The sequence below is a fragment of the Quercus lobata genome, chromosome 2 (genome assembly GCF_001633185.2).
Source record: "Quercus lobata isolate SW786 chromosome 2, ValleyOak3.0 Primary Assembly, whole genome shotgun sequence".
NCBI lineage: Eukaryota > Viridiplantae > Streptophyta > Magnoliopsida > Fagales > Fagaceae > Quercus > Quercus lobata.
Genome location: NC_044905.1, coordinates 68550806 through 68621933, shown reverse-complemented (window position 1 = coordinate 68621933; position 71128 = coordinate 68550806). Strand labels below are relative to the sequence as shown.

Sequence of the window (71128 nt, the reverse complement as noted above, 5' to 3'; positions counted from 1 at the left end):
ATCAATACAACTAAACAAAAAAACAACTAAATTCCCGACGGCAGAGACACGTGAGCAGCGGACAAAACCCCCAAAAGCCATAAACCCAAAAAGGCATAAAAGTTAATTAGTACATGATAAGGGTTAAATTTGATGTGAAAATGATAATGTGGGCATATTTGGTGTACAGCATGTGTTTCAGGTGGATATTACACTCATATGATTGTTTGCTGTGACTTAGGACATAACCTTGCTAAAAACATTTTTTAATAGTCAAGGATAACAGCTTTCTGGTTCTCTAAATGGTAGTGTTGTAACTTCATTTCCTCCTCTTTCAGTTTGATTTCAATAAAAACTCACCTTTCAGCACATAGCAAGGAAAATGTAATATCAGCCATCAAGTATGAGCTGGACCGCCGGGGCCAAGTTTTTTATGTTCCACCTCGTATCAAAGGTGATTTCTGACAAATCAGTTCTGATTTTTTTTTTTTTTGGTTACTAGATTCTTTTTTTTTTAACTATGACATTTCTTTGTTTATTTTTCATATCAATTCCTGGGCTGTAAAATTATTCTGTTCTATCATCTGGGTGCCTGGCAGAGTGGCAGTTGAATGTGTATATTATTGTTATGTTGTTACCATTATCAATCATATGCATATATCACTCTGTGTAGACCATTCAATACAGTGGGGAACTCTACCATACATGTGTTTACAGTCATTTGTTTTATTTATTAAATTATAGAAAGAGAGGCCACAAGCTAAAGAAGAAAAATTCTTTATATAAATTTTTATACTTAATAACAAACTTTGGAATCAATGGAATACATGGACATGAAGTCAAAAAGTTATTTCTCCAACAATACTTCTACATTTGCTATATGCTTTAGTTCAATATACAAGTTTTCTGACTATTAAGATCTAACAGGACTGGAAGAAGTGATGGAATTTCTCGAACAGTCATTTCCAACTGTTGAAATAGCTATTGCACATGGAAAGGTAGTCATATTTTTATAACATGTTGTATTTCAAGTGAGTTAGTAGGATATGAAAGTCAGGTTCCCAAGACAGAACTATATGTTATTAACAATTTATGTAGCACACTTTTGAGTTTTGAATTATGGAATAAAAAACAATTGAACTAGGCCTTAATCATCTGGAATATTTAGAAAATAATGTTTCACATTTAAAGGTTGTGTTCAAGTTTAATATTTAAGTGTAGACATTGCTAGGATCAAAGCTTGCTGACTTTTGTAATAACTTGCCATGGGCAGATATGAATAATCTGAAAGCAAGTTTAATAGCTTTTATGTCTGAATGCACCTTCAAACATTTTTATTTTTTCACATCAAGAGCTGCAACCAATCTTGGAACTTACCCAAGAATGTTCTTTATATTATTTTTTATTTACACTTGACGAGCAGCTTTATGAATGTGTGTGGAAAGCTGCAGCACAAGTCCATAAATAGTGCTTGTTGCCGAAGATCCTCGGGCAAATATTCAATAATTGTGTATCTTGTTTGTTATTGAGAAAGTTGTCATAGTTGCTCCTGTGGCTGTCTAACTTCAGAAATAATTAATTTTGACCATCACTAACTCTGGAATTTGAATACAGCATTGAAACTTTACACATTTGGGGATAATGTATGGCTCTGTATATGTTTTCAGCTAATCATGTCATACCAGTTTAGTGTGGCTAACTAGTGTTTTTTGCCTTTTTGGTTGTTCATGCACCATGCCATGTGCTCTTATTGCAGCAATACTCAAAGCAGCTTGAGGAAACCATGGAGAAATTTGCACTAGGTGAAATTAAAATTCTTATATGCACAAATATTGTGGAAAGTGGGCTTGACATTCAAAATGCAAACACCATCATAGTTCAGGAGGTTCAACAATTTGGCTTAGCACAGTTGTATCAGGTCCTGTTCTTTCTGCTTTCCTTGAATATTGTATATGTTTCTTGATATCAGAACATTTTAAGTGAGAACCTTTCAATCTTAAATGAAAAATTTTAGGGAATTTTTCCTCATAGTGCCAATATAATGTTCAGTGTGGCTATGAGCCTACAGACTTAATTCAGTATGTTTATTTATTTTTTAATTTTAAGAAGAATTCAGTATGTTTCTTAATAACTTGAAATTCTATACGAAAAAATATGACAGGTATAATAGTTTTCAAGACCCAAAAAAAAAAATTGGTATTTTCTTTTTGAAAAAGGAACCTATGTCTGTATGAATATTAATAGGGGTATGTGTGTGTATGAGGAAATCAAAGATACTCCTCTCTCATGGAATATTTAAATTTATATAGGACTTCTAGTGCTTGCTTGATTTGTCATTTATGTATTTCTGCAATGGTGTGCACTCACTAGAGAAGAGACTGACTTGCTTCTTTTTAATCATCTTTTCTATCTGCTAATACTGTCGTCAATTGTTTAATCCCCATAGTTGCGTGGAAGAGTAGGGCGGGCAGATAAGGAAGCTCATGCACATTTATTTTACCCAGATAAGTCACTACTGACTGATCAAGCACTGGTATGATTTTTGTTCTGAACCTGTACTTACACAATCCAGCTTTGTGGATTGTTCTTAATCTTTTTTCATGATTTTCTTCTTCTTCTAGGTGCATCAACCAGCTCCTAGTTTATAGTGTTGCCTGACTTGTAATTGCCTAAAGGTTCACTTTGTGCTTTTGCATTAGGAGAGGCTTGCTGCTCTAGAAGAATGCCATGAACTTGGCCAAGGCTTTCAACTTGCAGAGAGAGACATGGGTATTAGAGGTTTTGGCACCATCTTTGGCGAGCAACAGACCGGTGATGTTGGAAATGTAGGCATTGATCTCTTCTTTGAGATGCTCTTTGAGAGCTTGTCCAAGGTACCTCCAGTTTATGTTCCACTCTCATAGATGTTTTGACTTTACAAGAAGTATTCGGTTTGATGTGCTGTGTGAATAATAATAGCTTCTTGCTTCCACTTTGGTGTCTTTTAGTTGCTTTGCCATTTCCACTATGCTTTGCTCATCTAAATGTCTAAGTGATGGTATATCACAATGCTTTTCAACTTTATTAATGACAAGACAAGCCTGCTAGTTTTATAATTTTGTGTGGGTGCATGCATGGATATATGTGAACATGTATGCTGAAAAGAATGACTATTTTTGTTGGCTGGGCTTTCTAAGTATCTAGTACACTCAGCTCACTTGCTGTGCCTCTAATATAGGACTTATACTGTTTCCATTGATTCCCAGGTTGAAGAGCATCGTGTTATTTCAGTTCCTTACCAGTCTGTACGGGTAATCAAATCCATCTTCTTAACTCATAAAACTTTGTTTTGTAGCATAATAACAAAGGTTTTAGAAGTCGATTCTAATGAACTTTGGTTTCTGATTTAGATTAAAACATGAAACCGTATCTTAATGGGTCTTCAGGTCATCCCCAAAAATTTTGAAGTTGTGTTGAATGGCCACAGATAGTATGAAGTTCAATAACTTTTAAGATCTTCTGAAATATAACTGGTATTTCTTTTGTTTAAATATCTTTTCCCAGGAACTCTTACATTGGTCTTCTGTTTAAAAGAAGTTGAGTCCAAGCTCACCTGGGGGTGAGTTTAATTAGAAATATATTGAGATCAAATAATTCCTTAGTCTCCTCAGTGGATCGATCACTGAGGGTGACAGCCTGCACAATGACCTCTTGCTATTCTTCAAACAGTGCCCTATTCCTGTTTTTCAGAGAGCATATTTTCATTCTAAAGTTGCCTTGTTCTGGAAGAAGAGATTTTCTACAAGATAAAGTGAATTTTGTTTCCCCTTTATCCTCCATGATTAATAGGTAAGAACTATTATTGCAACATTAAATGATTACACAGGAAGGCCATTAAAACCATAGTCCCAGCAGATGACAGAGTAACAGCTTCATCCTTCACGATTAAAAGCACATGTAGCAGTAGGGTTGCGCCATCTGAAGTCATTTTTGTATTATATCTTCTTTCTTAGGATATCTATTTTGGTTGGTTTTGATTCACCTAAGTGAAATAATGGTTGCCTAAATATTCTAATTTAAACAGCCTAACTGTCCACAAGAAAGAAGAGCTATTTAGGTTTCATCATAAGCTCAATTTCTGTTATGGATTCATGAAAAATCAAACCTACTAGTCTCTAATGGGAATCGATGCATATTAAAGCTTTAGTTTCTAATACCTTTTGTATTTATTTATTCATGCCAGGTTGATCTAAATATAAACCCTCGTCTCCCTTCTGAGTACATAAATTATTTGGAGAACCCTATGGAAATAATTAATGAAGCTGAGAAAGCTGCTGAGAAAGAAATCTGGAGTTCGATGCAATTTACAGAAAATCTGCGTCGCCAATATGGAAAAGTGCCTTACTCCATGGAGCTTCTATTGAAGAAGCTTTATGTGAGGAGGATGGCAGCAGATCTAGGGATAAAAAGAATCTATGCTTCAGGAAAGATGGTCGGTATGAAAACAAACATGACTAAACTGGTTTTAGGGCTGATTACAGAGTCAATGGTGTCTGAGGTTCACCGAAATTCTTTGGTTCTAGAGGATGACTTAATTAAGGTAATTTATGTTACTTCTTTTGGTTTTTGGCTTTGTGATGTGTGGTTTTACACTTTTACTGTTAATACTCTTGCCTTTTCCATGCAGTTAATCCCCAATCAAGGATAATTCCCAATGTCACTAATCCTATTGTTTTGGACACTAAAGAAATGAAGAAACCATCACTTTATATTTTGAAGGATCTTATTTGGTATAACTGCAATAAATTTTTTTTTTGGGGGGTTCTATAAAAGAGTTGAGAGTCTAAAATAGAAGCCAATGTTGCATTTTTTACCGACATCTTTAGTCTATGATGATAAATTTTATTCAATTGCCCAGTTAGAGGAAGGATTTGATGATTAAAAAAAAAAGTTTGCATTCAGATGTTATCATCTTGTTGTATGGTTAACTTTGCAATCCCATAATTAATTATTGTTCAACTTTCCTCCATGCATCTAATGTGTTGGTGACATGAGGCTCCTTACTCTTCCCATCCTTCTTGCTAGTATTGGTTTTGACATGCATGAAGTTGACAGAGTCCATCTGTATTGCTATGCATCACTACTACTAATGCTAAAATTTTACATCTGAAGTGCTCTTTGCATTTGACAAGTTAGTTCTACAATCTGTTTCTTTTTGAAATCTTTTCCTTTGTGCAGGCAGAACTACTTTTAGAGCTACCAAGAGAGCAACTGCTAAATTGAATTTTTCAATGCTTGGCTGAACTTCATGCTTCGCTACCAGCCCAAATAAAATACTAGTTTTTTTTTCCTAGGGAAGAAAAACATACAATTTTTGACTTGCTGAAGTCTTTGAAACTTCGCGGAATGGGTGCATCACGGTTAGATATATGCATTGGATGGGATCACGGAAAAGGAAGTTGAGAATCTGTCCATCTTTGATGACCCTGGATTGCGACCTAGTGTTGCAATTTAGTAGTGCCCTTGCATAAATCACATAAAAGGTGTACGAAGTCAGGACTAATTAATGCAAAACCAATATAATACTTTAAATTATAAACACATTCCTTCTACCGCAGCCAGAACAGAACTAAGAAGTGTTCTAAGTCAAAGGTGATTCTTCTATGTCAAATGAAGGTAAATGAGCAGACTCTTCAGTTTTTTTCCCCCAATAATTAGTGCTTTTGACTGGCTTACATTGAATTTGCAGGACTCAAGTCTGAATATCTGAGGATGGGACTCTATCTGATCTGCTTTAAATTTTTACTTCAAAGGGAACAACTTCACTCTGAAAAGAATGTAGATAGGCTAGAAGTTTAATACATCCTGGACTCTGTAAGATGTAGGCATATAGCCTTTCACATTGAAAGAAGCATATGTATTTATGCTCCCTTTTTGTCATGATTTTAATGTATAGAAGCTTTGTTCTGGATTATCTATGATGTATTGGATTAATAAAACTTGGATACATGTAATCTGGAAAATAATAAGGTATATGATAATCTCAATGGTGTAATTCATTGTTGTACAGTTGTAGTTGATTTTTTCCTTTTAATAAATTACAATATGCGCCCATAAAAATTAGTGGACATTTGAATATGCCCCCTCGTTCAAAAATTTGGATTTGGACACTGAATGTTATTTGGCATTTTGAAATAAACCATTTTGTCCATATTCAATGATATGTATCCAATAAGTGCCAGATGTATTATTTATAAATGGTCTAATAAAAATATACCAAATAAGTTGGATTAAGGAGACTCCTTGTATTGAAGAACAAGCTAGTCATAATAAACTGCATTGTACTCCTATACACACATAGGAGTGCTATGCTTTCTTTCTTTCTTTCTTTCTTTCTTTTTATTTTTTATTTTATTTTTTTAATAATTCGATAGTGATAATGAAAGAGGGGGAATTTGAAATTTTTTTTTTTTTTTTTGATAAGCTGCAATTGTATTAAATTAAGATGGAAAAGCAGGACAATTTGCACTACAAGCTAATTTTAGGGGAGGGGGCAGATTGTCATAACTGAAACAAAAAGAACAAGAAGAAGATAAAGCATGCTTTGCAGCAATATGTTCTGGAACATTACAAAGTCTCAATTTTTTTTTTTTGAACCTTGAATGTCTCAATTGAAACACTAAAAAGTGTTAACCAGTTATGCTAAAAAGTTCTTGGCGTACTATGCTTTCTAATAAGTGCTTTTTAATGAAGATGATTTTAGTTATAACACAAAAATTAATAATGTAGGGAATCAATTTGTAAAGATCCCAAACTCGTATTGGATTCTAACGCTAAAGGCCCAAACAATAAATTTGTAGAGCGTGGATATAAAAGAACTAGATTAACTTCAAAAGAAAAACGATTAAACTTAACGTTTTTAGATGGATTAATACAGATATTACGATCAATTTATCCTTGAGACAAGCTAAGTTCTTTTTTCGTAAGATTTTCTTCTAAGCATCAATTGTTCAGAAGTTCCGATCTCTTCTCTCAATGCATTCTTCTATGTTATATACTGCCCTCTTGGTGTCATCTTCACCACACACGTGTAGGTTGGATTTTGGGGATCCCTTCCTATCCCATCCAACACTTCCTGGAACCTTCAACCAACAACTGTAAGGCTGCTTCATCACTGTTCAGGCATCACCTCCACATTAATGCGGCCAAAGAGTTGGTTGAGAGACAATTAATGCAGAGGCAGCAGTTGTCAAAGATATTTGTTTATCTTTTCTTTCTTACCCTTGGTCCCATGTCCCACCCTTAGTGGTAATGTAGCTCTGAAGTGTGTTTGTAACAATATGGCGTTCAGGTCATCTTCGGACATATATTGCCAAGAAGGATTTTGTCCTCGGACGAATACTGGACCCATCTCATGTGATATCTACTCCTCTTTTCATTTGGTTCCCCTTATAACCTTATATGGGCTTCCTCGGATGGTTTAACGTCCTCGGATGGGCCACAGGCCCAGTTAACACAGTTTTAATAATTATTGATTAATCGGCCCCCACAATAGCCCCTCAAAATCTTGCTTTTCGACTCCTCGGGAGAAAAGACTGATTTGGATGTCATAAGCCCATATCCTTTTACGTTTTGGGCATGCTCCTAACGCTTCAGTGTCCCGAGTGCAGCAGCATTAAATTTTGACGACTCCCATGTCCCCCACGTTTAATGGTAAGATGTAAATCGAACGGTAGGGGGTCTGTCTCGTTTTGCGAGTGGGAACTTTCCCACTCATAACTTCTGCATGACTATAAAGGAATTTTCAAATCAATTCTCTCTCTTACCTTCAGCGATCACACAATTCTAGAGCTCATACACTGAACCTGTCTTTCTCCTTTTTCGTCGTTTTCCTAGGCATCTACAAATACTAAAATCTTGTCCGAGGACCCTCTTTCAAACCTGTAAGTCTTCTTAAAACCTTTACAGCTTTCATCTTAAACTCGTTAATTTCTCTACGAAACCCTTTAGGAAAATGGGGAAAGAGGGTAAGTTTCGATGTCTGGTTGAGTCCGAGGAGGGTATGAGGAGTTTCCGCACTAAGTATAGGATCCCTTCAACAGTGGGTGTGAGGTATGCAGCCCAGGAGGAATGGGCTGGTGCTAGAAGAACAGGGGAAGTGGTTATTCCCATGATTGCCTTCATAAAAGGTGGGATGACCATCCCCATGGGTACTATTACTAGGAACTACCTTAGATTCTTTAGGTTATCCCCAACTCAGTGTGCCCCAAACATGTTTAGGGTCCTGGGAAGTATAGAAGCTTTGAATGAGAGAATGGACCTAAACCTGACCCATCATAACGTGAATTAGGTGTACAACCTCCACCATTTGAAGGGGCAGGGATACTATCTCAAGTCGAGGTATCCCGCGGTGAGGCTAATTCAATGCCTTCCCACTTCAAACAAGAACTTAAACGAGGATTTCCTTATCTTTTCTAAGGAATGGCATGATGGTCTGCCATGCCCCATGAAGGAAGGAGAACCAAGTGGGAATGCAGTCATAGATTCATAACGTTCGGTTTATACATACATATTTCCCCCCCCCCTTTTTTTTTTTTTTTGAGTCTCAGTATTCTTATCCCTAATGACGCTTCATTTCAATTCAATGATTCTGCAGATAGACGTTCTACCAAGCCCAAACTTAGTTTAGTCAACAAAGCAAGTTTAGACATGGTATTGAAAGCCGAGATATACGTGAACAAAGCTGACAGCCAACTCCGGGCAGCCCATTTAATCCTCGGATACACCCCCCTCTCATTTGCTTTCCAAGCGCCGAAGTGTGTGATCAGAGCCCACGATCCTCGACTTCACCATATTAGCGTTGCCTACAAGGGGTTCATCGTTCCAGAAGGTGTTCCACTTCCTAAGGACACCTCCCGCACTAGGCCCCTTTTTGTGGCCGCTATCTCAACAGGAGCCTCTTCATCCCAGCTTGCCCTCAGGGAAGAGGAAGTAGAAGAGAAAGAGGAAGAAGAAGAAGAAGAAGTTGTAGAACTCTCAAACTCTTCGGACGATTTTGGGATTTTTAATCAACCTATACAATCCGAGCAAGATCTTGACGAGATGGGAATACAAAGGAAGCCCCAAAAAAGTCTAATGGAGCTGATAGAAAATCAGCCTGGGAAGAGTGCGCCAGGAAAATCAATGCAATCCCAGATTCCTCCTTTTCCCACCAGGTTTCCTTCTCCTGCTCCTCATCAACCTTCTCATCAACCTCCCCAGCCAGTCAGAGCTGATGCTACCAAATTGAAAAGGCATAGGGAGCAGAAAAGGAAAGAGGTGGTAGATACAGGAAAGTCTCGTCCGACCCGCGAGAAAGATGCCCAACGAGCTGCAAAGTAGCAGAAGATCAGCCATACTTTTCAGCAAGGCCAGGAGAGGCCTGACACTCAACCTCCTGAGCCTCAAGCCTAGCTGCCAACACCTATGCATGGTGGGGAGCCCCTACGAGATGATGCATCTATTAGGGACTTCAACGGTGGCATTGGGTGTCACATAGCCTTGGCTATAGAGGAGGCTTTGTTACTCCCAAAGGACATGGCCGAAATAAAAAATGTAAGGAAGAATGAACTCATCCTCAATAATAAAAAATATTTAGGAATGGTATAGTGCTAACTCTCTTCTTTTTCCTTTTGTGATCATTACTCACTGATGTGTACTCTTTATTGACTACAGTGTTAATTTCTTCCTTTTAGGTTATCCAAAATACTTTTAGGCTGGATGGGATGCTCAATAACTGCTATAATCAGCTAGAAGATGAAAGGAAAAGACGATCGTCGGTCGTACAAACTTTAACAATTTCCGAGCAAGACTTGGCGAAAACAAAGAAAAAATTAGTCATTGAGGAGCAAGCTCGCAAAAGCGCTAACTCGGCCTTAGAAGGCTTCCAAAAGCAAGCTGAGGACCAGAGAAAGCGTTTGCGCGAAGTAAATGAGGAATTGAAGGCTGCCCGAGAGCAAGTGGCAGTTCTTAAAAAGCACTTGGAGGAAACCCAAAAATTAAGGGAGCAAGCTGAAAAATCCAAGGAGGAAGCCGAGAAGGCAAAGGCTAAGGCCGAATAGGCAACGAATGAGGCCAAGCAGAAAGGCTACGAGATCGGGGTGGCTGAGACGAAGGAAACCCTAAGGGCAAAGGTGTCAATGGTGTGCTGCATTTACTGCGCCCAAACTTGGAATGAAGCCCTTAACCAAGCTGGGGTTGAGGCTTCATCCGAGTTAAAGAAGGCAGAGAATGTGTTCTACCCTACAGCAATCCGCACCTCGGCTCCTCCATCCAATCAAGCTGAAGACACTCCCTCAACCACTAATCCTAATCAGGAGGTTTTGCCTCAAAATCTTCCTCCTCTTGGCCAACTAGAACCAGCTGAAGAAACTAATGCCCCTCCAGAAGCCTCCTTGGACAAGACTGTAGCAGCTTCTGAGGCAGAGGTAGCCTCTCAAGGCTTTCAACAGGATTTGGCTTCCACAGTCATGCCAGCTGAAGGAGCTACTAAGGACAAAGAGGGAGTCACTACCTCGGAGGCAAATAAATTAGCCAACCAAATTAAGTTGAAAAAATAGGACTTATTTTATAATTTGATTAGGACTTTTGTAAGGATTTTATGTCTATTTGCTTATTGTTGTTGCCATTTTATCTCATTTTTGTAATTGTTTGCTCTGTTATCTTAGCTTGAATGGATTCATCTTGACTGTCTTTTGTTTGCAAGAAAAAAAATAACTTATACACACTAATCGTTGGCGGTTAAAATGGGGGATAAACATTAATACTATGAGATCTCAGGGAGACATTTTGGATACATATACACTCCTAATAAATTGAAACTTAAGGGAATGTTCAAAAGTTGGATAAAGTTGGGTCTAAAGTACTTCAATAGGTAATTAAAAATCCTGTGATCTTAGGACGATATTTGAGAATTTTTTATTCTGGAATGCATAAGCCCAAGTGGCCCTAGCATTTTAATAGCAAGAGGCTGTATTAGTTTCTAAGGAACCCACTTAGTGACCCAATAGATTTCACAGGGTATTAATTTCCACTAAGTTTGTGGTCCGAGGACCTGACATAACTTAGTTTCTATTTAACACTTCACTAGATGTCATAAGGTATTAATTTCCACTAAGCTTGTGGTCTGAGGACCTGACATAACTTAGTTTCTGTTTAATACTTCACAAAATGCCATAAGGTATTAATTTCCACTAAGCTTGTGGTCCGAGGAATTGTCATAACTTAGTTTCTGTTTAATACTTCACAAGATGTCATAGGGTATTAATTTCCACTAAACTTGTGGTCCGAGAACCTAACATAACTTAGTTTCTGTTTAATACTTCACAAGATGTCATAGGGTATTAATTTCTACTAAGCTTGTGGTCCGAGAACCTGACATAACTTAGTTTCTCTTTAATACTTCAATAAAATGCCATTAGATGTGGAAACGCAAGATGCATGATCAGCATAAATTAAAGGAAACCCAAACTAGACTACTTTTATTAATAATAATACCTCTTGAGATTATTTACATTTCAAGGATGGAGTACAGCTTTTTCATCTAGGTCTTCCAAATGATAGGCTCCTATTCCGGCTACTGAATTAATCCGATAAGGCCCTTCCCAATTAGGCCCTAATTTTCCCCAAGTTGGATTCTTAGTGGTTCCCAGAACTTTCCTCAACACCAGATCTCTCACCGCTAACGGTCTCAGCTTCACATTAGTATCATAGCCTTACTTGAGTTTATGCTAGTAGTAAGCCAATTGGACCATTGCATTCTCCCTTCGCTCTTCGATCAAGTCTAAACTTTTTCCCAACAACCCATCATTACTGTTCGAGGAAAATGTACTAGTCCTTAACGTTGGGAATCCAGTTTCCAGAGGGATGACGGCCTCGGCTCCATAGGTCATGGAAAAAGGAGTCTCTCCTGTTGATTGTCGAGGCGTTGTTCGATAGGTCCATAGAACATGTGGCAATTCCTCCACCCATTTTCCTTTTGCATCATCCAGTCTCTTCTTAAGTCCATTGACTATTACTTTGTTAACAGTTTCAGCTTGCCCATTCCCTTGAGGATAGGCCGGAGTGGAATATCTATTCTTTATACCTAAGTCTGAACAGTATTGCCTGAAAGCCTTACTATCAATTTGGAGGCCATTATCCGAGACAAAAGTGCGCGAAGTTCCAAATCACGTAACAATATTCTTCCAGATAAACCTCTTAACATCTATGTCTCTGATGTTAGCTAAAGGTTCAGCTTCGACCCATTTAGTAAAATAATCTGTGCCGACCAGCAGATACTTTTTTGTTTCCTAAGGCTTTAGGAAAAGGGTCGACGATATCTAGCCCCCATTGAGCAAAAGGTCAAGGGCTGGACAGAGGGTTAAGAATTCCTCCAGGCTGGTGGATGTTTGGAGTGAACCTTTGACACTAGTCACATTTTCTAACATACTCCTGCGCTTCCTTCTGCATATTTGGCCACCAATATCCTTGAGTAATGGCCCGGTATGATAGGGACCTTCCCCCTGTATGACTTCCACAAATGCCTTCATGCAGCTCTTCTAGGAATGACTCTGATATCTTGGGATGTATACAAAGTAGGTACGGCCCAAAAAATGACCGTTTGTATAACTTTTTGTCCTCGGATAACCAAAACTGAGGAGCTTTCCTCCATATTTTCTCAGCTTCTATTTTCTCTTCGAGCAAGATGTCACTTTCGAGGAACTTCAATATGGGATCTATCCAACTCAGCGCTAGATTGACTTGATGAACCTGGCGTACGTCCTTTCCTGGTGGGGTGGGGGTATACAAATCTTCGACGATTATCACCCGAGGAAAACTCCGTGTTGAAGAGGTGGCAAGGGTTGCCAGGGAATCGGCATGGGTATTTTCACCTTGGGGGACATGCGACAAGTCAAAAGATTCAAATTTCGTTTGCATACGCCTAACTTGACTCAAATATCCCTGCATTCTTGGAACTCGGGCTTCCAGTTCTCCTTTCACTTGGCCGACTACCAATCTTGAATCCGAGAATAATTCTGCTACCTTTCCACCCATTTTCTGGACCATACTCATTTCCATCAACAAAGTTTCATATTCTGATTCGTTGTTAGTAGCCGAGAATCCTAACCTTAAGGACTTCTCAATGACGATCTCTTCAGGGGATATCAGAACTAGCCCCAATCCTGCCCCCCGTTGGTTTGTTGCTCCATCCACATATACTCTCCAGAAGGAACAGCCTTGTGTGGAGATCAGACCAACCGACTTTTCATCCATGTCACTTTGCTTCATGTTGGCTTCTTCTGGACACTCAGCGAACTCAGCTACCAAATCGGCAAGGACTTGGCCTTTCACAGAGGTGCGAGGCATATACTTGATGTCGAAAGCACCTAGGATTGTACCCTACTTAGCAATTCTCCCAGTATAATCTGCACTTCTAAGTATGGACTTGAGAGGTAACTGAGTTAAAACAACCATAGTATGGGCCTGAAAGTAATGTGGAAATTTGCGTGTTGCATGGACCACTGCCAAGATGGCCTTTTCCAATGATAAGTATCTCACCTCGGCTTCATGAAGGGACTTACTTACGTAATAAACTGGTCTTTGGACGCCACTATCCTCTCGTATTAAGACAAAACTAACTGTATGAGGGGCAACTACCAGATAAGCAAACAGGACCTCATCCACCTCAGGACTAGACATAATAGGCGGCCTGGACAGGTACTCCTTCAACTACTGAAACGCTACAGCACACTCCTCGGTCCATTCAAATCCTTTCCACTTATGCAGTAAAAGGAAAAAGGGTCGACACCTCTCAACCGACCTGGAGATAAATCGGTTCAAAGCAACAGTCATTCCAGTCAGTTTCTGCACCTTTTTCGGATTTCGAGGTGCTTGTAAATCGTTGATGACCTTAATCTAATCTGGGTTCACTTCAATTCCTCTATAAGTCACCATATATCCCAAGAACCTCCCGGAGCCTATACCAAAGGAGCACTTTGAAGCATTCAGGCTTTCTCAGTATTCCAAAGATGTTCATAAGATCTTCCACATGCTTGGACACTACTTTACTCTTCATTACCATGTCATCGATATAGACTTCAATGTTTCTGCCCAGTTGTGGTTCGAACATTTTAGTCATCATCCGTTGATAGGTAGATCCTGCATTTTTCAAACCAAAGGGCATCACTTTATAATGATAGTTTCCAATAAGGGTGACAAAAGCCGTCTTCTCTTGATCATCCAATGCTAGTAATATTTGGTGATATCCTTGAAAGGCATCCAAAAAACTCATCCGAGGATGACCAACGGTTGCATCCACCAACTGATCTATCTTCGGCATGGGAAAAGGATCCGTGGGACAAGCCTTATTGAGGTCCGTGAAGTCCACGCATACTCGTCACTTTCCTGTCTTCTTCTTTACCACCACCGTATTGGCTAACCATTAAGGGTAAAAATCTTCTTTGATAGCCCCAGCCTGCTTGAGCTTGGCCACCTCACTTTTGACAGTTTCGACGTGCTCTTTTGATGGTCGCTGAGGAGGCTGTCTTTTCGGAATAACAGAAGGATTCACGTTGAGTCGATGACAAATGAAATTTGAATCTACACCTGGGGCTTCATATGGGCTCCATGTGAACATATCTACATTTTCTCTGAGGAATTCTAGCAATCGCTCCTTCTCTTGCAAAGGCAGTTTAGCCCCAACTTGGAAAAATCTCTCCGGATCATTAGCAACAATTACCCTCTCCAAATCTTCACACTTTACCTCGTCAGCTGGTACATCTAAGGGTAATGCTGGGGGTTTTAATTGTTATAATCCATTATTAGCGGTAGCCGAGGTCTCTGCCTCTGGCCGATGTTGTATAGCCGCTACCAGGCACTATCGAGCTGCAACCTGGTTTCCTACTATCTCCAATACTTGACCTCTAGATGGGTACTTCACTTTCTGATGTAGAGTAGATGAGACTGCTCCTAGGGTATGAAGCCAAGGTCTGCCCATAATAGCCGTGTATGGAGAGAAAACATCTACAACAATGAAGTCCACTTCCATCACATCCCTACCGGTTTGCACAAGTAGTCTGATATGTCCTTTTGGAACGACTATCCTTCCCTCAAAACTCACCAGAGAGGAACTGTAGGCTGCCAAGTCTTCAGGCTTCAAACCTAGCCCCTTATACAAATCTGGGTACATTATATCAACAGCACTACCTTGATCAATCATTACCCTTTTTACATCGTACCCACCAATTGTCAGCGTGACCACCAAAGCATCATCATGGGGCTGTATGGTTCCAACCTTGTCCTCATCCGAAATGCCTAAAATCAAGGGGATGTCCACCCTGGCTCTTTTTAACGCTTGGCAATGCTCCTCGGCCGGAGGTCAGAACACTAACAGTACCCTGGAAGGGCAAGATCTAGTCCTCCCTGGGGCAGCAAAAATAACGTTTATTGGGCCAAGGAGGAGTCTTGAAGAAGTGTCCCCACGCATCTCTAAGCCTGCTTGGCCTACCCTACCACTGGAATGATGCAAGAGTTGCTTCAATTTCCCCTCTCGGACTAGCTGCTCTAAATGGTCCTATAAATTCCTACAATCCTCCGTCGTGTGCCCATGATCCTGATGATAGTGGCAATAAAGGTTTGGGTTGTGTCTCTTAAGCTCTCCTGCCATCTTGTTTGGCTATTTAAAAAATGGTTCATTCTTTATCTTCTCCAATACCTGCTGCACTGGCTCCCGAAACACTGCATTAACCACTTGAGTGTCAACAAAACCTGATTGCCCAACGAAGTCTTTCTGAGGTCGGTTACTATTGTAACGGTCCGACCTAAAATCCCTCCTCTCCTAAGGGATTACCTTAGCCTTTCCTTTTCCCTGAAGTTGGTCTTCTTCTACTCTTCTGTACTTGTCAATCCTACCCATCAATTGGTGTACACTGGTAACAGATTTACCAGTTAGAGATTTCCTTAAATCATGCTCGGCTAGAAGACCAGCCTTGAAAGTACTTATAGCCACATCATCATGCTCTCCCTCTATTTCATTAAACATTTCTCAATATCTATCTGAATGAGTTTTGAGAGTCTCGCCCTCTCGCATAGACATAGATAGCAAGGATCCCAAAGGCCAAGGAACCCTACTGCAAGTGATAAAACAAGCACCAAAAGCTCGGGTAAGCTTTTTGAAGGATTCAATAGAGTTGGCTCTTAAACCTTTAAACCATCTCATCGCCACCGGACCCAAACTTGATGGAAAGACCTTGCACATCAAGGCCTCATCTCTGGAGTAGATAGCCATCTTTTGGCTAAAATGGCTAACGTGTTCTACTGGGTCTGTCCGACCATCATATAGGGCGAATGTAGGTTGATGGAATCGCTGAGGAAGAATCGCGTCTTCTATATTCCTTGTGAAGGGTGATTTGGAGACTTGGCTTAACGCTTTGTTCGTAGCGTTGTTCTCCAAGCCCCTGCGAGGTGGGTTTTTGTACCTCTGTCGATGGCTATGCTCCTCTTCATAGGAAAAAGTCTCACTAGGCGGAGTTCTGGATCTCTACCTATAACTAGCTCCATCCGTCTCCTCGAATGATGGTTCGGAGCAAGGCGGGGAACGTCCTCGCCGGGCGTAGCGCAACTCTCTTTTCAACTCGTCAATTTCACGTTGCAGGTTCCTGTGATTCTTTGCATGGGAAACATGACTCTTCCCACGAGAGTGATTTTTGGTGGTATAAGTTGTGTGCACGCTCCCTTCACGGCCTTCTCTCCGTTCGAGACTCCGATGCGGATCACCATGCTGAGAACCTCTTAACTCTGCTTGGTGTGGGTTGGCATCTACCTGGTGTGGTCCTGCTGCATAGTGATGTGGACCTACTTCCTCCATCATGAACGTTAAACCGGATTTCTTTTAATTTCAATCAAACTCTTCCCACAAACGGCGCCAATTGTAGGGACTCAATTTGTAACGATCCCAAACTCATATTGGATTCTAACGCTAAAGGTCCAAACAATAAATTTGTAGAGTGTGGATATAAAAGAACTAGATTAATTTCAAAAGAAAAATGATTAAACTTAACGTTTTTAGATGGATTAATACAGATATTACGATCAATTTATCCTTGAGACAAGCTAAGTTCTTTTTTTGTAAGATTTTCTTCTAAGCATCAATTGTTCAGAAGTTCCAATCTCTTCTCTCAATGTATTCTTTCATGTTATATACTGCCCTCTTGGTGTCATCTTCACCACACACGTATAGGTTAGATTCGAGGGATCCCTTCCTGTCCCATCCAACACTTCCTAGAACCTTCAACCAATAACTGTAAGGCTGCTTCATCACTGTTCAGGCATCACCTCCACATTAATGCGGCCAGAAAGTTGGTTGAGAGGCAATTAATGCGGAGGCAGCAGTTGTTAAAGATATTTGTTTATCTTTTCTTTCTTACCCTTGGTCCCATGTCCCACCTTTAGTGGTAATGCAGCTCTGAAGTGTGTTTGTAACAATATGACGTTCAGGTCGTCCTCGGACACATATTGCCGAGAAGGATTTTGTCCTCGAACGAATACTGGACCCATCTCATGTGATATCTACTCCTCTTTTCATTTGGTTCCCCTTATAATCTTATATGAGCCTCCTCGGATGGTTTAACGTCCTTGGATGGGCCACAGGCCCAGTTAACACAGTTTTAATAATTATTGATTAACCGGCCCCCACAAATAACAATAATAATAAAAACCATATTATTTTAAAATACACATAAGTAAATAAAGCAATTATATGTATGTATATTTGGTTTAGTTATAGTTTCGTAGGTGTAGTATATTAGGTTCTTTAGTTAAATTTAAGACTAAATTGATAATTACATCCCTATAGTTTGGGTAATTTGATTTTTCCCCTTAGCATTTTTCTCCACTAATGTTAGGTATCATTTGAATTTGCTCTCGTACGTCAATGCATTTTGCCAAATAGTTTGTTAAGTAAACCAACAATGCCCTCTATATTTGTATTTGTTTTGATATTACACCCTATATGTTTGAAAATGTTTTGATTAATTTAGCACTTAACGAATAGCTAGACATGACACATCAATGGAATGGAGCAAATCCAAATGATACTTAATGTTAGGAGAGCAAATAAAAATTTTGAATATTTAGAGGAAAAATTAAAATTACTGCAAATTTTAGGGGTGTAATTTACAATTTAGTCTAAATTTAAACAAATGGTTGCATTGCCCAATAAAATATAAATTTTTTATCTCTTTTCTATATATTAAGAAAATTCAAAAAGTTTTTTTTGCAAAAATTAAAAGCAAAAAAACTACCCAACGTTCATATGAAAATAAAAATCCCAGTTCCAAGTTCCCAAAACCCCACATTCCTATAATAATAAATAATAAATAAATAACTATCCATTTCCCACATTCTATTTTTTTTTTTTTTTTTTAAATCATGCAAAAACCAATCGCAACTTCTCATTTCATTTGTTCATCTCTTCCCCTTTCCAATGATGTGGAATGCATAAAGAAAATTCTATTAACATTAAATCCCACAAACCCCAATCCCACAATATTCTTTCAATTTCTTCATTCTTTTGTCCTATTTTTTCAACCGACACTATCTCCACACTGTTTATTTCTTATATTGAATTCTTCTCAATTGTTAGATGTTTTCCTATCAAAATTAGTAAGCCTCAGAACAAAATTTATATACTACTTTTTCAATTGAATTATATTGTGTATTGTACTTTCTCAACTACATATATTGTACATTGATGATTCTATAACATTATGTGATAAGTGAACTATAAAAAAGATGTCATAGAAAATTTGCTTATGGATGTTTGGTTCACTATCTTTTGTCTTGCCTTAATTACCGTTGATATCAAATTTTATTATTATTTTTTTGAGTAAAAAGTTTGAAGACAATAGAACTTTTATTATTATTTTTTACAGCATTTTTTTAATGTTCTCTTTTTCTCTTTTTTTTGAGAAACAATTTTTTAAATGTTCTCGGATGTTTTAGAAAAACCAAAATGTGTAATATTATACATATAAATCTCAAATTAGGATAAATAAAAAATTATGACACTTATCTAAAAAAAATCATCATAGCAAGCTTGAAACACAATTAAATTCATTGCCACTGTATATTTGAATTTAATTGAGAAACATATATAGGTCTTTTGTTAAATAAAAATAAATAAATAAATAAAAGGTCGGTGGCTGACTTTGGTAAAAAGTCTAGAGAGTCGGTTTCGGCATTCAGTATAATAACCTAAAAAGGGTTTATACATTATACCTTTGTGGCCGACTTTGGTAAACCCTAGTTTAGCCTTTTCTTATATTGCAGTTCTACGAATAGAGAATACACCTGATCAGTCTCAACAACAACGATGGAAGGAGGCAGGAATTATGATTCTCTCCCTGGAGATATCACTCTACGGATATTCTCACTGCTTCCACTGTATCTTGTCCTCAGATCAAGGTTGGTTTGCAAGGCCTGGTATGCACTAATCACTGAATTTGCGGTCGAATACTTGAAACGCTCAAAGGAAACCTCTCTTGGGATCCTTTGCTGTAACTCTCGTTGTATTTCTTCCGGTGTGTTTTCTCTTTACATATCTTCTTTACAAATAAGAGGTGACATTAAGACTTTGATGACAAAAACCTTATCTATCTCTCCCCGATTAGCATTCAATGGTTCTATAAACGGTTTAATTTGCTTGGACGAAGCCAAAAACAATATTCATGTATTTAATCCCACCACCGGAGAGTTTGTTACTCTTCCACCTTGTCATCTCAGTTCTTATATAATTGGGTTTGGATATTATATAACTGGGTTTGGATATTGTCCTTTGACAAAGCAATATAAAGTGGTCAAAATTTTTCAAGATTTTTTTAAACGCAACTCCAGTCAAGGCTGCAGTAATAACCTTGGGTGCTCCTTCTAATTCATGGAGAATCATTCTAATTCATGGAGAATCATTGAAAGTAGTCCACCATACAAATGTAAATGTGTAAATGTGATGGGGGAGCAATCTATTTGAATGGTACTCTATTCTGGTTGAGTTATACTGAAGAAATTATGCCAGCCATTACAGCATTTGATGTCAGTGATGAAACATTCCGAATTATCCGTCTACCTCCAAAAGTTTTTAGTTGCAATCTGAATCGCTTGGCAGAACAGGAAGGAAGGTTGTGTTTAGTTAAATTCGACCATGAGAACGAATATTTTGAGATATACATCATGCTAGAGGATTTTCAATGGATATCTCAATATAGAGTCTCTATGAAAGATTTTGAACCACATTGTGCAAACCACTATTTTGGTGGTTCAGCATTCTTATGTCTCAAGAAAGGGAAAATAACACTATGGTCAACATTGATGCAAAGATTGATTTTTTATGATATCAAAAGTAGAGCCATTGAAACTATTGGTGATGCTAACGAGGAAATGATTGCAATTCGTGAACTATTAATTTGTCCTTATGAGGAAAGTTTGACCCCTATTTGTAGTTGCTAAATCAGTAACAGGTATGAATTATATATATCTTTAAGTTGAAAGAACCAAACTACTTTCTTTGTTTAGATATATCGCAATCAAGCAGAATACTCAATGTGACAAGAATAATAAAAATAAAGTATTTCTTTTTTGTTCTTCACTAATGTTTTGTTTAAAAACCATGATAGTTTGACTACATCTTCTTATTTATTTATTTTTGTGGGGCTTATGAACTATGAAGTTTTTATGTTTTCTCTTAAGTAAATTAAAGAAGATATAGAGTTGTAGCAAGAGAATATAGTTTGGCGGTTTGGCCTAATGGCCTAAATCCACGGTATAAAACTTTAAATGACTAAAAAGTTTCATGAATTAATTATTTGTGGTTGTAGCCACTGGGCCTTGTAGCCCAGTGGCACTCGGATCTATAGGATACGGTGAGCTCGGGGGTTCTAGCCCCCGTAATTACCTAGCAAAAAAAAAAAAAAAACAATTATTTGTGGTTGTAGATTAAATAATAGGTCTCATTAGATAGATCAATTCTCAAATATTCTGAAATGTTTAGAAATGTTGATATTGAATAAAATGGCTATAGTTTTCCTTTAAAACAATTTGAGTAAAATGGTTTGCTTTCCATGGAGGCATTGAAGATTTCCATTTTTTTTTTTAAATCCATTGATATATTTATCCAGGATGGACGCATATAGAACTAGGGAATTTTCTAGATCCTACTGCCAAGTTATTTTCTCTATATTTTTATTGTGTGAGCTCTTAATTAGATGCTAGAACCATTTCTATTTTTCTTGAACTTACATTGCCTGGGTTTGGGATTCCGTTGCCTGATCGTGGCTTACTGTCACCACCAGTGAGCAACAGTCCAATGAGAGAGAAGGGTGATCTCTAGGATTCTCGAAATTCAGTTGTAGAAATTGGTGCCAAAGTTAATCCGGAAAACTTGCAGCCTATTTCAAAGGAGAGGAAGCCTAAATTAATTTCAAAATTTTCACTGGAAAAACAAAAAAGATGTGATATGGATGAGGGCAGTTCTATTAGGCAAGATTTGAAGGATTCGGTGGATAAGGTGAAAGATAAAGAGCCTTCTCATGAATTGGAAAAAAATCTTTATAGTTTTTTTATAAGGATCAAAGGGATGAGGAACAGAATTTTGGGTTAAAAGAAGGTGGGCCCATGGATTTTAAAAACTGGGCACAAGATAATGGGATACGTCCCTCCAGTTTGAACGTAGATGATATGGAGTATGAGGATTGTGTGATGTCGGTAGTTGATGGTAATTTTCTGTCAAAAGGTTTCAGACATGTCAAAAATTTCAAACTTTGGAAAGGTACCTGCTGCTAAAAGTTTGAGAACATGAAAAAGACTTATTCGAGAGGCTAAAGATGCATCTCCTTCGCTTGATGAGGGAGTTGATGCACCTATTTCAAAAAAAAAAAAAATGTTCTTCCTCTGTCGAAGTGATTTTTTTTTTTTTTTAGATAATTATAAAATGTTGCTAATCTCGCAGCTCAAACCCCTTCCCCCCTAAACCCCCAAACACTCTGTCAAAGTGATTAGTAACAGCAATAGTGAGGTGAATCTAGTGAAGAAGAAAGCAGTGAAGTTGGATAAAGATCATGTTCCAATTTCCTCTGTTGGGGCTGTCTTTCAGCCTCATTTCCCAACGTGAAAGTTCTTAGTTTAAACTGTTGTGGGCAGTGGCAACGCCATGTTGGAGTCAGGGTGTTTCCCAGGAACACCCTGACTTAAAAAAAAAAAATTATATATAATAATTAATTTTTTTTTATTTGTTTACCCTTTAAAAAAAAATGAGGAACACCCTCAAGCAAAACGAGGAACACTCTCTGATGGGGAAGTGGAAAATTAGTCCAACTCCAGTTCGTCCAAATGTATCGTCCAGAGCCAATAGAGCAAGTTGGAACAAGAATCACCCCAGAAGAAGAAAAAATGTTCATGGACGATAATATTGCTCTTAATCAATGAAGCCTCCCATGGACAATAAACTCGTCCATGAAGGTCGTCCATGGACGATCATCAGATGTCCAAGGATGACCAAATCGTCATACACTAGACGGACGAATACGCAACACTTAGAAAACTCTCGACTCTTTGTAGCGGTTACTAAACCCATATCTATCGCCATGAATCCCTCAAATGAGTTAACTTCCATTAGCGGTTACAATTTTAGTAGCCATTGAGGAAGTTAACTCCGGACTCAATGGCTTCCACAAATCTTGGGGAGGTTATTGGACAAATAACTGTCCCCAGGATCTCTATATAAAGGATCGGTCTGAACCCAAGAGAAGTAAGAACATTCTGATACTTGACTCCCAAAAAGTTGGAATTTCTTTCCTATGAGACTAACTTTGCCATCGGAGGGGGTTTGGCCGATCTTCTCCGGTCCCCTTTTTGACAGTGTAATTGCTTTTTGTAGGCCTTCCACCATTCAGTAGCCCACTGAAACCAGAGCATCCACCTTACTGATTCAAAGCGATATCAGTTGACGCTGTCTGTGGGAACGAGAGATTGTTTTGTAGTTTTCTTTTCTGCGACAAAAGGTTAGGATGGTCAGGACCAGATCGACGGCTACTAGCCCAAGTCGTCAGGGAAGCAGAGGCGCTTCAAGCGATCCCCAACGTGATCGCCAATCTGCACCAGTCATGCAGACATTGTCTGTTCAGCATATGCAATCTATGGCGGCTGCAATGGCAGAGTTGACTCGCCAAAACCAAGAGTTAAGAATGGAGATCAATCAGAGAAGACAGACACGTGAGGAACATGAAGGAGGAGGACAAACACAGGGTCATGGTGATAGGGAAAATACTGAAATTGGAAGTCAGTTAAGAGGCACCATTTCACGGACGGTACCACACTTGAAGGAAGAGATGGACCAAATGAAGAAAGTCATGGAGGAAATGAAAGAGAACATGAGGATGACGAATCCTATAGAAGATTTGGTCCACAGAACTGACTCTCCCTTTACGGCTTCCATCAATGGTCATCCTCTACCATCAAAGTTCAAGCTGCCTTCTCTGGATTTGTATGATGGAACGCGTGACCCGTTTGATCACATTGCTACCTTCAAGACGACAATGCACCTTCAAGGGGTCCCTGATGAAATCATGTGTAGAGCCTTCCCTACCACCCTTAAAGGTCCAGCACGAGTCTGGTTCAGCAAAATACCCCCAAGTTCTGTAGGTTCTTTCAAAGAGTTGAGCAAATTGTTTGTTAACAATTTCATTGGGGGACAGAGACACAAGCGTTCTTCGTCCAACTTGTTGACCATAGAGTAAGGGGAGAATGAGAGCCTACGGTCATTCATCACTCGCTTCAACAGAGAAGCCCTTAGTGTGGACGAGGTAGACGACAAGCTTCTATTGGCGTCCTTCCATAATGGGATTAATTCTGATCTACTTATCCACAAGCTATATGAGAAGGAGCCTCAAACCATAGCTGAGCTCGTCCATTCGGCTCAGAACTTTATGAATGCAGAAGATGCGATCATAGCCAAGAAGAGGAAAAGAGCTGAAAGGATGGAAGCGCACCCAGCACGCCACTCAGAACAAGGCCCTCGTCCAAAGAAGGGACGGACAGAAGATAAGAAGGAACGAGATAATAGGAAGACGGGTCCTTTGGGAAGAAGCCAGAACTACACGCCCCTGAACGCTCCACTTGATCAGGTGCTCATGCAAATCAAAGATGACCCTTCTCTAAAATGGCCAGAGAAGATGAAAGGAGATCCCAATAAGCGCAATAAGAGTAAATATTGTCGCTTCCATAGGGACCATGGGCATGACACGGATGAATGTTATGACCTGAAGCAGCAAATTGAGAATCTTATTAGACAAGGAAAGTTGAGACACTTCGTTGGAAGGAATCATAAAGATGAGAAGTTGAAAGGAAAAATGGAGGAATTGTCCTGGCCCCCACTAGGAGAGATAAGGATTATCATTGGAGGAAACTCGACGAGACAATCTTCCAAGTCGAAGAAGACGTATCTCAAAGTGGTGCAAAACATCCAACTATCTGGACGATCACCAAGGACAAGATCAATGGACGAGCCGGCCATTTCTTTCATCGACAAAGATGCTGAGAAGATCCATCACCCGCATGACGATACAATTGTCATTACTCTACTTATTGCAGATTATACAACCAAGAGAGTGTTAGTTGACAATGGAAGCTCAGCAGATATATTGTACTACCCTGCCTTCCAACAGATGAGACTTGGGCGGGATCAACTTCGTCCAGTATGCTCACCATTGATAGGGTTCGGAGGAATGAAGGTGCAGCCCGTAGGCACCATTACATTACCAGTAGTGGTAGGGTCATACCCGCAGCAAATAACTAGGAAAGTCAATTTCCTCGTGGTGGATTGTTCGTCCTCATACAATGCCATTATTGGAAGACCAACTCTGAACAGTTGGAAGGCGATAACATCTACCTACCATCTATCAGTCAAATTCCCTACGAAGTACGGGATAGGGCAAGTAGACATGGCGAAACGATCGGGTCGGGTCAATCGGGTTTGCGGGTCAAACGGGTCGCAGGTCAAAACGGGTCATTTTTTAAACGGGTCAATCGGGTTGCGGGTCAAACGGGTCACGGGTTGAGTCAGGTCGTGAGTCGGGTCGAGTTGACCCGTATTTTTTAAACAATTTTTTTTTTTTGAAATAGATGCAATCTGTCAATTGTTTATGAGTTCCTTAATTGTGATTAGATTCTCACTAGTGATATTGTTGCCAATTACCACTAAACACTTGAATTGATACCCAAATTTGGTGCAACTCTTGTTCCAGCTTTCTCGAAACTAATCTTGGTATAATTTTCGATCTATTTAAAGTAGAAAGAGAAAATGAGGGTGGCAAGTAAAGAATAACAAACTATAATGGAGTGCATAACATATTAAGTAAAAAAGAATAAGTAAATATTTTATAAAAATTACACCTCAAACTCAATCTACTCAACGTTGGTAGACGTGGCAAAATGGGCGGGTCGGGGTCGGGTTCGGGTCAGGTCAATCGGGTCACGGGTCAAAACGGGTCATTTTTAAATGGGTCAATCGGGTTACGGGTCAAACGGGTTGCGGGTCAAACGGGTCTGACTCATTTTGCCATGTCTAAGGGCAAGCACAAGGAGATTAGTTGGCAGCTAGAAAATGCTATTTAGCCATGATGGCTTTGGACGAGCAGGTACAGACAATGAGTATTGAGGAAAGAAGGGTTGTTGCAGAGCCCACAGAAGTACTGGAAGATGTTCTTTTGCAAGAAGATGATCTCGAGAAATTCACCAGAATTGGAACAGGTATGAAGGAGAAGGCAAGAAAAGACCTCATCCAGTTCCTGAGAAAGAGTATCGATGTTTTTGCATGGAGTCATGACGATATACCGGGAATCGATCCAAGTGTAATCACTCATCGATTGAATATGTACCCCTTTTCTAAGCCTGTTCATCAGAAGAAGAGGGTGTTCGCTCCTGAGCAGGATAAGGCAATCAAGAAAGAGGTTCAGAAACTGACCACAGCACAGTTTATTAAGGAAGTCTATTACCCAGATTGGTTAGCCAATGTGGTGATGGGGAAGAAAGCAAATGGCAAGTGGAGAATGTGCATAGATTTCACTAATTTGAACAAGGCTTGCCCCAAGGATAGTTATCCTTTGCCACGCATTGATCAATTGGTGGACTCTACGGTTGGCCATCAGTTGTTGAGCTTCATGGACGCCTTCTCAGGATATAATCAGATAAAGATGGACGAAGTTGATCAGGAAAAGACCTCCTTCATTACTAGCCAAGGCTTGTTTTGCTATAAGGTGATGCCCTTTGATTTAGAGAACGCAGTGGCAACTTATCAAAGGTTGGTTAATCACATGTTTCGTCCACAGATAGGACGGAATGTAGAGGTCTATGTCGACGACATGCTTGTGAAGAGCACAGATGAGGGAAGCCATTTGGACGATCTACAGGAAACCTTTGAAACATTTAGGCAATATAATATGAAATTGAACCCAAGTAAGTGTGCATTCGGAGTATCGTCAGGAAAGTTTCTGGGGTTCATGGTTTCGCAAAGAGGAATCGAAGCGAATCCAGACAAGATCCAAGCCATATTGGACATGGAACCACCGAAGAATATTAAGGAAGTCCAATTCCTTACTGGACGAGTTGATGCTTTGAACAGGTTTGTTTCGAAAGCCACAGAAAAATATTTACCTTTCTTCAAAGTCCTCAGGAAGGCATTTGAATGGACGGACGAATGTCAAAAGGCTTTCCAAGACCTAAAGGAGTATCTCACTACAGCTCCATTATTAAGTCCGTCCATGCAAGGAGAAGAACTGTACCTATACTTAGCGGTGTCTCCACATGCCGTAAGTTCAGCTCTAATCAGGGAGGAAGGGAAAGTACAAAAACTCGTGTACTACACTAGCCAAGCACTCAGAGGAGCAGAGGGAAGGTACCCACTGATAGAGAAGTTGCCTTTTACACTGATAACAGCTTCTAGAAAGTTAAGACATTACTTCTAAGTTCATGTCATCAATGTCATGACGGACCATCCGCTCAAGAAAGTAATGAACAAACTGGAAGCTGCAGGACGGCTGATTCAATGGGCGGTGGAACTTAGTGAATTCGACATTCGGTACTAACCGAAAAATGCAATAAAGGCCCAAGCCCTAGCAGATTTCATTGCAAAGTTCACTCCGAGTTACGAGGATCTTGGTGAAAGAGAGTACAATAAAAAATGGGTCGTCCATGTAGATGGATCGTCTACATTGCATGCTGGAGGAATAGGAGTTGTTTTACAATCACCAGAAGGAGACAAATTAAAGTACAAGGCTCGTTTGCAATACCAAACTACTAATAATGAAGTGGAGTATGAAGCCCTTTTAAAGGGGTTGAAGTTGGCTAAGTCTGTAGAAGCAGACTCAATACTTGTCTTGGGAGACTCTCAGTTGGTCATAGGCCAAGTAAATGGGATATGTGAAGCCAAGGAAGACAGAATGAAGAAATATTTAAAGAAGGTAGTGCGCCTTGTAAAGATATTCAAAGAAGCTGATTTCATTCAAATCCCAAGGGAAGAAAATGTAAAAGTAGATATTCTGGCAAAGAAAGCGTCTGTGAATGAAGCAATGGATGATTTGGATGCAGTACAATACATGCCTAGTATAGACCTTCCAGAGATGCTGCAGATAGAGGGTGATGAAAATTGGATGACCCCAATAGTGTCATACTTAAAGGACGGAAGGCTTCCAGAAGAGAAGGACGAAACTAGAAAGCTCAGGGTCAAATCAGCCAGGTACATACTTATAAACGAAGTGTTATACAAAAGAGGTTTTTCCCAGCCTCTCCTAAGGTGTTTGGCTCCGGACGAGGCAAACTACATGTTGAGGGAGGTTCATGAAGGAGCATGTGGTAACCATTTGGGAGCCAAATCACTCGTCCATAAAGTCATCCTAGCGGATTCTATTGGCCAACCATCCAAGACAGCCAGCAGAGTATCTTACGCCAATGATGGCCTCTTGGCCTTTCGCGCAATGGGGACTGGACATTTTGGGGCCCTTTCCAACTAGAACTCGGCAAATGAAATTTTTGGTGGTAGGAATAAATTACTTCACAAAATGGGTGGAAGCCGAACCCTTAGCAAAAATTACACAACAGAATGTCAAGAACTTCGTTTGGAAGAACATTGTATGCAGATTCGAGGTACCTAGGGTACTAGTGTCTGACAATAGACGACAGTTTGACAACACACCTTTAGAGAATTTTATGAATAGCTTGGAATAAAGAACCATTACTTCTCACCCTCCCACCCACAAGTCAATGGCCAGGCAGAAGTAGCAAACCGATCCTTGTTGAAGATCATCAAGACTCGGCTCGAAGGGGCAAAGGGAGTATGGCCGGATGAGTTACCAGGTGTTTTGTGGGCTTACAGAACGACAGTGAGAACTCCAACAGGAGAAACTCCTTTCAAACTAGCCTATGGAAGTGAGGCAGTTATACCGGCAGAAGTACATATGATGAGCCACAGGGTGAGGAAGTATCAAGCTGAAGAAAACGAAGAACAGCTCCATCTTAACCTTGACCTTATGGACGAAGTCAGGATGGATGCAAAACAAAGAACAGCGAGGTACAAAAATCTTATGGCAAGACAATATGATGCCATGGTGAAGCCCAGGCGCTTCAACATCGGGGATCTCGTCCTGAAGAGGGTTACCTTAGCAACAAGAAACCTGACCTACGGGAAACTAGGGCCAAATTAGGAAGGACCTTATAGGGTTATCAACTGCAAGAGGCAAGGATCCTACTATTTGGAAGCTTTGGATGGACAGAGGCTTGAACACCCTTAGAATGTTGAGCACCTAAGGAAATACCATCAATAAATGCTGACTCTTGACGAAAGTGGCCACGGACGAGATACCTGGACAAGTGGAAGTATTCTCATGTTTGTTTACTACTACTATGTGTTTTAAGTATTTCAATAATCCCCTAGAAAGTACATTAGTGTTTTCACTTTTGTCGTATTCATGGACGAGTTGGTTTGTATTTTTAATTCCCTAAGGCACTAGCTCACGAGCATGTGCCATGCCTGTGGATGAATGTTTGCATAAGTTTGGATTTTCAGATATATATATATATATATGATGTATTTTCAAGTATATTGTATGGAAATCCTTTATTTTTGTATATTCATTCAGAATGATCCACAAAAAAGCAAATAAGCATGGACGAATGAAATCCTTGGACGCAAGGATGCATAGTCCATAAGCTTTCCTCAAAAGGAAAAATGAAAAAAGATACATCCATCCAAAGCTTAAGACGAGATGAAACCTAAGTTAAAATGAAACAAGGTACATCCGTCCAAAACTTAAGACGAGATGAAACCTGAGTTAAAGTTAAAATGAAACAAGGTACATCCGTCCAAAGCTTAAGACGAGATGAAACCTGAGTTAAAGTTAAAATAGAACAAGGTATATCTGTCTAAAGCTCAAAACGAGATGAAATCCGAGAAATGGCCGTCAAAAACATGGACGAACAAAGACTGTGCAAAAGCACAAGCCCATAAATGAATCTAACCAGTGTAACAATCCATTACATGGACGAGAAATTGCTGGGAAGTCTTATCAAGGACGGAAATATGGTCGTCCCTAAATTTGAATAATGAATAAAAGCTAACCAAAAGAAAGTCATTCATAGACGAACTGTACATAAGCTAAAAGGATTCAATTTGCTCTATTTCGATGATGTAATAAGAAATTCACCCCTATACTCAAGACGAGGCAAACTGAATTCCTAGGTGGACGAACCACACAGCCACAAAAATGATATGAATAATGAAAATAAAATTTCATACATAAAGCTGGAAATGTATGTATTCGAACACAATGGAAGGTGAAAATAGAAAATATTCATTTGTTCATGGAATTTAAAGAAGGGTGGACGACCCACGTCCAAAAAAACCCTTAAGTTGTGAAAATAAAACTAATTGTATATAAGACTCGTCCATAATCTTGGACGAGACAATTGTACTTGTATGAACTTGAATAAAAGAAGTAAAGAACAAAGCCCAAAACAACGGGCACTTCCAGATAAAAGTAAATAAAAGTAAAATAAATTTTCTAAGGAAAATGCAATCACTTGGGCAAGCTAGTCTTGGGGTTGTCCTAGGTAGCTTCAGTGTTAGCATTGTCCATTATGTTGACGTCCTCAGAACTCGTCTGCAACAAGAAACTTTCAATAGTGAAGGGAAGCTTGAAAGAATTGAAGTCCAAGTCAGGATATGTCTCCTTAGCATCAGTACGAAAGTCCTCATAGCCAGCTGCATAGTGGCTATCTAGACGATTCTTGTACTCTTCAGACTTCTTAAAGGCTGCTATGGCTTCTTCACGTGCTTTCTCTAAGGACGAGGCAAACTCAAAGACTTGTCCTTCGAGATGGACGATACGGGTATCCTTCTCTAAGTTATCAGCTTTAAGCTCTTCCACCTCATTCTTCAGCTTCGTCTCACTTCCTTGTAGACGATTAAAATCCTCGGTCAACCTAAGGGCCTCCCCCTTTTTTAGCAGAACTTCATTGTTCAGCTCCTTAGCTTTGCCCTTAGCCGTCTTAGCCTCTGTAGCAAGCTCCTTAGCTTGGCAAGTTGCTGTATAAAATTTTGACATAGCCTACATATGGACGAAAGGGAATTTGACATCCTATTCAAATTAAAATTTTAAAAAAAAAATTTTACACACAAGGACATGGGAAAGACTTACCTTAAAAAGGTCATGGATGCCAGAACATTCAAATTCCTTCACTGACATGTAGTAGCATTCATTAACTTCACGCTCAGTGACGATTCCTTTGAACGTCCTCCATGCGTAACCCTTGTCCAGAACCAGATTGAAAGGACGATCAGAGGGCTCCAACGAACTAGGCTTGCGAGAAGCTTTGGCTGGAAGGGAAGGATCAGTCTGGACGGGATGGATTGTTTGGACAGGCTCCACATCCACCAGAGGGTCGTCCAAGTTCACCGTCAAAGGTGTAAACTTGGGGACCTTAGGAAGAGAAGTCTTACCAGGCTTTTGCTTTTTAGGGCCTCGACGACTTGGAAGGTCGTCCAAGTCCACGGCACTGGATATTGACTTAGACTTCCTCTTCCCAGCCTGGACGGAAGTCACTTGGACAGTTGGGGGTGTAGCAACATCCTCGTCCCCACTAGTCACTGTTTTTCCTTTGTTTTCCCTCATTGTAGTTATCCCTGTGACGAGGAAAATCAATTAAAAAAAAAAGAAATGAAATAAAGTGGACAGTACTTACTTCGATGGGTAGTCTCCTCGTGACTGAGGTTCTCTACAGTAGGCACTGAGCCAAGTCCCTAAGCTGCTAGACGACTGAGAGTTACCAAATCATGGAAAGTTCCCCCAGGGAAGGTACGAACCACGTCTATCTGGTCCAAGTAAAATTTGTCCAAATGTGGACGAACAACAGCTGCATCACCAAGAGAAAGAGTCAGACGATTGAAAGATAGGAAAAATGAAATAAAATGGAAAGAAAACATACCCTCAGGATAAAGACGACCTAGAGAGCTGGTAAAAGGTGGGAAGGGGGGATTACCTACATCAGCTGGGTCCCCAGCCCAATTTCCAGAAATAATAAAAAATTCTTTTTCCAGAGCCAGTCAGACAAGCTACGGCCCTTAATTAAACTGTAATAAGAGCCCCTGGACGAGAACTGGTAAAAACCAGCAGATTTTTTTATCTCCGAGGGCTTATAACAGTAAAGGAACTCGTCCACCATAATTGGACGGTTCCCTTCCAATGCCTCACACCATAGCACTTGCATGGCGACTATTGTCCTCCAACCATTGGGGTTGAGCTAGTTAGGTCCAATACCCAACCTTGGGAAGAGGTCTCTGCAGAAGGAATTTAGAGGAAACCTAAGGCCAGCTAAAAGGTAAGAAGTGTATACCCCTAAACCAGAGGAAGGAGAACAACACCATTCTCCAACCTTGGGTAGACGAGGGTTAAGCTCTTTAGGAATTTGGTATCTATCTACTAAAGTTTTTAACTTGGCAACGTCTAAGGTGGATGCTACCTCTGGGGCACAACTATAAATTACGTCCTCCTCGTCCTCTTCCTCGTCTTGAGGAGGGCTAGATGGCTATCTAGACGAGTTAGCCCCAGATCCAAAAGCCATCCTACGTTGTAATTCCTGAAATTCCTCTAAGGGAATGCCAGGAACCCCAGACGAATAATGCTCGTCTGAGGAATCGCTACAGGACGAGCTATCTACACTACTCTCCTCACTACCCTCACTCCCAGAAGAACCGTCCTGGTACTCGTCTATCTCCCTCTCTAAACTACTAGACGAAGACATGGTTGAAATGTAGAAAGATTTAAGATGAAAACCTAAAAAGAAAGAGGAAATACCTGATAGAACTAGGAGGAGAGCTAGACGAGGCTCTTGAACGAGATGGCAGAAAGGAAAATGAGAGGAAAGTAAGGGGCATGAAAGAGAATGCAATAGGCCCCAGCAGCAGGGTCAGTGAAACGACGCTCACCACTTAGAAATTGACACGTGGTGGTTCCTTTGGGAAACGAGATCAACATGACTGGCCAACCAACAGTTTCGCGACACGTGGCTCACAAAAAAGTGAAATCTTATTAAAATCACAACAATATCCTGGACGACCCTTTGAACAAAGGGGCAACTGATGGGGAAGTGGAAAATTAGTCCAACTCCAGTTCGTCCAAATGTATCGTCCAGAGCCAATAGAGCAAGTTGGATCAAGAATCACCCCAGAAGAAGAAAAAATGTTCATGGACGATAATATTGCTCTTGATCAATGAAGTCTCCCATGGACGATAAACTCATCCATGAAGGTCGTCCATGGAAGATCATCAGATGTCCAAGGACGACCAAATCGTCATACATTAGACGGACGAATACGCAACACTTAGAAAACTCTCGACTCTTTGTAGCGGTTACTAAACCCATAGCTATCACCATGAATCCCTCAAATGAGTTAACTTCCGTTAGCGGTTACAACTTTAGGAGCCGTTGAGGAAGTTAACTCCGAACTCATTGGCTTCCACAAATCTTGGGGAGGTTATTGGACAAATAACTGTCCCCAGGATCTCTATATAAAGGACCAGTCTGAACCCAAGAAAGGTAAGAACATTCTGAGACTTGACTCCCAAAAAGTTGGAACTTCTTTCCTATGAGACTAACTTTGCCATCGAAGGGGGTTTGGCCGGTCTTCTCTGATCCCCTTTTTGATAGCGTAATTGCTTTTTGTAGGCCTTCCACTGTTCAGTAGCCCACCGAAGCCAGAGCATCCACCTTCCTGATTCGAAGCGATATCACTCTCAAATTAATATATATATATATATATATATATATATATATATATATATATATTTGTTCTACTTTCAAGCCAAAAAAAAAAAAAAAAAAGCCCAAAAAAATTTTGAACTAAAATCTGAAGAAAAAAAAAATGTAACAATGCAAGCCCACAAAAAAGCCCAACATCAATCCTAAACATAAAGCAAACCCAATCTAAACATAAAAACAACCCAACAGATGGTAAACAAAAAAAAAAAAAAAAACCCAATCTAAAGCAAACCCACGGATTCTCAAAAAAATAAAAACAAAACCCAATACTACAAATCACTAAATCAGATATCACTAAAGCAAACCTAAAGACAAAAACGTCAATAGAGCAACGCAGCCAACACAAGCCAACAAACGGATCAGGCATCGCCGCATCGGAGATTGGTCAGCCAACACAACTCGAGCTCTAGTCCAAAGCACATCGCATCGGGATTCGGGCATCAGAGATTGCTCACTAGATTGGATCGGAGATCGCCGATCAGTCACATCACTCACTCCATCGCTCATCGCTCAGCTCGGTCACGTCGCTTGCTCCGTCGTCCGTCGCTCGTCACTCGGCTTGCTCTGGTGCTCCCTCAACCTCAACCTCAAGGTATTTCATAACTTCTCTCTTTTTTTCTCTCTAACTCTCTCAGTCTCTCTCTCTTTATCTGAAAAATGAAAATGAAAGTGAAATCTTAAAGGAAATGAATGAGTCACTCTCACTCTCTTTTATTCTTTTAAGACTTTAACAGTTTAACTTTAATAATTTATCTGATTCTTTTGAACAACTGTGATTGGCTCAACTTAGCTTTAACTTTATTAATATTTTGGCCATGTTCTTAACTTTTTCTTTTTGGCTTTATCCGTTGGTGTTGGTGTGTGTTGGTGTTGTTGGTGAGACTTGGTGAGATACAATTAATTGTTTTATTGTGATTTGTGATTATGAAATTTTCTGATTGGCAGCTGGCTCTTGTGATGGGGATTTGTCTCATTGTCTGTTGAGTGGGGTAGGGGGTGGATGGGCACATAGGGCTGGATGACGAATTTGAATGGGGGAAGTAAATGCACATAGTGCAACTAATAAACAGTAATTTAATTAATCAATAATTAATTAAGGGAAGCAACTAATAAACAATAATTAATAATTTAATTAACCAATATATTATAAAAGATAAACAAATTAAATTATGTTAGGCTAAATAATAATTAATAATTTTATAATTAATGAAACAACAATATAACAAATTATAGTTTATAAAAGACAAACAAATTAATGAAATAACTAAACAATAATAATTAATAATTTTATTAATATTTCAAATGAACTTATAGTTTATTGTTTATTCTTTTGCTAGAATTATAGACAAATATTTGATAAAAAACCACATACCCAAGATTCATCTCCTGTGCCAGATTCATCTTCATCTCCTTGATGATGGCTTTGGATCTTTCAACTAAAAAAAATAAAATTTAGGAACATCCTGGGAAAAATTTATAGAGTCGTCATTGGTTGTGGACTTGGGATCTTAGAGATCTTCACTCTTTGGTGAAGGATCTAAATCCCCAAATTGTATTTTTCACTGAAACTAAACTTGAATCTTCGAAAAGTTGAATCTCTAAAGCTAAATTTTGGAATGAAGTATGCTCCAGGTGTTTCTTGAATGGTTGGGGTAGGTAAACAATTTGATACTTAGTTTTCGTGGATACGTGAAGACATTAATCTAATTTGTGAAAATTTTCATTTAGTTTCTTTTATTAGTTTTTCATTGAATTGTAAAGTTACTTTAGCTTTTACTAGTGTTATTAAAGAGAAAGAGAAGGTTATTTTTTTATTTTTTATTTTTTGAGAAAAGAGGATGCCTTTTTTTCTTTTTCTTTTTTGAGAAAGGAGAGAGGCTATTTTTTGATTTGAAGAATCCCCCTATTTTCTTATTCCTAATTGTATAATGTGATTATTAATTAATAAAGTCTACTATCGATTCTCTTAAAATAAAAAATAAATAATAAAATAAAAAACTTTCCATATGTACTTTTTAGTTTTTAGCATGACGGATTGGGTTTGATTGAGATTCCTCCTCCATAAATTGGAGGAGAATTTGGTCCTTGATTAATGGACCATAAGGTTGCTTTTTTATGAGCCACAAGGGGAAGGAGAGATTGTCAAGGAGTGGTCAGTGGGTTGCAAACTTGCAATTGCATGGGCCACAGAGTCTTCAGCTCTTGGATGAAAAAAAAAATTAAAAGAGAAAAAAAGTAGCCATAGGCTTGACTTGAGGCCCATATCCCACGGCCCACCCACGTTGTTGGCTTCAGATATGACGGTTTGTATTAAATTCAATTTTACAGGTCAGCTGGGGAAGCCTAGGAGATGAAAAAGAAAAGAATGATTTTTCGTTAAATTAATCATTAATCAATACGACTAAACAAACAAACAACTAAATTCCCGACGGCAGAGACACGTGAGCAGCGCACAAAACCCCCAAAAGCCATAAACCCAAAAAGACATAAAAGTTAATTAGTACTAATTAATTAAAATTAACGGAGGCACGGACCAGACCAGTGCCCACTGAGTGCGAGAGAGAAAAGCTGAATTTGTTTACGTGAGAGGTTGTTAGATATATGCGTTGCTTTTGATTAATTTACCGTTCGGCACATACAGTTCTTTATCTCTATCTCTGCGCCCTGATTTTCTGGACGGTTACCCCAAAACAAAACAAAGCAGAAAAGCCATCCTATAAAAGTTGGAAGTAGCAACCAATTTTTACTAAAACAGGAAAGAAATGAGTTTCCAGGATTTCCAGAAGCCATCGTCCTCAGTGGGCGGTCGATCGCAGCCGCAAAGCCCATCGCAGGCTGTGGCTGCCGCCATTTTCCAGATCAACACCGCCGTCTCAGCTTTCCGCCGACTCGTCGACGCCATCGGAACCGCCAAGGACACTCCTCTTCACCGTCAGAAGCTGTCAGTCCTTCTCTCTCTCTCCCTTTCTTTTCCACCCATTTCTCTCTCTCTCTGTCTCAATTTTTTTTGGTTTTTCAAAATTTTCAGGCACACCACAAGGCAACGGATACTACAATTAGTCAAAGACACCTCTGCTAAGATCAAAACCTTGAGCGATTTCGACCACGATATCTCTGTCAATGTACGCCTCTTTCTCTCTCTCTCTCTCTCAATTAGGTCTTACAATTTTATATGTATTACAAAGGATTATGGATCATATTGTAATTCGTCATGATTGATATTTTTTAGCCTAGTAAGAAAATAGAAGATGCAAAGCTTGTCAGAGATTTCCAAACTACATTGCAAGAGTTCCAGAAAGCTCAGCAGCTTGCCTCTGAGCGCGAGTCCACTTACTCTCCTTCTGCTCCTCCTCCGTCGAAAACGTATTCTTTCTCGTCGCGTTTTTTCCTTTTATAACATGTCTTAATTAACATTAGGCATTCCTAATTCCATTGCTTTCTTTAGTTTTGTATTGCTCAACTTGTTGTATGCTTTTTGGTTTCGCGGAACAGCTCCGACTCTGATGAATATTCGGCACCCAGTGTGGATCAGGAAAACAGGCCTTTTCTATATGATCAGAAGCGGTAACTTTTTAAAACTTTTTAACTGTTTTCTGTTACTTTAATATGTTCTCATTGTCATTTGTAACATGTTTCTGTAGTGGGTTTGCTAGTTGAATGCAACATTTGCCTATCTAGAATATATCACAATTGTTTAAAACTTAGATGAATCTTTGTAACTCTGTAAATTTGTATAGATTGTAGCCGTAATGCTTGCATTGTTAGAGATTGTTAACAACCATATTCGTTGTCTCATACTAGTTCTTGCTGATGGGAGTGGCTTTTGTAAGCTAAATCATCCATATATTTTTCTGTAAATGGAAATCGTGTTTGAAATTGTATAAATAGTAGTATTTTTAGGTGGACATCAAATCTGCTTTGGTTCATAACTTGATTGTATCTACCTAGTAAGGTCTTTTCTAAGACATGGAAAGCTTGAGAGAATTTTTGTTCACTATCAATTTTCTTGAACAAAAATGTGCAGGCAGGAGGTAGTTCTGTTGGACAATGAAATTTCCTTCAATGAAGCTATGATTGATGAAAGGGAACAGGGTATTAAGGACATTGAAGAGCAAATTGGACAAGCAAATGAAATATTCAAGGACCTTGCTGTTCTTGTTCATGAGCAGGGTGTCGTTATTGGTAAGATGCCTGCTACACTGAACATGAATTATTCTTGTTGCAATACACGGAGCTTTCTGCTCCCTTTTCTCCTCCCCCAAGAAATAAAATTGTAATTTTCTTTGTTATAACAGATGACATTCACTCAAACATTGAGTCTTCTTCTGCTGCTACAACTCAAGGTCGAGTTCAGCTAGCTAAGGCTTCCAAAAGTTCAAAATCCAAGTCCTCATGGGTAAGTAGTTTAAACATTGACACTCTACTAAGTTCAAGCAGTAAAGACCCAAAAGCTACACCATTGCGGGCGTTGGTTTTGTAGATCTCAAGTTGTTTAGTAGTAGTAGTAGTAGTAGTATAAGTACTTTTGCTTACTGAGAAAGGAAACTTTCGAAGCCATATAGTCTAAAATCAAACTTCAATTCAAAGTCATACAATTTTTACTATGCATTTGCAATAAGGTGTGAAATGCACCAAAACTTTCTGTGCTTGGATAACCAAAGAAGTGGAAAATTAGTAGGATTAAATGGAAGAAATATGGTGGGACAGTTCATGTAGGTCAGTCCATGATCAAGAGATGAGACAGAAAATTCTTCTCTTTCATCCTTGGCAAGGCAATAAGACTCCAAAGAATCCAAATCCTTTACTTTGGGTCTGTTTTATTACCTGGTGGCTCTGTTGGAAACATGTCAATGTTAAATCTGATTGCAGTGGTGGCCCTTATTAATTTTGAGTTAATGATATCTGCATGAGCAGTGCCAGATCATGTGGTTACCAAAATAGTATCTCTTTTTCTTTCAATTAGTGTCTAATGAGTGCAATGATATCGCCTCTTCATAGATCAACCCAAGTTTTTGTCAACGGTTATAGACACTATTGAAACCCATCCACCTAGTGGCTGTTTGGTAGCACATCCTCGTCAATGATCTCTAGCTCACATGGCACCTCCTCACTATATAAGAGCAAGGTGGAGAGTGAAGTCATTGGTTGAAGACCCACTAGGTCTGAGTGTAACTTTACCCAAAAGAAAAAAGCACACCCACCCTCCCCCCCCACCCCTTCTGTCCTCTAGAGGCTATTTGGTAGCAGGCCCTTCTGTGGTGGCTTGCTCATGCTATGGTTGATGGTCTACCCACAATATCACTATTCCAATTAAAAGAGCCTTGAGGGAGATATATTAAATGATGAACACAGCCTTACAGCAAGGCATACCTCATGTATTCGGTCTTAATGGTGTCTTAATGGAGGTAGTGACAAACTTTCTTGGTGTCTTAATAGAAGTGGGAAGTTTGATGTTCAGTCTTTTTATCTGAAGATTCGAAATGCAACTTTTACTTATTTCCCTTGGAAAGGCATTTGGAAAGTAAAGGTTCCTAAAAGGGTGGCGTTCTTTATGTGGACTGCAACTCATGATCAGATCCTTACTTTGGATAATCTTATGTTCCGAGGCCGAATTTTGGTAAATCGTTGTTGTATGTGTTGCTGTAATGAGGAATCTGTGGATTACCTACTAATTTCTTGTCTGGTTGCTCATTCTCTGTGGATGTATATGCTTCGGCTGTTTGAGATAGATTGGGTCATGCCTGATTCCGTTATAGACTTATTCTTTTGTTGGTATCAGTGGCTTTGGAAACATAATTCTGATATTTGGAATCTGGTTCCGGGTTGTTTAATGTGGAATATTTGGGCTAAACGGAATCGGCGTTCCTTTGAGGATATGGTGAAATCATTGGATCAGTTGCTAGATTTATGCAAACGGACCCTCTTTGATTGGTCTCAGTGTTGGGGCCTCTTGGATTATTCTACTATCACGGATTTTCTTTTGTCTCTTAGTATACCTTAATACCTGTTTTGCTGTTCTTATCCCTCTTTTCTTTTTGTTCACTATCGTGAATCTTGTATTTTTTACATGCTTTTCTCTTTGAATAAAATTTTTTCTTACCTATCAAAAAAAAAAAAAACAAAAACCTCATGTATTCAATAATAGTCGAGGCTCTTTATCAATTTTTTCTACAAATGCTATATAGCAAATCAAGGAAGCACTTTTTTCACTCATTGTTGGAAAAACAAACTACTAAGAGAACATGTGTTTGAAGGCTCCACCTTGACAAACCCAACATAGATCCAACCACTTTTATTGCCCCGCTTGGTAACAAGCCTAATAGAACATGAAAGAAGCTGAGAAAAAAGAAAGGAACAGCCAAAAAGATAGAAAATCCAAAGGAAGATATTTTAGGAATGGTTTGGTACCTAATTAAACTCCTTTACATAATTGTACATCATGAACACATGATAATGTGCCACAAATATATGCCCATCTATAATTTCTCAAGGAATCATGTAACTGTAAGCTAATAATATCAGGTAAAGTGCTTAAGTGCATGACCATTTTCATTCAAGATATGGCAGTTATGTCTACTTTTCATATTTCCTTCAAAGTTCAAACACATTGTGAATAATATTGTTTTGTTCTTTTTTACTTGGCAGTGTTGGTGGGTGCTTGTGATAGTTGTGATAGCAATGATCATCTTTCTCCTTGTCCTTATCATTTAGAGCAGAAGTCCATCTATATGCTGTTCTGGTGTGCCCTACAAGATTGTGTTTGTGTGCTTTTGTACATTTTTGTTGATCTAAGTTCCAGGAATCACCACATTTTTCCATGACATTGACTTGTATTAGAGTGGAATACTGGTTTTTGTTTTATTTTTCTGGCCCTCTTTCTGGTTGCGGCTTTTTTTTTTTTTTTGAAGAGAGAGGGGGAGGAGGTGGGGGTTCTCGGCTAGTTCACCTGTTGTATATTTATGTTCGTGGGTTTCAATACTATGAGAAACATAATCTATTTATGCATGTATTTGCCAGAAAAGTTGTGTTAGTTTCTATCTTTTCAGGTGGTGCACATATTCCGGATACAATTAGAGCCTAATTCCAGAGTATGATTGGTGATTGGCTTTATTATATAGAACAATAATGAGGATAGTTTAACATCCTGTCATTAAATCCCTTTGCCCTTTTAATGGTGCCCATGTTTTTTCCATTCCTGACACCAGCCAGCTCTTCTGTGCTTTACAATTTGGCACCAATACCTCATGCAAAAAGCTTTGGTGAAAGTCTTGGATGCTATTACACGAATCTTTCCTTTACTTCATATCTCAAACAATATATCGCTTGCTAAATTTGTTCTTTCAGCTATAACTTGGAGGATCCAACTTGTTCATCTTGTTATAATACACGCTAATATTAATAGCATAGCTGGATAACGTTACATGTTTGAATTGGCAAAACAAACTTTGAAAAAACTAGAGCCAAAATTCGTTTAGCACCATCATCAGTAACTTAACAAGAATCCCTAACAAACCACTAAATTTAATTTAATTTATTTCTTTAAAACCCCCCACTAAATAAGGAAGAAGAAGATGGGCCAAGAAACTGCGGGCTGGCCCGAAATATTATACAATTTACCCGCAAATAAATACACGAAAAATATTTGAAATCAAAACAATCAGAGCTGGATAATTATTTATTATTTATTACAATACAAAGGGATAAAAAAAAATGGATAAAACTAATACAATCCAATATTTCAAATCTCCTCTCCTCTCCTCAGTTGAGTTAGTCCTCAGCTGCTTTTTTGTTTTAATAATCTTTACCACCTACGACGACAAAGAGAAAGAGAAAGCTTGAGAATATAATAAAATCCTCTTTATTATTCAAAAAAGTCATCACCAAACCAAAGCATTGCCCAAATCTCAGTCTCTCTTTCATTGTCATTGTGTGTGTATGTTTTGAAAAACAAAAAATGGCAGCCCTAATGTACCAAATATTCTCATCATCGGCGTTGGTATCATTAGGGCTATACCATCTGATCAGCACCACGAGAAACTACCTCAAATCTCCACAACCGTCCTACTTTGCCAAACCCTTCCACCCTTTCCCTCACAATCGCCTCAGACACCTTCAACTCTACCTCCTCATCCTCTGCCTCATCATCGCTTTCGCTCACCAACTCCTCCTATCTGCCGAATCCGACCCACTCGTCAAAGGCCACACCCCCGTCCACCGCTTCACTTCCCTCCAATCCGCCGCCGTCCTCTTCCTCTTCCTCCTCCTCTCCGTCTCCCTCCTCCTCTCCGACTCCCCTACCTCCCTCCTCCCCCTCCCTCCCGATCTCTTCTTCGCACTCGGCTCCGCCGTTTTCTTCTTGCAATACTCCGTCTCCTCCACCGCCGCCACCGTCCAGACCTCCGATCTCCAAGCCAACTGCGACACCATCTCCGCGCGAATCTCCGCTCTCATCTCTCTCCTCTGTCTAATCCTCGCCTGCCAGCCCAGGCTCTTTGTTGCCGATGTGGGACTCGGGGCTGCTTTCTGCTTGCAAGGCCTTTGGGTTTTGCAAACTGGGTTGTCTCTCTACGTCGAGGCTTTTATCCCTGAAGGGTGTCATGGTTTGCTTGATGTGGTGAGTGGCGTAGAAGGGTCGACTAAGTGCGAGCTCGAGGACTCGAGGTTGCGAGCTGTGGCTCTTCTGGATCTGGTGTTTCTGGTTCATGTGATGTTTGTCGTGTTGATTGCGATGGTTACTTACGCCGTTGTTGCGAAAACCGTCGGATTCGGAGATTGGGGTCTTATGAGGCCTTGCCTACTGCTGCTGTTGATAACAATCATATTCAGATTCAGATGAAAGCTATGACTGGCACCCAGGCTTGATTTTTTGTCTTTCTTTTTTTTTTTTTTCTTTTTTTAATTTAATTTTGCTTGGTCTAGCTGCAGTGTTGTGTATACATTACAAGAACAGTCACTTTTTTTTTTGGTTTAATATGTTGTCTCTGACTGTTAAGTCTGTTTTACCTCTTTATTGCTAGAGATATCTCAGTTTACCCGCACATATTGTTTGAATTATTAGTGCTCCCATGATTTCATTACTCATGTTTATATGCTTTAAAGGGTATTATTGAAGAATTTGTTAGGATTCTAGGTAGGTAGGGCCTAGATGGGCTTTAAAGATTCAAGTATATTGAAAGAACTTTATTGATGAAGACAAATGGCTCTTTACAAGTTGAAGTATTTATTAAGCATATATTTTGTTGGTTTGATACTTTCAAATGGTGATGCATTTTGAGGAGCTTTTTGCTTTTGTACTTATGATTAATATGCTCCCACTTGTTGATTTTATACCATAGCATGTTACTTCATCTCCATTGATGCTCAACCAAAGTCTTGTAGTTAGGCATAGGCCTATCTTACCATTTCTCCCAACTATATGTCCGCTAGTCTTTTTCATGGTGATTAATATGCCCCAAAATGAACAATCTCTCTCACAACATTTCCTTATGTTTGAGTCAATTTTAACTAGAGCAATATGCCGATACCGTTGTCAATGGTTTTGATCTTTCATCTTTCTCATGAAAGAGTGCACCATCTGAAGTTTTACTCATGATGAACAATTATATTTTGTATGAATTATCCTTTTTAGCTTCACAACTTAGATTATACTAATTGTATTAGACTTTTTTTTCTTTTTTGGTATTGTTGGTGTTATTGTCAATAATTATCTCTACTCTTAGAAAAGGATTCTCAAAGCCTTTAACCCCACTCCCTAAATCCTGTAAGTGCATGATAATCTCTGGATATAAAGAGGATTAATGTGTGATAATTATTGACATGTTAAGCCTGTGGAATTCTTATCAATAACTTACTTCAGGAGACTTGCAAAGTGTGGAAACAATCTTATGTTTTTTGAGCAATCAACTTATTTAGTTTCATATCTACTATATCCCTATATGTTAAGTTATTTCATCTGTAACTTTAATTTGAGCATGGGGGATGGTGAAGCCCAGGTTTTGTTATCAGTCCCTTGATTAGTGTTCCATCCCATCCAGACATAAGATAGATGGGTCAATATTTTAAATTGATTATAAACTTGTCCATGCATTTAATTGCTCTTCAATTGTTTGCCTCATATCAATATTCAAGAGACAATATTACCATTAAATTTATTACTAGCTTGCTCATCAATACTAGAGAAGTCATTGCTAAAATAATCCTGTCATGAGCAAGCTCATGATTTTTTTCTGCAACAACTTCTCTCGTCTGTTTTTGGGATGAGCAAATACTGCATGGAGAGAATAATAGAACTGCAGTAATTTCTAGTATCGATGAGAAAATTGTTAATTGGTGATTGATGGGAGGCACCCTACGTTTGAGAGGTAATTAGCATGAACATAGAGGCAATTTCAGGCATAAGCCCAGATTTTGTTATCAGATTTAACTGATTATAATTAGAACATACCTGTTCATTGATCTTTCGTTGTTCAATTGAGGAGCAATTAAAGGCATGGAAAATTTTCAGAGGTAATTTCAGACATAAACCAGATTTTGTAATCAGGATTTTAACTAATGATATTATAAAAGAATTAGACAGTTCATGTTCATTGATCATTGTTCATTCCATAGTCCTGTCAAAAGACTAAATTGTTTGTAATTATTTTGTCGTTTTATTTACAACCTCAAAGTGAAATACGTAGTCAACTTTTTGTATTCAAAATGGTGTGAAGTCCTTCTCTCATTATCTACAGTTACAGAAAATCCAACAGAATTGGTAGATTATTTTCCCATCCAATGACTAGATCTAATACCCATCTTATCTTGTATAAGCATATGTTTGTTTCATCATATCTTTTCCATTATTAATGTCCTCAAACAAAGTTGCTTTTTATGAAAACAGTGGGCATTGAGGGCACACTTGCAACTTGTTTCATGATCACTTTTCTACTCTCTTCTAATACCATAGAAGATGCTGTCGTTTCTGGACTCTCGTGGGGAAACAACTCGATAGGCAAAACCAGTAATACATTGGTTTACAATTGACAAATGAATGAGCTTCGCAACTCTGATATATGGGTGGCTCTAGGGGACTACAATTCTACTAGGTGGTAAAATAGGGGCTCTGGCAAAATAATGCTTTTCTTTAAGGAAAGGAATAGGAGAGGCTTTGATATTATTTGTGTAAACATGACCTATAAAATCCTGTCTTGATTTTTCCATGGCTCGCATTGCATGACTTTGATCAGCAGTAGGCTTGCTTTGAATTAGCACCAAGTACTGAAAGACTTCCAACCCAAATTTATAAATCCGCCAATAGCTGCCTACAATAATGAACGTTGGCCTTTATATTAAGCAAGCAAATAAAAAAAAAAGGGAACATATAACTTATAATGGGTGAATGAATATGCAATACCTACTTTCAATCAAAAAAGAAGAAGAATATGCAATACCAACAATATTGCTAGTTGGACCAATAATAAAGAGATAGATATATGAAAAAACAATTAGTGCCACATAAGAAATTGGACTGTCAAACCCCAGGAAACAAGAGCCTCAAATTGCCAATGGTATCTTGGGGCTTTCTTCCATCTTTCAGCATTACACACGAAGCAAAAGTCATCAGCTATGCAACAACCTTTCACAACATTTATGCTATCTAAACCTTTACCCATGAAGCAAATCCAATAAATCTTGAGTGGTTGTGGATTTCCGGGTTTTGAAGGGACAAGATAGGGACATAGGGTTGCCGTCTCTCTCTCTTCAAAAATCAAACTCTGCTCAATTTCTCTTTGCTACTTTAGGCACCCCCAAGATAAGCTAGCAGGATTTTTTGCCCTTGTAAAATGGGTCTCTCTGCCTAGACTTGTTATTTAGTTCTAAGACATGTTACACTTTTAGTTTGATTTGTGCCAAGCAACCCAATTTCTGTATCAACCTGGGGAGATTTCACCAGCGAGTTTCACAGTGACCAAGAGGCTGTTTGGGTCATCAATTTCCATAACTCATAACTCTGTTTCCATAACTCATAACTCAAAAATGGTGGGACCCATTGCTGAGAAGTCCGTTTGGCACCCATAACTCTGTTTCCAGTTTTTTGTTTTCATCATTCAATTCTCTAATTTTTGAGTTATGAGTTATGGAAACTGAAAACAGCCTAAAATGTGTTTTCAGTTTCCATAACTCTGTTTTCAATGGCATTTTCATAATTATACACACACTGAGGGTCTCACAGTTAGACCTTTTGCTCTCTCCCACACATGTTATCTTCTTTTCTTTTTCTTTTTTTGTCTTTCACGCTAGGTCTGGGACACACCTCTCTGCTATTCTCTTCTTCTTCTTCTTCTTCTTCCACACATGTTATCTTCTTTTCTTTTTCTTTTTTTGTCTTTCACGCTAGGTCTGGGACACACCTTTCTGCTATTCTCTTCTTCTTCTTCTTCTTCTTCTTCTTCTTTTCTTTCCTTTCCTTTTCACGTTGGTTTCTAGGTTTGGTTGCAAAGGTTTTTTTTTTTTTTTTTTTTTTCATCACACTTAAAAATCCTCTAGGCAGAATATTTTGCAACTACCTCGCGAGAAGGCATTACTCGCGAGACACTTGTGAAACTGACAGCCTGGCACGACTCTTCAGCTTCCAATCATGTGCTTCTCATATGGCTACTTCGTGGGTTAGCTTCTCACAAAATCCACTTAATCTTCAATTAAACTTGAGTCTTCACCAATTTAATACTAAACCCAATACAATAAAATCCCACAAAATACAATGAACAAAATAAAGCAAATACAACACTTTTTGTCATGGAATAAAGCCAACATAAAACATAGTTATAAATCACAACTTTACAAGAATGAATGTTAATTGTTGTGTGTGAAAAAAAGAAAACAATTTAAAAAATCAAGAAAAATTGATATTTTAATGATATGTAGTGTAAAATAAATAATCTAATGTGAAGTATTTTAAAAAGTGAGTATGTAAAATAGAAAATGTAGGTTATTATGCTAGCATCGACATGAATTTTTGCATGAACTGATACAAATGCTCTTATGCTCATAATAATTCCATCCCATCTCTATCCTCGCAACCATAATTATAATTAAGAAACGGAATTTTTTTTAATATCTTCTACACAAATTAAGGTAACAATTTTTAAATGACACCACTTGTAGTTGTGACATGTGAATTTGACATAGTTTCACCATTAAATCAATGTTAAATGACAAGATTTGAGCGTGCTAGCAAAATCTCAAAAATGTTTTGAAGGATACTGATCTGTCTAAGACAATTTCTGTGCAACTACTTTACAAGTATTGGCGGAGGAAGCCATAAAGTAGAATATCTGGTTTTATAAATTATTGGAGATTTGAAAGAACAATCCTATATTTTGCCATGAAGGTTAGCAAATAACGCCCCCTTATCAATTACTGGACCTCCATTGTCTTTTGTCTGTATTTGAACTTACACCTATATAAACAGACCAAGTGCTTTTCATCTCTTCCCTCTCCTCTTGTCATCTCTCAAGTTCTGTAAAGAGAGTGATACAGAAATATACAATGAAAACTGAACACAAAATTCTGCGGAATATTTAGAGTGGTGGTGGCTTTAGAGACGGGTTTTTCCAGAACTCTCCCCCTCACAGGCATTTCATGCCTAATTAAGCTGGACTTAAAAAGGTAGGCAAGCCTGTGATGGAGAGGGTTCTGATAAAATTGGGTTCTCTCAACTCCAAAATGAATCTGTGGAAGCCGATGAATGACCTTAACGCGGCTATAGACCTGTTTTTTTTGTAGTGCATATGGTCTGACAGATTTGCTCATCATGTAAGTGATTTAACTTGCAACCTTGTTCTGCATGAAACTTGGGAGACAGTATTCACCAGTTTGGATTAGCTTAATTATTAGCTTATTAATTTGTTTATGTAAAGCCTCACTCTTTCTATACAGAGTAAATAGGCAAATAAGCCTATCCAACAATGTGATTAGGTCTTTTGGTCGAACATATAGATTTCATCTTTTAAAAATAAAATTGTTTTGAAAAAATTGTATCTGAAAAAAAAAATGTGAAATTAAAATTTTTAAATAAAAAATAAAGTTTGAAACCACGATACCATATATACGGGCATCACCATATAGATCCCACAACACGCAATACCCATGGGAAATTACCTAACATGATAGATATAGTAGAACTGTCATATTTAGTATTATAAACTGTTGTCATTATTATATGATTTGGACTAATCTCATTGTTCCTTCTTTTTTCCATCTTTGGGACACTTGACCAAATTCTATAACGAGGAAACAAGGTATCTTGACAATCCACGCGAGGTTCTCTCGTGCGTGTTAAGTGCCATGCAAATAGAAGTTCTCAAATAAAAACCTAACCTTGCATAGCTTTCTTGGTTGAAATCAAAGAGATTGTTTTTTCTGAGTCTGATTTAGCCAGAGCAATCAAAGTAGCAGCAAGGACAAAAATCATCAGTGTGGTGTGCTTACCTCAACGTTCAGTTCTCATTTTTTAGCAGAACATGGCATTAAAGCAATCAAAACAAGCAAGAAGCAAGGTTTTCCCTGACTCTCACAACTAGAACTAGTAAAATTGAACAAGGTAAAGATACCATATGATGGGATAGCGAAAAATTAGTTCATCTCCTATTCGTCCATAAGGATCGTCCAGGACCAAGAGAGCAAACAGGATCAGGAATCACCCAAGGAGATTAAAAGATGTTCATAGACATAAATATCGCTCATGAACGATGAAGTCTCCCATGGACGATAATGAGGACCTCCTTGGACGATGATCAGATGTCCAAGGACAACCAAATTGTCCATGCAATGGACGGACGAACAAGCAACACTTAGGAAACTTTCGACACTTTGGAACGGTTACTAAACCCATGATTATCGCCATAAATTCCTCGAATAGTTAACTTCCGTTAGCGGTTGCAACTTCTGTAGCCGTTGAGGAAGTTATGTCCAGACTCATTGGCTTCCACGAATCTTGGGGAAGTTACTAGGTAAATAACCGTCCCCAGGGTCTCTATATAAAAAACCAGTCTAAACCAAACAAGGGTAAGAACATTTTGACACTTTACTCCCAAAAAGTTGGAACTCCATTCCTATGAGAGACTAACTTAGCCATCGGAGGGTGTTTGGCCGGACTACTCCGGTCCCCTTTTGATTGCGTGTTCATTTTTGTAGGTCTTCCACAGCCACTAGTAGCCCACCAAAGCCGAAGCGTTCAACCTACTAATTCTGTGCAATATCACTATACATTTGACAGATGCATGAATATGATGTTTGATCTTCTGTATTAACTATTAAGGCTTGCTATTTATCCTAACTCACCAAAACAATAAAAATAAGGACCATACTCTCTTATATAAGTAAAAAAGATCTAAATGAGTAAACAAGGTCCCTAGGTATGAGAGGAAGTTGGTAGGTTTTTTGTTTTTTTGGTAGAATGTTAATCTGATGACTTCCTTACAAGTAAATGCAATCTTTTAACCAACTCCATTTAAAAACAGACATGCCAGAAAAAATGAATTTACCTAGCCTTTTGCATAATTGCTTGGTAAAGGTAAGAAATGGTAACTTACATAGTGAAGGATCTAAATTTCAAAAGTTACCTTCCTTTATTACCAAATGCTTTTTGAAACCAAACCAGACAGCAAAAGAGAACATTAAAAAATCCCTTTGTCAATTCCCATTATCAAGGTCTATAATGGGAATATCCAAACAATTTGGTATATCCAACCTTTTGGACTTTACATTACATATGGAAGAGTTTATGGCTATTGGATATTCCAAAATGGGGGACAATCTCTGAAATTCATACCTGAGAAAAGTAACTCAGAATGATCATGTATTTAAGAATCTGGAGAACATAGATGCAGATTAGAGAAGACACAATACTGTATTGAAAAAATTACAGATCATTTGAGTGGTTTATCTTGGTTCTTCATGTAATTTTTGCAAAAATCAGAAGAATGTTTTCTGTATAACTAAAATTGGAACACTAGAAAATACTCTGGGCTTAAACTGCATAGTCCGGTTAACCCATCTGCAGCCAACTTGTATACTTTTTACCATATGATGAATGGGCATTGATGTGACAAGCTCACGTTACAGTGCTTAGAGGAACTTCCAGGGTCAAGTATCTAATCCAATCATTGCAATGAATAAAATGGATAAAAGAGTCTTTTATCACATGCTCTAAGGTTATGTGAAAATGAGATAAAATTGTAAACTTCATTTGTCAACCTCTGCTAGGACATCAGCCTTTCAGCCATTCTCTGAAGCATGAGTGCATCTTGTCTCGATTTGTTGCATTCCCAACGTTGACAGTAGGAATAATCTTGTCAGGCCTCAAAAGCTGTGAAGGGACAAATAAATGGAGAAAATGATGCTGGATGTAAATTAGTTGTGCAAATTGCAGATAATATCATATAATTTTATCTAATATGTCAATTGTAGAATAAAGAAAGGGATTAATATTCCAGGATCAGACCTGAACAAACTCTCGCAGTTCCGTAAAACTGGAGTGCTCACTATATGGAACCCCTGCAAAGATAGAAATAATAGGTTGTTTATCATACTTGACAATAATAACTATTAAAGAACCCACAAAATAATTCAATAAGACAGAAGCATAGTGGAGACCAAAAAAACAGCATCCCAAACAATTGGAAGAAAATACAAAACAAATCATAAACTGCATCATAGTAGATGATGGATGAACACAATAAATTGTAGGATTATGGTGCATTAGAAAGAGCTTGATGTATTCATCAGCTAAAACTGCAAAGACCAATTCATCTCACCAAAAATTGTGACATTGCCTTTGGAACTAGGTTTTATTAGATCCAGTTGGTTGCCTATAGTCTCAGAGTAAGTCCAACCTGGAGAAATGAATAGGATAGAGAAATATTGAGTATTTCAGTTTCAGACTTCCTTGCAACATAAGAAAAGGATATGCCAATAATTCAAGAGCTCAAAATTTGCAAGAGTATATGATTCACCTGTCGGTCGAAATGCCAAAACTGCTGCATATTGATCCTTGTAGGTTTTCAAATAATCCTTAAGAGTCTTTAAGAAAAATAATGATGATTATCAATGGACATATAAAGGATGAAACCCTTGTATTGAAACAACAATTTGCAGAAGTCCCAGAATCAAACCTCAAATCGCAAGGATGATATAGGCAGAACATGAAGAAGTGTGTCCTTTCCATGTGAACAAAGAATCCCAGAAAGCTCGGGCCAACCAAAAGAATGCAAAACTCGTCTTCTTGAAGCATTTGCATATATTTTAACCTAAAGAATTTACAAGAACAATAGGCAGTGTGTCACTACTATTCTGATTAGAATCCCTTTTCCAATTAGAGAAGCTATCTCAAACTATCTCAATACGGAAGGGGATTTTAGCTAAAACTAATGTAATAAGTAATTCACAGCTTGATGCATATGGGCAAAGTAATTGTCCCCAATATCACAAATATTAAAAATTATAAAATTAAAATTAAAATAAAAACACCTTACAGAACAGTGAGGCAAAGTATCAATTTGTGGATTGACAAAATACAAATTTATAATTGTAAAGGGCACTTGGAATTGCTACTACCAGCAAACTTTATAATTGCTTAAGATGATTCATCACTCCAAACTACTTTGCTTCAAATCTGATGACAAAAGTGACTAGACTTGTGTAAAGATTATCACCAATCAGGGTCACCTTTCAGTGCACATCGCATAAATTGCATGTTATTAACTAGGAATCCTGCCAAGAGCCTTATAGCTCAATTGGCACCACCCGGTGTTTCCAACAAAGATGTCCAGGGTTCAAATTCCCCCTCCCCCAACTATCGAATTATAAAAAATAAAAATAAAATAAAAAAAAACTTGGAATCCTAAGGAGCACTTCTTCAATGAAGACAGATGACACAAAATAAATAATTGGTAGGAAAATAGAAGCAGGAGTCATATAGGAATACAAGTGAGGAACATACCCCTAATGCCTTAGAAATGGCTAGATAAACACTTTCTTTTCCAATGCTATACGCACCAACAACTACAAGAGTTTTTGGTTGCCTTTTGAGACAGTTCTGGGTAGTTCTGACAACATAACTTAAAACATCTTCTTTGGAAGGGAACCTGAATCAACAGATGTTGTCTAAAACTATTTAAAATAAAGTAATAACAAATGAAAGAACTAGGCGCAAGATCTAATAGGGGAAACCTCTAAAAGAGTTCGAAGAGAGAAGATTCTTACTTGTACTTTGGGTTACAATATGTTGTGTCCAGGAACAGCACATTTACTCGTTCATTTAGCAGAAGGGGAGTAAGTTTGCATCAGTTTACAAGCTCTGAAGTCTCCAGTATGCAAATAGCATTGGCCATTTGGGAGACGAAAGTGAATCAAAGCTGCACCTGGGCAGTGATTAGCTTCTAGTAACACTACTCTAACTCCTTTGATTACATTTTCAGTATTTAACTCCAAAGGACAGATAAATCTGCACAGAAAACCATACATGAGGAATTATATATGCATTTTTGGATCATATTTTAATTATAAAGAGAAGGCAATATAATTGATGGAAGCAGACATTGGAATGTTATTCACAAGCAAAGAAACAAACTTAGTCCTTACGATGGATTTACGGAGAGACACATTGCAAGTAGGCGAGCAGTGATAGGGGTGCAATAGATGGGGCCATGGGACCATCCCTTGCTGAGGCCACCATAATGATCATAATGAAAGTGGGTTAGAAAATATGCAGAGCATCCTTCAATATGACCATAGCGGAACGCATCCACAGTGAATGGCGTGCCTGTATGATTAAAGTAAGCTGATTATAGATCAAATTGAAAACAATAATGCAAAGTGTGATCAAGGTTCAGCAATCCATTCAATGTGTGTAAGTTGCTAACATCATTGTACTTAAAGGCATAAATGTAGACACATCTGCTATAAATGAATGATGGAAGAACCAAAAAACTATCTCCCTCAGAGTATATATAGTTCGAGTAATTATTAAGCACTCCCAGAGTATAGCAATGTTATACTCCTTCCTATCACATAACATTGGATCCCACTAATAACATTCACAATGAAATCCACCATTCATGTGAAAAGAAAGAGTACGGCATCGTTATACTCTAAAGTAGCTAATAATTTTCCATATGGTTGGTCAAAACTTAGGTATAGTTTCACATGTACAAAGACAATGTCATCTTTTTCAACTACAATTAAACTCAATTAGGGAACAAAACATAAGATAGAGTACCTAAGCAACTGTACTGAAGTTTTATCACATATCCCACATGGTTTTACAGGGTAAAATCGTCAACATTATAATGATATACACTACAGTAAAAGCAAGGTATAAAGATTAAGCTAACACTGATCGAAACAAAGAATATTGATTGATATATTAAAAATACACATAATTCTCCAAAAATCCTGAGAAAATAGAAATGAATAAAAGCAAATCAGACCTGGGATTTTTTTATAGAAGGGACAAAGACGAGGGCGACTATTAGGATTTGCAGAAACGTTGGTCTTCTTTGTGAAATGGGTTCTTTCATTTCCAATCTTCATCTTCTTCAATGGGGGCTGAGAAAGATGTGGCTTTTTCAGTCCCCACATCTGGAACAAATTGGCTTGTTTCATCTTTCTCTCGGATTGGGTTTTTCCATCGTGCCCATTTATTTGATTGCAATCCCCAGTAATAGTATCAACATCACCATCATCATCATGGTGTTGCAGCAATAAGCAAGACCAATCGGTTCCACTGCGATAGAAATCAGAAGCAAAACTGTCTGATTCTGATTCTGATTCTTGTTGGTTCCTAATTGAGGAGGAGGCATTATTATTCTGGTAGACATGTGGTTCTGGGTCGAGTTGAAACGATGGGAAACCGTTGTCGTCTAAAAGGATGTCGGAGTCGGAGGGTTCAACGTTGGTTTCAAATTCTTCTTGTTCATCTTCAACTACCTCACCCCCTGTAATTGCCACAGATATCATCGGACGCCTTTCAAATGAACCAGCGGGAACGACAACATACGCCTCAATACATACATTTGTACTAATTAAAAGATAGAATCTAAAAATTCAAAAAAATAAAACATTTAACAAAATTTAATAAGTTTGAAACATAGGGCTGTGTGGTACATGTGTTTTGTTATTTGAAAATATTTGTGAAAATATATGTGGGTGAAAAATATATAAAAATATCTATAATGTTGTTTAAAAACTAAAAATATATGTTTAAACATGTCTACCAAACAGCTCCTTAATGCCCTTCCATTTTTTTTATATAAAATAGTTTTAGGAAAATATTTTCACATATTTTAATGACTTGACTCCTAAATTTGTTTAAACAAATTATTTGTATCAATATAAAATATTTTCTGAAAAATATTTTTACATATTTTAATGACCTAACTCTTACGTTTTTTTTAACAAACGGTTTATTTAAATATTATTATAAATAAATATCATTAAGTAAACAATTATTTATATGAATCATACATTTTTTTTTTTTAAGTAATGAGATGAGAGTGATAAATATTATTATTAGTTTTTCATAAATATAATCTCTTTTAAATTGTAAAATATAAGGCAAAGGTCAAATTTTTCTTTTTTTTGCTAAAGATTTCTCCTCTTTTTTTTTTTTGCTTGGTAAAAATATCATTTTGGTTCCTATATCTTGGGGACATAGTATTTGATTCCTACATTTTGGTAGCTCCCTATTATTTTTAACTTGCAATCAATTTAGTATTTATCGTTGACTCACTAACAGAAAATGCTTACATAACAAACAGTTAAATTGTTGGCGCACATGTAACTAACATTAGACGTGTCCAACCAAACCTGTTACCCAACCCACCTGCCCAACCCGTCCGACTTGAAAACCAATGACAGTCGACAACGGGTCTCCGCCCCCAAAATCCGAGAGCGACTGGTCGGTTATCGAGTCTAAGCATGAAAAACTGATTTTCAACTAACCCGACCATCTACACACCAGGAACTTTCTGTTCTTCTCCGATTTGAGTGGTTGACCAATCTTTTTTGTCTTATCTGTCAAGATCTGACAAAAACCGATGGATTTTGGCAAAAACCAACCAATTTCTACAAAATTCAACGGTGTTTCGCACAGTTTGAAGCCTAGAACCCAAAGACATCTAACCACTCAAATCGACTCCTTCTATCGATCGACGACAGATCCAGATATGGGAGACTCGAAGTGATTGGGTTGGTTCTGGGTTGGGCACAAACCCGACCCAGACCAACTCGTGGACAACCCTAGCTAACATAATATTATAAAATAAAATATTTTAATGAAAAATAATGAGCCATGTCACACACATAAAAAAACTAAAAGAATTACTAAACTTTTTAAAAAATCCTTGATGAATTTTTTTTAAAAAAATTGCTCAACTTTTCTCAAATTTTATAGGCAACCAAACACTGCAACCTAGAAACACCACAACCTAAAAACACTGCAATCAAGCCCCCAACCCTCCCCCTTTAGTTCAGATTCCTTAAAAGTCAAAACCCACTCCTATCGATTTCAGTAAAAAAATAAAATAAAAAATTAAAACCCTATTTTTTCACCACCATTGCGACAATGGGTCTCAACCTGACCCATTCTCTCTCTCTCTATTTTACATTTCAGGCTTTCTTTCTCAGATTGTTTTTCAAAATAATAGAATCTCAAACAATTTCATTAGTTAGCACGTTTTCAAAACAATTTAGCAAACTAACATCTTGAGTGTAAGGGACTTGATTTTGTTGTGCTAAACCGAGTGTGATGAACTCGAGTTCCGTGAAACTCGAGTCTCCAAGACTCGATTTCCCGGAGATATCATTGAACCAAAGACCCAAACTCAACGAAACATCATCAAACCTAAAGACCTAGAGAAGAAAATGAAGGAATTAGAGGAAAACCTTCGCCTGGAGCTTTGTTGCTGTCGCTACCTCCTTTTGGAACCTTCATCATCGCTGCCTGCGTTCAGTTTGAGCCAAACGGTTTGGGTTAGAGAGATCTGGGTTCATGGGTTTCTTCCTTCTTTATTTGGTCTGGGTTTCTTCGTGTTTGTTCCTTCTTCGTTTGATCTGGTTTTCTTCGTGTTTGTTCCTTCTTCGTTTGATCTCTCAGGTCTATTTGCCTTCTTTGTGTTTCTTCTTCATTTGGTCTGGGTTTCTAGGTTTCTTCCTTTTGGTTTTATGGAACTTGAGTTTGTAATACTTGATTTCCATGCATAGAACTTGAGTTTGTAATGCTCGATTTAGCGCACCAAAATCGAGTTCCTTGCACTTAAGATATTAGTTTGCTAAATAATTTTGAAAATGTGCTAAGTGCTAACTAAAGAAATTGTTTGAATTTTAGTGTTATTTTGAAAAAAATCCAAATGCCCACGATCAAACCCTAAGAACTCTTCAATCCTAAACGCCGCTTGCCATTGCCCACTACCATCTACTGCCACCTATACTCAATCTTCATCAATGATTCACACACACACACACTCTCTCTCTCTCTCTCTCTCAAAAGATACAACGTGGTGGGGTTTGAATCGATGGGAGTCTGTTTGCATTTGTTGTTAAGTTGATTTCAACAATGGCCGGTAAAGATTGGTCTGTGTACATAGGTTTTGTGGTATGTGTTGGTGTTGGTGTAGAGATTGGTGTGTGTATTCCTTTGGCTTAGCAGGATGTGGATTCTTGATGTTTGTGGTGGTTTTGTAGTTTCTATTGGTGTTGGTGGAAAGGTGGTGGAGTGCTGGCAAGCGTAGTTTGAGTTGGTCTTTGTTTACTCACACATAAAGCTATATAATTGATAGAAACACATAAAAATTGTGTTTGGTATCTAAGAAAACACAAAAATACAAAAAGAGAACAAAAAAATAAATTGAGGATTTAGAAAAAAATTCATGTTATTTTTTTCTTTGGTGTGTGACATGGCTCATTATTTTTCATTAAAATGCTTATGTGGCATTCTTAATGTTAAATATTTTATTTTATAATATTATGTTAGTCACTTTTTTTTTTTTTTGAGGCAGTATTATGTTAGTCACTTGTGCCCAACAATACAAATCGTTTATTACATAAACATTTTTCATTAGTGAGTTAAACATTTTTTATTAGTTAGTTAACAATAGGAACCAAATTAACTGCAAGTTGAAAATAATATAGACTAAATTGACTGCTATCAAAATGTAGAGATCAAATTGACCGTGACTCCAAAATATAGAGACAAAATGCCTGTTTATTTTTTTCTTTTATCATTTTATTGATATGACTTTTTTTTTTTTTTTTTTTTTTCCAAACCAAAAGCTATTTACCATTTATTTATATTTTGTTTGGCGTGTTTGAGAATTCAGAGACAAGCAAACGTGGTGAGTTGATTCGCCAGATTCCAGAAGGTGGCGAGACAATTTCATTTGAATTTTCAACCACATCAATATCATTGGGTGAATGGAGGCTGTCATGACACATACTCCTGAGTCATGCGTATTGTTTAGCCCACAAACTATTTTTTTTAAAAAAAAAACAAAAAAAAAAACAGTGGTCAATTTATTTGTTTGTGCTTATTTCGATTTTATATGGGTTTATTTGAATTAAAAATTATGTTAGGTAAAAATCGATCGGTACTGGAATTTGGAAATTTAAAAAATAAGCACTCAGCTTTTTATCTATTTTATAATTTCTACATAAGTTAAATACAATCATTATTATATTTGTTAATTCTTAAAAAAAGTCATGTAAGAATATTTTTTTAGTAGAAGATATAAACTATTCATGCTTATATATTTTATTCTAAAAAAATAAAATCAATTTTTACATCCTAATTTAATTTTTGTTATTGTGATGCAATAATTATGATTTAAGTTTTTAAATTATAGTTTTAAAAATACTTTTATTCTTGAGTTATCTTACACGATTTTTTTTTTCTTGAGTTATCTTACTCGATTTTTTTAATACAATATATAAATTCTACAATAAGCTAATCTAAGTATATATATGCGTGAAACTGCTTTTTGGAGACTTGAATCTCGGCTTTTACTTCCCACACCCCACAAACAATTTATATTCAAAATAAAACTTCATCTTTCAAATAATAAGATTCTTAACAAAAAGAAGAAGTTATCTAGTTTTCTTATAAAAAAAAAATTTTATTTCAACATGCTATCAAATTCTTATATTTTAAAATATATATTGAAAGTGGCGTCACATTTAATATAAAATTAAGAAAATTATTGTGTGATACAAAAATTTAATAAGGTAATAATGTTACGTGTCATACCCAAGGTCGAGGAGGCCAATATAGTTTTGAGGAGTCCATACACTCGGATGGTAAAAATAAAGATGCGAGCCATGACCACGTCAATGACACATTACCAGAGGGGGCCACACTATAGGGGAAGAGTTTCAGAGAGGGACTTAGTCCTAACGTGATTGGGGGATGGTAGCTGTTACCACATTTAATGCACCCCACCAAATCCCTTGACCGCATTTATGTGAAAAAGACCCCTAAACAGCGCTGTCTTGGTTACCGTAACTCACAGAAGACTTAAGAAGGTGTCTGATGGGACATGCACTTGAGTAGTGGCCTGCATAATCAACAAATGGAGGGCCAAGATCAGCCAAAAGAGACTATATAATGTGAGAGATCCTCCAAGGAGAGGGGGGTTCATCTGAGAATTTGAAAAACATTGTAACACAAAGAACTGAAATTGTAATAAAGTCTAAGAAGAATATACTCAAGAGCTACTCTTCTCGAACTTTGCTGAGGAAGGATTTATTTGCATAAAACTTGTTTTTCTATATTTTATTTCAATCTTTAATCCATTATGGGCGTTGTCCAACTCACCAAAACCTAGTTTCCAGCCCACTCTCTTTAAATTATTTGTATTGGGCTCTTTGGGCCTTAATCCTGTTACCTTGTGGGCTTAGGATCCAAAACCTGCCCTTACAATTATTAATAGTTGCAATGAATGATAAATACTTGCACTAAAATTAAGTAATTGATTTGGCACATGGCATAAGTTTATACTTCAATTTTAATTGAATTTTCTCTCAGTTTTTACTCTATATATATATATATATATATATCTCATAAAAAAATTGGTCAAATTAAGCTAGACCCACTAAAATATTGTGTTAAATCGGGTTGACCCATATGTTGAACCATTATTCTAAAAAAAGGAGAAAACAAAAATCCCCTTCTTCACATAGTTTTTGGTTGTATTCGTCTCATAATTTTAGATTCTTAAATATCTCTCTCTCTCTCTCTCTCTCTTAGTTTATTTTATTTAGGGTAAATTCCATTAACATACTTTAAGATTTGAACTAATACTAACTAGATTCAAAACTAACCAATTTGGTCTTTAAAACCAACTCAGTCCCTAATTTTTTTTTTTTTTAAATTTTTTTTACAAGATAGAATTCTACTCTAGCCTATTTTAACAGCCCCTAAATTCTGTTAGGTCTATTAGTTTTTTTTTTTTTTCAATTGTTTTAGGGACTAAGTTAACTTTAAGGACCAAATTAGTTAGTTTTAAAAAGTCTTAGACCTAATTAGCATTAGCCTAAACCTTAGTATATATTAATAGAATTTACTATTTTCTTTAATATTCTTAATCTTTCTCTTTTTCCAGTCGAGTGATGATCAGTCACACTCTACCAACAACATGGCTCATTTTTGCCTTTTGGGTCATACACTCTTTCTTAACATTCCTCATTGACTATGACTACCAACAATCAACCATTGATATATTGTTACATTCAGCCTTCGTACTTTATAATAAGGTTTATTTTTTATTTTTTTTCATTCAAAACACTCATAATTTGTGATTCTGTACTTAATCAACTTTTTTTTTTCTTAAAAACTTTTTCTAGCTTTGTTAACGGACATAAATAAATTTTTTTTTTTTAGAATCATAAAGAATAAAATATAGCAAGAAGATTAATCACTAATCTTCTATATTTATTTTAGAATTTAATATGTAAACTTCTTTAGTCATCTATATTACATAAAAATTGCTAAAAAAAATTAATCGTCTAATATACATATATAAAAATTGAAAAAAAAATTATATATAATTGAATTCATATTAGGGCTTGTATAATAAAAAAAAAACATTTTAACCAACCGAGCCTAAAATTTACCCACATCAAAATATGCAAATTGTATAAAAATACATAGTTATTACAAGTAACCATGTAAATTTACACCAGTACTATTAATTTTATATTTAGTTTTTAATTTTTTTTCCATATCTCCAAGATGAAGAAAGAGAATGAACAATAATTAGAGTAGTTAATGATATTTTTAAAAAGAAGTTATATAAAATAGAAAAAATAGGTCTTATACTAAAAACAGGCAAAAATTTACTCAAAAAAATATAAGCATGAATTTTTTGCGAGAGCGGAGGCGAAGCCGATATAAAAGTGACTGCGAGTTAGTTATGGTAGTCCCAAGCTTACTTGATTGTGTCCACCGACAGTTAGAGTACGGCGGTATTGGTGTTGGGTAAAGCCGTAAAGCTTAGACTTAGATTAGTCTAAAATACAAATAAAAAAGTATCACGCATGCTTTTCCCATTTCCTCATTTGCTTAATTGACTCCTCTCTCTTTTCCTGGACATTCGTGCTTCTCCGATCATTTGCACACCACACATTATTCTTTTCTCCATTATTAAAAAAAAAAGTCTTATTTGAAGTCTTATTTTTTCCTTCTACTTTATATACCACACAAACCAAAAAAAAAAAAAACACAAAAACTGAATATTGTTCTTCTTCTTTGGCCATTGGATCCGAAGCATCGAATCATTACAAGCCAAAAATTTTACAAATACAAAAAAAAAAAAAAGTTCTCTGTTGCATCCATAAGAAACGTTTTCGTAAAGGTAAAGCTCCAAAAGCTCAATTTTTCCATGCTTCAATTAATAGTATCTTTTTTTTTAATCTTTCGCGTTTAATTAATTCATACCCTGTATGATCGATCTGGATAGTAAATCAAATAACTTAATTTTTTTTTTTCATTTGTTTGAGCTATTTTTATCAAGTTTTTGAAAAAAATTTAATTTAAAATACATCAACTACTAAATTTTGTATTGCAGAGGTGGTTGTTGTTGGGTTGAACTTGAACTTCTGTAGCATCATCAAATACATACATATGATAACTCGGCGGCGGATTTAAGCAACTTGTTTCGGATTTATGTGTGACAAATTTGGGGAATATTAGTGAAAGGTAGGAGCTTCAGATCGAGTTTTGAACTGCATGTTCGCGGCTTCACACGACTTTTTAATCCATGGGGGAGTGGGTCATTGGAGCCTTCATCAACCTATTTGGTAGCATTGCCATAAACTTTGGAACAAACCTTCTTAAATTAGGTCATAATGAGGTATATAACTTTTTCTGCCCTATTTGTTATTGCATTCTTATATCGTAGTGTTCATTTTGTAAAGACTCGGGTATATGTAGTGGATTTGTAGTTGTACTCCTAGCTCATTTATACATGTGTTATGCATTGTTGGTTGAATGTATGCACGCGGTTCCAGTTACAGTCTGGCAGGCGATACTCATGTGGTTTTTACTCTTTCTTTAAGAATTTGAGAGAAAAATCCATTATTTGAGATCGCGAAGTATGATTTGTGTAGATTACAGTTCTGGTATGGCATTCAATTATGAACAATTTTTTACTTCTTGTTGCTCATTCTACTGTTGTTAACGCGTGACGCGGAGCATTCATTTTCATCTTTACACCATGTTGTGAGGTTTGATGAGAGTGACTATACAATATATTTTCAGAGAGAAAGGTATTCACTAGAAAGTGATGGAGCAAACGGAAAGCTGCCTTTGAAGCCTATTATACATTTCCAAACCTGGAGAGTTGGTAAATTCTAATGCCATGCTGCTTAATCCTGTACATGGGGTTTGGTTTATTCTTGCTTTCAGTCTGAAATGTATGGTAATTCTTATTCTGCAGGGATTGTATTTTTCCTTCTTGGAAATTGCCTTAATTTCATTTCCTTTGGATATGCGGCTCAGGTCAGTGTTGAATCTATTGATTAAATATTTCCAGGCCTTTTGTTCTGACTATATATAGTTATATCTAGACTGTTTCAAAAGCATAGTGTGTCTGACAACTAGACTGTTTCTTTTTTTTTCTAATCATGCTTTTACTTTCTTCATCTTATGCAGTCTCTTCTAGCAGCCCTGGGATCTATACAGTTTGTTTCCAATATTGCGTTTGCTTACTTCGTCCTGAACAAAATGGTGACTGTCAAGTATGTTAAAATCTGAAGTGAGAACTTATTTTCAGAAGCACAATAGAGCATGCCGCATTATTATCACCATAGAAATTTCAGTCTCATAAATGCTGCTTCTTTTATAGGGTACTGGTTGCCACGGCCTTTATTGTCCTTGGAAACGTTTTTCTCGTCGCTTTTGGCAACCACCAGTCACCTGGTATGCAAACTCACATTTGAGATATCTCTGTGTCTTATTTCATGAATACTGCCCTATGCTAGGTCTATTTTTTGAACCATATTCTAAGTAATTTAGTGTCTGCCCTTGAGCATTTAATGTTGCAAAATGTGTGTCACTCCCACAAAGCTAGGATATATATATTTTTTGATAAGTAGGTCCTGAGCACAATCTAACTAGGTTAACCCAATTTAAATAAGCCAATGGTCTCTCTTATCTACTTCATTCTAGTGTGTGCTGTGTGGACACACAAAGCGATATACCTTTCTCATTTAGAACTTGTTTCTAAATCAAGTTCTATCACATTGTAGTGATACAGAAAGAGAGCCATTTGTATTTTTAAAGTTTCTAAAAACATGACATAACATAATTGTGATAGCCCAAAGCAGTTGTGGTAGGGGATGGACTCCATGTACTGCAAAGAACTCACTCAGACAATAATGGAAAATTCTAGATGATAAACTAAAAACTTAAGACTGCTAGAATGGTGAATGTATTTATTTATGAATGTGTATGTTTTCTGTGAATTTTCAGTGAAATTTAGAACATTCCTGCATGTTTTGATTGGTAAGTCACACACATGCAATAGGTCTTGAACCCACGACCTCATCCTCCACCTAGCACTTGCAAGGGAGGAAGTGTTAGTTGAGCTAGATTTAAAGGTTTTCTTTGTAAAACTATGAAACTTATTTTGAGATTAATCAGAACTGAAAAAGAAAAAGCTAGAAAAAAACGTGAACTTTAAGATATTCTCAAAAGGGGAATGTATTCACTTAAATGAGCAAAAAGTCTTAGAAAGTACTCATTTACACTACAAGCGAAATTGTGCAATTATATCTATGGCATTGAATTCTCATTTGAAAATCTGTCAATGCATTTTATAACGTTTTTGGGCTATAAATACTGATTCAATCACACTTTCATTAGCTGCCGTATCTGTGGTGATCTAATGATTGTTTCAAGCTTTTCTGTGCCTAAAAATATGTTTCCCAGAATTTCACAATATTAACTGAAGAATAGAAATACAGGTAAGATTACATCACGAGGATTATAGTTACTTCCTGTTTTATTTTTGATAAAATAAGTATAGAAAGAGGACATCCAAGTATACATGAGATGCACCGCAATCATCTAAAGTTACAGCAATCAAGGAACTCTAGCATATTATAGAATGGATGTCCACTTAAAGCAGCCATCCAAACATACAAAGAATGTAAGAAATTCATCTTTAGATCCATTGTATATCGTTCAATTCCTTCAAGCGTCTAGGTATCATGTTCTTTCTAATTAGTCCACAGTATGCATAAACAGATCACATTCCCAATATCGCCACTATGGTGTCTATCAAAACACCCCTTCAAACAGGCCAACAAATCAACTACCCTATTAGGCATAACCTACTGCACCCCAAATAAGCCTAGCACTAGAGAGCATAATTCTTAAGTGATCTTATAAATTAAAAGTAAATGATCAGCCATCTCCCCATTCTTCTTGCACATACATCACCGTTGCATGGCAGTTATGTTTCTGAGGATTTTCCCCCAGTCAGTTGTGCATGTGAAAAAACCACTATAGTGCTTTTCCCCGAGAAAGGTTGCTCACCTACAGCATATAGCACTTTCCATTTTTCTTGAATGACCTGCTTCTTGTTGGCATCCTGTAAATCCGGTCTTCAACATCCATTCTAATCTTTGTAGAATAGATTAGCATTTCCATCTCCTAATCCTGAAGGGCTCTAATAAAAGTGATATCCTAGTGAAGATTGCATACATTCCAGCATATAATCTGCCACATCAGCCTCCTTTTATTGAAAAATTCTTACAATAAGGATCCCATCTCCACACCACCAATTGTGCCAGTATCCAACATTAGTAGCATTACCAACCGCAAACCTGATAAGTCTGGAAAGCTTATCCCAGCCACTTCTAACATGCTTCCAAAGATATGAAGGACCCCTTCCCATCCTTGACCACCATCCACCCCAATCTTGACTATATTTTTATCCACTATTTTTCTCGAAATAGCATCTATCTCTGTGGCAAAATGCCAAAGCCACATCAAATAAAGATTGATTGAAGGACATCAACTTCTTATGCCCAATCCTCCATATTGAAACTGGTTCACAAATCTTCTTCCAGTTGACAAGATGGGAATTAGATTCGTCTCCTAGCCCTCCCCATACAAAATCTCTTTGCAATTCTCGATAGACACAATAGCATTGGCAGGAATAAGGAAAAAGAGAAAGAGGATATGTAGGCAAACTCAATAGCATGCTTGTTGTTAATGTAAGCCCATGTCCCTTAGACAAGTAAATCTTTCTGCCCTGATAATCTCCTTTCCATCTTCTCAAGTATGAAATTCCTAATATTTTTAGATTTAAATTTTTAGAACCCAAAAGCAGTCCACTTCTGGTGGTTTCCCCAGATTTATTTTTAAAACAGAAACTGCTTTGAAGCACAGCCAAACACATTTCAGATTTTGAAGTTGTTCCAGGTCCTTTCCACAAAAGATCAACGTATCATTTGTAGATAAATGGTGGGATACCTTCAGCTTATCATTATTGTTGCTTCCAACTGAGAATCCAGCAAGATGCTGTCCCTCCACTGCTTTATCCAGCAACTTATTCTGTACCCATCACTATTAAAAATTACAATGGTGACAAAGGATTTGAATAAATATCTGAACTCTCTTATTTATTGTGCAGCTGCATTGTTCTATGCTTTCTATTTTTTTGCCTTAGATGGCCTTTGTATCTGATATCTAATGAAACTGAATTGTTGACTATCCCGGAATGCTTAAACCAATAAGACAGTCTACTGAATTTTCAATGTTAAAGGTGCTACATATGCTGAGATGTCCTGCATTTTGTGATTCTTCCCCTGGGAAATCAGCATATACATTAATTAGCATAACCAGCAAAGTAAAGAAATTAATGTTTGGCTGTGTTTTCATTTCAGTTTTTACACCAGAGCAGTTGGCAGAGAAGTATAGCAACATTACATTCCTTTTTTACTGTCTGATTTTGATCTTAGTTGTTGCCTTACATCACTCTATCTACCGGTGAGTACTGGGAGCTGACTGGTTCAGTATTGTTATGCATCTTTCTTTGTTCATTCGATAAAAACATTAGCAAGATTCTGTTACTTTCCTTTAATTAACATGTGGTATGCACAGGAGAGGAGAACATATGCTTGCTGTTCCTGGACAAGACCTTAGACCGTATTGGCATATGGCACTTCCTTTTTCATATGCTGTAGTTTCAGGTGCTGTAGGATCATGCTCAGTGTTGTTTGCAAAATCCCTGTAAGTTAGCAGCCTTGGACATTGTTTACCTTCTGAGAAACAACTGATAAAATTTTACTGTTATGTTGTGTTTCTAACTTCAAGTTCTCTCCTTTTTCCAGCTCTAACCTTTTACGACTGGCCATGTATAATGGTTATGAGTTGCACAGCTGGTTCACGTATTCCATGCTTCTTTTATTTCTTAGTACAGCTGGATTTTGGGTAAAGATTGTAACATACCTCTCTTTTCCTTGGTCTGCAAAATGTTCCAGTGTCTTAATTTTATGGAAGGGGTTGTTGCATCCAGTGTCCATATTAATTCACACTTGTCCAACTAATGCAGATGACAAGGTTAAATGAAGGATTGGCACTATTTGATGCAATTCTTATAGTACCTATGTTTCAGATTGCTTGGACTTTCTTCTCCATTTGTACAGGATTTATTTACTTTCAAGAATATCAGGTCCTCTCTCTCTCTCTCTCTCTCTTTCAATATTAAGTTCTGACCATGCAAATAGAGCACCTCTTCTTCATAACGGTGTTGCAATGAAAACCTACAATCAGATTAGCTCATGTGCTTAAAACGTAAGTCCCACTCAGCTGAATAGTCTTGGTATGACTGTTGAATCAAACTTGAAAAAAGAAAAATGAAAAAAAGAAGAGAAAAGATAAAGACTCTGGTCAGCAAGAGTGCTGATGGGTGCAATTATTTTTATTTATTTTTGGAAGTGGTTGGGGGAAAGATAGGGGGAGGGGGGGGGGGTTTGTTATGGGTCTGCTGTTTTGCCTCAATGGACAGTGGCTTCACCCCGTTTGATTCCAAATGAATGCCAATCAGATGGGTGATCTGTGTGTGGACATGTATTACAGCCACCAGCTTTTGATGTATCTGTTCTTCATGATTGTAACCTTGTAGCATTCTTTATACTGTCCTTGAAACAGGTTTTTGATGCGCTAAGGACGACAATGTTCATACTAGGAATGATGTGTGTCTTCATAGGAATTTGTTTGTTGGCACCTGATGACACGAAAGGTAACTTGCTTATGGGGGTTGTCAATTTTAAGTATATAGAGGATAAAGATGGAAAGCTTATTCTGAAAATTTTCAGGTGGTGAGGTCAAAGATAATTCATCTTTAGTTTCTGTGGTTTCTTCGAGCCTTTCAACAGAAGAGGATAGGTATGATACATTCTTAATTCTGGGAAATTTGCCAAATTCAGAGTTTTGAGTTACAAAACAGTCTATATGCTGTACAGGTTGAAATAGAGGAGAATGAGAATAAGAACATAAGTAACTCATTATGTTTTGTTAAGTTTCAAACTAAAGAACCGGTCTTACCTAATTCAATGTGGTCAAATCAAAATAATATTACAATTCTTTTGCTTTCTCATCAACCTTGCAGAAAATTAAATAAATAATTTGACAGTTTGGTTTACAATAATAATAATTAAACGAAAAGAAGAAGAGAAAACAGTACAACATGTATAATTGCATACTCTAGTCTATCGCTAGTATATATTGTATTAACTTCTCATTATTGTAGGATGCTGTTCATATATGTGTTCCAATTTGTGTTCTACTGTGGTTTTCATCAATTTCCTTATGTATTTATCTTTTTCAGGTTGGTTGAACCATCTGGAGATGCACACAGTACTAAAGATGCGAGATCATTTATGCAAGGAGTGGTAATGAAGATTATGGATGTAATAGCCAAGGCAAAGGTATCCAAAATTGGCTCAAAGATATCTTTTTGAATATGTAAATATGCTTCAATATTAACTCTTTTAACCCCCTATTTCCTTGCAGACTGCTTGTGCATTATCACTAGGTTCTGGGGAGGATTCAATCAATGCATCTGCAATTCTTGTGATGCCCATGGTGTCTTCAAAGATAACGGGCTTTAGAGGAAGTGGGTTTGACCGGGCTAAGATTTTCTCATTGAGAAATGCTGGTTGGAGTAAGATATCGATGGATGAAGATGGTGCGAAAATGCTAGACGCAAGCCCAGCGTTCCCTGATAACCTTTAATAGGAGTAGTAACGAAGTATAATATGTCTGCCAGGATTTTTTTTTTCCCCTTCTTTGTAAAGGTACAATTGTTTAGGATTCATTATTTTACCACTTTCTCGATAATTCTTCTAGTCTTGAGAGTGTGATTTCCTACAGTATTGTATATACATGCACACTTAAAATTGAGAGAACAGAAAATATTTCTTGTTAGGCTTTGTATTGAAAAAGATTGTAGAATGACAGACTTACTGTATGATTAAAAGATGATCCCTATGGGAGCACAGGATTTGGGCTGAATCTGTATGGTGGCCGCAACTTTTAGATGATCTAGTAATCCATATGAATTGATGCATTTGATAATAATGCGTGGCTTGTGTACCTGAGTTTAATACTACTATATTCACTTTTTAAATTTTGTTGAAGTCTTGTAAAAACTTTACAAGGATATTATTTGAGAGGATATGCAGCTTGTGAATTCTTAATTCCATTTTATTAAGAAAAATAAAGAGAATTTGTTAATCTATTTATGTACTTAATTTACCTATTAACATAATTTTTGTTAAAAAATTATTCAATTAAGGTTTTTCATCCAATTTCGTTAAAAAATTGAAGTTAAGTATGCAATTAACTAATTATAATACAATAATTTTTTTTTTTTAGAATAATAATAAAATGAAGGCTAAAATACGAATTACATTCTCTAAGTTTGAATTTCAGTTCTCTAACTTTACTTTCAGTCAATTGAGTTTTTTTAGTTTCAAATTTATTCAATTAAGGTTTTTCATCCAATTTCGTTAAAAAATTGAAGTTAAGTATGCAATTAACTAATGTCCCATAAAATAAAATAAAAATCAATGAAAAAGATTTTTTTGAAAAAAAAATTTCACATTAAAAAATCTATAAAATATTTGTATTAATTTTATAGATTTTTTAATGTGAGGAAAATATTTTTTTGATGACAAATTTTTAACGAAATTGAATGAAATGACTAAATTGAACAAATTTGAAATTTAGAAGACTTAATCGAATAAAAGTAAAGTTAAAAAATTGAAATGAATCTCAGTCAAACTTAAACAAATTATATTTTAACTTAAAATGAATTTTGTTGATGGTTATTACAGTTTTTTTTTTTTTTTTAATAATTATTGAAGAGGCATAGTTTTTGTAGGTATATAATATTTTACACCTTATATTTTATGAGCGCTTTCAAATTAAACCATATATTTTTAAATGATTTAAATAAAATTCTAAAGTTTTAAGTCTGTTACAAATTAAACCATAGTTTTTGTAGCTTATTTCAAATGAAACCTTAACTTTTGAAACTATATCAATTTGAATCCTAAACATTTCAAGTTTTTATTTGGGTTTAATCGGAAGGTTTGAATTGAGATAATTTTTAAAGTTGAAATTATTGAAAACAACTTTAAGCTTTAGGATATAATTTGAAAAAATTGAGACTATAGGGTTTAATTTGAAACCACTCCTAAAGTATAGGGTTTATAATGTAATTTGCTCTTTTATTTATTGCATTATATTAAAATTTTCATTGAACTTTATACTTGAACTAATAATACGTTTTGGTAAGAGAACTTGAATTAGTTTTAAATAGTTTAAAAGTAATTTTAAATGTACTTGAATTAGTTTTAAGTGGAGTTGAAAATAACTTTGATACCAAGCAAAGTAGTTTTGAATTGAATTGAAGGGACACTTGATATCAAATAGATTTGAAATCTAATTTGGGGTATTTGACACATAATTAGAATTGATTTATTTATTCCTTTTTTTTTGAGTTTTCACATTAATCTAGGCTAAAATTTATATTACGGCCTTTTAAGTTTGGGTGAATTGTTGTTATCATCTTCAAGATTTTGTTTTGCCATTTTATTAATTTTGTCCTTTTCATATATGAAATTGTCATTCTTCGCATATGTGATATGATGTAGTTTTTATGGACTTAACAATAGCTTTTATAGACAGCAATAGATGGAAGGACCAACTTTACAAAAATGTTAAAATTTAAGGATGAAAATGATAAAACAAAACTTTAGAGAAGAAAAGAACAACTTGTCTATTTTTTTTATGATTAGGGGAGGGGTATTTAAACCCTAGACACAACTCACCCAAACTTAAATGGTATAGTTTGGATTTCATCCTTAATTATATTATATGGATATGCATTTGTGGGGCTAAGGAACTTAGCAACCCTGGCCCACTTTGTATTGGGCTCAAGGCTCGCACCGAGGAGGGAAAAATGCCCGAGGACGCATGAAGGAAGCCCAAACATTCTAGAGACGATGCCGAGGACGATCTTGTCCTCGGCACTCTAGACCCCAGAAGGAAAGGACGGCATGCCATCAAAGGCATCTTCCCAGAGCGCCCCCAGAAGAAAGGACGAGCACAGAATGACACACACGGGGGTATGGTGTGAGAGCAATTCAAGGAGAAGCTGTCACCTCCACATTGAATGCACCCAACTAACGTTCTGGCCGTATTAATGAGGAAAGGACCCCTGAACAGTGCAGCCTTGGTTGCCGCAACTCACAGAGGGTTTGGAAAGGTGGCTGATGGGACCAGCACTCGAGTGATGACCTGCACGACAAACAAGTGGAGGGTCAAGATCGATTGGAAAGAAGTATATAATGAGAGAGACCCTCCAAGAATGGGGGATCGCGGAAAAGAGAGTAGGAGGAGAGAAAAAGAAGAAAGAGGTGTTGATCTGTATGGTCTTGAAAACCATTGTAACCTAATACTGAAAGTAGAAGAAGAAGAGCACTAAGCTCCTCGGACAAAATGCCTGAGGACAAAATTTCATACTTTAATCCATTTCCTTAGTGCCCAGCCCGCATCTAACCATGTCCAGTAATTGTGGTTCAGATTGGGACCTAGTTTTTAAACCCACTCTCTAAAAATTCATTGTATTGGGCCAGTTGGGCTTGAGACCTTTCATCCAATAGAAGGAGCGCTTAAACCCACCCCCTACAATTGGCGCCGTATGTGGGAAGAACTTGTGTGTTAGTAAGGACAACGATCTGGCATGGTAGGATCAGACCCTCATCAAGCAGGCTCCCATCAGCTTGAACCAGCCAAATCCCAGCAACAGGGTAACTTCCCAGACCCCGAACGTGACCGAAATGAGGAGAATGGAAGATTTCGAGAGGGAAGCGTAAACACCACTCAAACCAGCAGGAGCCACTCTCGCGCGGGCAGCCACGTGCTTCAGAGACAAAATAACAACCGGGCCCCACAACAGGAAGAAGGTAGGAGCCATATGTCTCAGAAACAAAACTATAAGCGGGCCATGCAGCAAGAAATAGACGATCTAAAGAGAAAACTGTACCATGCACAGCAAAGGCAATCTCGTTCCAGGCTTGACGCGCCCTCCGACGATGAAAGTGACGACGACTATAGATAAAGATCGAGGACTCCCCCAAGTGAAACCTTCTCCCATGAAGAAGAACACTACCGGAGATGTAGACACAGAAGCCCATCTCCTAGGGGCTTGGGAAACGATGCCATGAGTAGGGCGTTGGATCAGCTCTCCAAGTCACCTTTGACGCATCACATAGAAGGGGCCATTCTTCCTCAACGGTTCCAACAGCCAACCTTTGCCCTTTACAACGGTAAAACAGACCCCGTAGAGCATGTGAGCCAGTTCAACCAAAGGATGGCTATCCATTCCAGGAACGAGGCGCTGATGTGCAGGGTTTTCCCGTCCAGCTTGGGACTGGTGGCTATGAGGTTGTTTAATGGTCTAAAGACAAACTCCATAGATTCATACAAGTAGTTGACCCAAACTTTTGGCTCTCGCTTCGTTACGAACCGTAGAGCTCCTCGGCCCTTGAGCGCTTTGTTGTCCTTATCCATGCATGACGGAGAAACCTTAAAGGCCTACTCAGACAGATACTGGGAGACATACAACGAGATGGAAGATAACTTTGGCGATGTCGCCATCATCACTTTCAAAAATAGTCTCCCAACTGATCACGGTCTGAGGAAGTCTCTAACTAGCAAACCCGCCACCAGCATGCGCCAACT

General features: G+C 37.5%; 6 protein-coding genes across 8 annotated transcripts; 4 read left to right on the top strand and 2 right to left on the bottom strand.

The window, feature by feature from the left end:
• The first annotated feature begins 199 nt into the window (after positions 1–199).
• Positions 200–5982, top strand: LOC115976318 (ATP-dependent DNA helicase At3g02060, chloroplastic-like). Of its 3 annotated transcripts, XR_004088291.1 has the most exons (9): positions 200–433; positions 907–977; positions 1736–1897; positions 2426–2512; positions 2679–2852; positions 3225–3269; positions 4202–4558; positions 5197–5634; positions 5708–5982. XR_004088291.1 is itself a non-coding variant. In XM_031097521.1 (8 exons), the coding sequence occupies exons 2-8, from the start codon at positions 921–923 to the stop codon at positions 5239–5241; spliced, it is 927 nt and encodes a 308-aa protein (XP_030953381.1). In that variant the 5' UTR covers positions 200–433; positions 907–920; the 3' UTR covers positions 5242–5982. The 3 variants fall into 3 exon arrangements, 2 of the variants coding, with proteins under 2 accessions (XP_030953381.1, XP_030953382.1); XM_031097521.1 differs by having other exon boundaries at positions 5197–5982; XM_031097522.1 differs by lacking the exon at positions 3225–3269 and having other exon boundaries at positions 201–433; positions 5197–5982.
• Positions 5983–14419: 8437 nt separating this feature from the next.
• Positions 14420–16018, bottom strand: LOC115969236. Its single transcript, XM_031088843.1, has 3 exons — positions 15922–16018; positions 14899–15291; positions 14420–14769 (listed from the first exon to the last, which is right to left on the bottom strand). Exons 1-3 carry the CDS (start codon positions 16016–16018, stop codon positions 14420–14422), a joined length of 840 nt encoding a protein of 279 aa, XP_030944703.1.
• A 19731-nt stretch (positions 16019–35749) lies between these two features.
• On the top strand, positions 35750–40354 carry LOC115976317 (syntaxin-22-like). The gene is made up of 7 exons (XM_031097520.1): positions 35750–36274; positions 36362–36455; positions 36563–36696; positions 36826–36897; positions 37358–37515; positions 37629–37729; positions 39979–40354. Exons 1-7 carry the CDS (start codon positions 36096–36098, stop codon positions 40042–40044), a joined length of 804 nt encoding a protein of 267 aa, XP_030953380.1. The 5' UTR covers positions 35750–36095; the 3' UTR covers positions 40045–40354.
• Positions 40355–41092: 738 nt separating this feature from the next.
• LOC115978197 lies at positions 41093–42387 on the top strand. Its single transcript, XM_031100214.1, has one exon. The coding sequence runs from the start codon at positions 41288–41290 to the stop codon at positions 42167–42169; it is 882 nt and encodes a 293-aa protein (XP_030956074.1). The 5' UTR covers positions 41093–41287; the 3' UTR covers positions 42170–42387.
• A 6787-nt stretch (positions 42388–49174) lies between these two features.
• Positions 49175–53442, bottom strand: LOC115976316 (DNA cross-link repair protein SNM1). The gene is given in 10 exon segments (XM_031097519.1): positions 49175–49681; positions 49817–49869; positions 50130–50207; positions 50328–50394; positions 50487–50621; positions 51314–51458; positions 51577–51641; positions 51643–51817; positions 51955–52135; positions 52803–53442. Coding segments are annotated over 10 exon segments (1527 nt in total). The 5' UTR covers positions 53332–53442; the 3' UTR covers positions 49175–49582.
• Positions 53443–59905: 6463 nt separating this feature from the next.
• Positions 59906–67390, top strand: LOC115976315 (probable magnesium transporter NIPA8). Its single transcript, XM_031097518.1, has 14 exons — positions 59906–60218; positions 60432–60716; positions 61124–61208; positions 61302–61363; positions 61517–61602; positions 61710–61783; positions 64759–64861; positions 64976–65104; positions 65206–65305; positions 65427–65546; positions 66026–66116; positions 66193–66262; positions 66705–66804; positions 66890–67390. The coding sequence occupies exons 2-14, from the start codon at positions 60624–60626 to the stop codon at positions 67109–67111; spliced, it is 1335 nt and encodes a 444-aa protein (XP_030953378.1). The 5' UTR covers positions 59906–60218; positions 60432–60623; the 3' UTR covers positions 67112–67390.
• The last annotated feature ends 3738 nt before the right edge of the window (positions 67391–71128 follow it).

Bases quoted from the DNA above. Each gene is read 5' to 3' on its own strand.
- LOC115976318 (XM_031097521.1), top strand. From the start codon at position 921: ATGGAATTTCTCGAACAGTCATTTCCAACTGTTGAAATAGCTATTGCA. The intron at 3,270-4,201 runs GTAATCAAATCC...TATTCATGCCAG, and splicing joins TTCCTTACCAGTCTGTACGG to GTTGATCTAAATATAAACCC. The intron at 4,559-5,196 runs GTAATTTATGTT...TCCTTTGTGCAG, and splicing joins TAGAGGATGACTTAATTAAG to GCAGAACTACTTTTAGAGCT.
- LOC115969236 (XM_031088843.1), bottom strand. From the start codon at position 16,018: ATGTTTAATGAAATAGAGGGAGAGCATGATGATGTGGCTATAAGTACT. The intron at 15,292-15,921 runs GTAAATCTGTTA...CCTTGATTTTAG, and splicing joins TTTAAGGAAATCTCTAACTG to GCATTTCGGATGAGGACAAG. The intron at 14,770-14,898 runs GTCAAGTATTGG...TAAAACCCCCAG, and splicing joins AGTGAAGTACCCATCTAGAG to CATTACCCTTAGATGTACCA.
- LOC115976317 (XM_031097520.1), top strand. From the start codon at position 36,096: ATGAGTTTCCAGGATTTCCAGAAGCCATCGTCCTCAGTGGGCGGTCGA. The intron at 36,456-36,562 runs GTACGCCTCTTT...GATATTTTTTAG, and splicing joins ACCACGATATCTCTGTCAAT to CCTAGTAAGAAAATAGAAGA. The intron at 36,697-36,825 runs GTATTCTTTCTC...TTCGCGGAACAG, and splicing joins GCTCCTCCTCCGTCGAAAAC to CTCCGACTCTGATGAATATT.
- LOC115978197 (XM_031100214.1), top strand. From the start codon at position 41,288: ATGGCAGCCCTAATGTACCAAATATTCTCATCATCGGCGTTGGTATCA.
- LOC115976315 (XM_031097518.1), top strand. From the start codon at position 60,624: ATGGGGGAGTGGGTCATTGGAGCCTTCATCAACCTATTTGGTAGCATT. The intron at 65,306-65,426 runs GTAAAGATTGTA...CAACTAATGCAG, and splicing joins TTAGTACAGCTGGATTTTGG to ATGACAAGGTTAAATGAAGG. The intron at 66,263-66,704 runs GTATGATACATT...TATCTTTTTCAG, and splicing joins CTTTCAACAGAAGAGGATAG to GTTGGTTGAACCATCTGGAG.